The sequence below is a fragment of the Megascapheus bottae genome, chromosome 5, assembly GCF_031878675.1.
Source record: "Megascapheus bottae isolate mThoBot1 chromosome 5, mThoBot2.hap1, whole genome shotgun sequence".
NCBI lineage: Eukaryota > Metazoa > Chordata > Mammalia > Rodentia > Geomyidae > Megascapheus > Megascapheus bottae.
Window position 1 is genome coordinate 55,985,093 of NC_143513.1, and position 67,361 is coordinate 56,052,453.

Sequence of the window (67,361 nt, forward strand, 5' to 3'; positions counted from 1 at the left end):
CTATCCAATTTCAAATAACCAATTAAGCACATATCAAATACATCAGATAACAAGGTGAAATATTGTAACAATATGAGATAACCAAGGGATGGCAAAAGAGATCAGAGATAGCATAGTACATTAAAGACAACAATCACTTATTATATGGCTTTTGTTTCTTTATCATGGAGGTGCTTACATTTAGTGCCATACTATTTGGCCTTATGTTTCTACATTTTGTTCTATTGTAAATCTCTGATGGGAGAGCCCAAAGTTTCTACTGATTATGACAAATGAGGGAGACTATTGGGCCTATGTTCCTTTGAGTGTGGCTTACTTCACTTAATATGATTTTTTCTAAGTCTTTCCAACAAAATGTTCTCTTTAACTACTATCTACATTTCTCACCGAAGAAGACCATGAAAGAATTCTTTTACTATAGTAGGTTGTCTTCAATGTATCTTAAAGGCTCCTATGGTGAAGGTTTGGTCTCTGCTTAGTTGATGGACCTTAAGTCCACATAAAGGTGCCCTTGAAGAATAGATATTGGGACAGTAGCCCTTCTTGTCTTTGAGGTTGCTTTTTTCCTCTACCACATAGTCTCCATCACACCTCTCCACAGGCCCACAAGTAACTGGTCAACCAATGGTGGACAAGAGGCCTCTAAAAATATGAACCCAAATTTTTCTTCTTTTTTAAGTTGATTATCTCAGACTGACTAACACAGCTCTGAAGACACAGATTCAGTCAAGAGTCTGAACAGCCATTGTTAAGTTCCCTCTAGTTTGTTAATATTAGGTCATTCACTTTTGTCCAATTAGGCTTATATACATATTAATTTCGAATGATTATCAAACTTGGCTTACAAACTTGATTTACAATTAACTACCTAAAAGACAAAAGCAGAGCTGTGGACAAAGTGGTAGGGTACTAACCTTGAGTACCCTCAACAATAGCTATGGGAGAGTCCCCATGCTCTGAGTTCAAATCCTGGAATCAGGGCACACACACACACACACACACACACACACACACACACTAATATACACATAAATTTATATGTTGAATTGAAACCTTTCTGTGTAGCTATTTAAAGGCAACAAAAATAAATAAAAATAAATTTGAAAATATAAGTAATAAATAAAATACCATGTCCAACAACAATACGTAAGAGTATTAAATATGTCTAGGTGAAGAGGCCAAGAAAATAAATTTAAATAAGAAAAATATTGGTGGAGGACCACAGAGTGAATCTAGATGTGTTAGGAGAACAGAGTAGAGCAGAGCTCAAGTTATCAACACTGGAAGAGAATAAATCTAAGTGGGCATCTAGATGTCACACACACACACACACACACACACACACACACACACACTGCACACACTGATACATACAACAGATTATGCTATTATTTGTTCTCTGTAGAGCCTTTTACTATACATATTTATTCATACAAATTTTAGGAAAAATGAGTCAAATGAAGACATTGGAGCTAGACTTTCTTTTCTGTACAATGCACTTATAGCACAGCACACCGCACTTGTTTGCAACAGGATATATTTAGTTCTATTATTGGAAACATAATACCATAATTGGATTATCATTTGCCATATGGGGATATTCATAATGAGTTGAAACCGCTGGCAGTGTTTAATGAGGTTTGCTGTTTCCTTCCCTTTTTTTTGGCCTTTAATAACACCAAGGAATTCATTGCTCATTTCATGAGGCTGGCGGCAAACAGTTGCGGAGAATGCCGCAAGGCTGCTTGCATCCTAACGCGTTGCTTCACAATGTCTGAAGCCTTTGGAAATCATCTCTTCATTCAATCCAAATTCCTTGCTCTGTGTCACGTGTGTGCTCTGCCATAAATGATAACATTGAATTCCTGTGTGTTTGCTGACAACATCCCAACTAAGCACATGCTCCAGAGAAAACATACACTTTTGAAATATTTGCTTTAGCCTAGTCTAATTTCTAGCAGTCTACCTGGCATCTCATATTTGGATTTGGAAAGTATTATTTGGAACATTTGAAAAAAGAAAGCTCCCTTACCATCAGGGCACACGTTGGGTTCCATACATCTTATGTGCCTTGGTAAAATTCTAGACCAAGCTTATTAAACACTTCAGTTAGTCTTGAAAATTTCAGAGTCATTTGTGTGTCACATGCGTAGCTCTCAGTGATTTGATTATGCTAAGCAGAAAACAATAAAATGGTATATTTAAATTTCTGTAGTAATTTCTGATTTGATTATGTCAAGCACAAAGTAAAATGGCATGTTTAACATTTTGATGTAAATTTTTGATTTTAACATTTCAGGGAAATGATATGCTAAACCTTACAGATTGAAAAGAATATTCGATGTAAATGAGTAGGTATTGCAAATTAACTCTCTCTTGCTGCCTTTTCCCATGGTTAGTACTGTATAGGAAATCATTTTGTGCTTTGTATAAAAATAGTTACCTGCTGGCTATGTGCATTCCTACAATTCATATAACCATTATTATTATTAATAGATTATTTGGCTATAATCATCTGGCTTTTACACGGTGCTTCAGTAATTGTTTTGTGTATGACATCCTTGCTGTGACTTTTTGCTGAAGACCAGAAGGTAGTTTTCTCTTTTGACAGGCCTCAGAACCAGGGGGATTTGTTTTTCTACTTGTTTTTGATAGTATTTTAGTTTCCAACTCTGGATTTGTATGTAAAACCTGCCCTCTGCCTCTGTTAAAATTTGCCTTAGATGTTCAGGGGAAAAGATGACAAGTGCTATCAGTAGAATAATAATTTGAATTAATTTTCTCCTTCACCATAAACACTTCTTGAATTGAACTCTTCCACCCCATCCTCACTCCTCTCCCTCTTTAGAAACAGCAGTGATACTTGCTATTTCTCCTAGGCAATGCCAATGGCTTACTAACTTACTTTCAACCTCAGTTTCATTCTCCTTTATTTAGTCTTTGGTTCAAATACCACTTCTTCTGAGAAGAATTATCTGTCTTTTCAATGAAAAATGAACCCCACAACTATTTTCTACTAACTTATTTTTCTTCAATGTAAGTATCTAGAATTATTTCTAGTTTGTTTGCTGAGCCTCTGCCTTCGAGTGAATAAATTCCATTGATGCATTAACTTAATTCTTTGTTTTATTTTTATAGCATCTAAAAAGGCCACTGGTGTACAATAGTCATAACAAAGAAATAAATTCTTAGGTACCAATGACCTACTAACTTGGTATTTTAATTGATAACTTATAGTATGCATCATCCTAATGTCAATACCAAAACTATGATTAGGCATTTATTCATGTATACTATCAAATAATAAGGCCTAGTGTATGATATAGTTAAAATATAGATAACAATTTTTACTCAGGTAAACATTTTTATTACATTAGCATAGTGTGTATAAGTTTGAAACTATAATTCTATATCAATTCTTTGTTATTGATTAGCTTCCTAATTCACATGGCATTCTTCTGAAGTACATGAAATTCTCATTAATGTGTTCATCAACCTCATTTTCACTGCTAGATTTTGCACCTAGTTTTATTTGCAGAATTTAAATGTTGTCATTGTCACTGTTTAAGATATTTGTTAAAACAAACTTGGAAAACTGTAATAAATATCTCTATTCAAAATATCTACAATCAGTAAATAATCTACATTCAAAATCAATTCTTTTTCCACAAAATTAAATGTGAATCATGACTGTATTTAGGTACCAGAATTAAATACTTTAAGTGGCCCAGTCTTTAGCTAGATATTTAATAGTAAAGTCAAATCCTAAATTGTTATGTTTTTATCCAAGAAAGGAAGGATAACACTAATCTGAGTTTATGAAAGCTTTTTTATAGCTTAGTTTCCTCCTAATTTTCAACTCCTGGTCTATTTTGTTCCCAGCTATTGTGCTTTGTCCTAAAAAAAATCAATGAGGATATTTTCCACTTACAATTCAATTCACTTTTGGGGACACGGCCAATGTATTTTTGAAGACTGACCTGATGACAAATTTACTGGCCTTGTTTTGCTTTTGAAACAGAAAATAAAAAGTTTCCATTCTTCTTTAGCTTTTCGTTTCATGGATGAGAATACTAAATGACAGCTGTGTGGAACATTTCCAGCTTTTACACTGAGGAAACAAACTAATGGGCCATCTGATAAAAATGTTGCTACCATTTGAGCATCACAATCATAAGTTACCCTCCTCCAACAAATACCCAAACAATCATGAACCATGAAACTGGGAGTAAAAAGGATCTGTTTTCCTTTGTCTAACAGGTAAATGAACCCCATATTCTTCCATATTTTCTAAATCTGATTCTGTTGTAAGGGTTATGTCAGAGGGGTTACAGTTACATAAGTAAGGTAATGAGTGCATCTCTTATGGAACACTGTTAACCCATCTCTTGCTCTTCCCACTCTTATTCTCCTTTCATATTATTTTTTAAATAGTTAGTTTGAAAAATGGAAGTATCGGGCCAGGAGTTTGGCCTAGTGGTAGAGTGCTTGTCTAGTATGCACAAAGACCCGGGGTCAAGTCTTGTACAACATATACTTAGAAAAAGCCAGAAATGGTGCTGTGGCTCAAGTGGTAGAGCTCTAGCTTTGAGAAAGTCCAAGGACAGTGCTCAGGCCCTGAGCTCAAGCCCAGGACAGGCAAAAAAAAAAAAAAGGAAGTATCTACCAGAATTGAAAATGGGTTTTATGACTAACTGTAGACATAATCTGAAGTACTTAGAAATTTGTGACTCAAAGAATTTTCTTGTCCTTTTTACTCTTCTTCCTATGCAAGTTACTGTCATTATTGTCCTCAGTGGTTTTTGTTATAAATGGTTTATAGTAAGATATCAATGGTATATTTAAGAAGTTGTTCTTAAATAGCCACTTTCTACTGTTTACATTGGCTTCTATGTCCACTGCTGGAAGCACTGCATGAAGTAGTTAGAAGAGGACAAATCATTGTGTGTCTGTATCTGAAAACATCAGTTGTCATTTTCAGAGATGCCAAATTACCTTGTAGCAAGTATCCACTAGTTATCTTTCCAGTGAGGGACAAATATCACACAGAAAAACAGCAGCCTCTACTAAACCTATGTAACCTTATCAACCGGTTTTTAAGTTATGACCCAATGACTTGTGGTTTTAGGACAGCAATTAAAAGTGATCAAGATTCACAAGATAGGGCTGGAGTTTGGCCTAGTGGTAGAGTGCTTGCCTAATATGCGCAAAGACCCGGGTTTGATTCCTCAGTACCACTACATAGCAAAAAAGCTGGAAGTGGTGCTGAGGCTCAAGTGGTAGAGCTATAGCCTTAAGAAAGTCCAAGGACAGTGCTCAGGCCCTGAGCTCAAGCCCAGGGCTGGCAAAAAAAAGCACAAAGATTCACAAGATATCATGGATGGAGGGATACTCTGATTGAAACTTTGAGGGGAAAAAAAGCTCAGCCTTTCATTTTCTCTAAATCTCTCCTTTTCAATTTTTCATGGAAAAAGCAAGAGTAGTGGTATTTGCTTATTAAATATCATAGTTGACAAAAAGTCCATGACCTGTAATACTAACAAGAGCAAATGCTTATTGGCACTTAGAAGCATTCGTTGTTGCCTCGTGACATTTATTCAATCATTAATCCGAAAGTTCCTACAATGGTTGATGCCATCATAAAACACCCACAAAACTGGGTGCAACCTCCCCTCATGAAAGTGCAGTGATGAAGGCTGACATTGATACAGTAACCATACAAATACAAAGATGAATTAACAGTATAGATAAAGGAGAGAGAGGTTGTTATGGGAATGTACATCATAGGATCTAAGAAACGGACATGAATAGAAATCTGAAAGCAACTAAAGTTAAGAAGAAGCTGTGGTTTCTGTGGGTGCCCATCCTGTTACAGATGAGGAAACAGACTTAGAGAAAGGAAATAATAGGACACATATTTTAGCAGGTGATGAGCTTACCATTAAAATTCCACTTGGGTCTCTTCTTTTTCATATGGTTTTTAATGTATTTAAAGGTTGAATGACAGTAATACCTATGGTTTTAATTAACAGAAGATGGTAGAAAGAGAAGATTAGTCACTGGGTCTATAAGGTAGGAGATAAGTAACAAATGGAAAGAAAGAAATATAAACTTTTGTTCCTGCATATGTTGTAAGTAGATTGTTGCTGGTTTAAATCCTACCGTGGAATAAATGCTGTAGTGAACATCTCTGGAAGTTCTTTTATCTTCTGAAAGAGTAAATCAAAATCAAATCTTCCTCTGAAGAAATGGCAACAGTTAACGCCACTATTACATTCTTGAAAGATGAAGATTGATGATTCTTATCACATCCCAAGTTAGATTAATACAGCAGACAGATGGAACTTGGAGAATGAATGAAGGTGGATTATTACTGACTTAATCAAGTGATGAATTTAATTTAGTTGAATTTCTTCATGAAATCTCCTTAGCAAAGTAAACCATTACACTTCTTTGAATGTATAATGTAATTATTAAAAAGGTGAACACATTTTCTTTGTCAAGTAAAGAGAAAATAGAAAAAGCAGATTGTTCTTACCTAGATGAGAAAAGTATATACAACTCTCTTGTTTTACTTGATGGTCCAATTGTCTACTTTGGTTTCACAATTTTTTTCTGAAGAAAATTTGGCCAAAACAGTATCCTACAGAATACTGCAGAGCTTTACTATATCATATTCTAAAAGTGCAAAAAAAATTTTCCCACAAACCTTAGTAAAATTTTGTTCTAGAGGAAAAAGAGAAGTATCTTGATAATATTGAGGCCTCTGAAATTCATGGAAGTACCTGTGGAATAGGAAAAGTTTTTACTCTTAGCTTAAGAAAACAAAAACAAAAACAGTTTTTCTTCAGACTTTTTTTTTTGTCAGTCGTGGGGCTTGGAATTTGGGCCTAGACAATGTCCCTGAGTCCTTCAGCTCAAGGCTACACTGTACCCCTTGAGCCACAGCCCCATTTTCTGCTTTCTAGTGGTTAATTGGAGATAAGAGTCTCAGGCTCTTTAGTCCCAGGGTGGCCTTGAACCTCGATCCTAGGATCTCAGCCTCATGAGTAGCTAGGATTATAGGTGTGAGCTACTGTGCCCGGCTTTCATCAGATGTTCTACCAAAAAAGAAAACATATAATTCCTTAGACTCCTTTCTGTTTCTGTTTCTGTATTTGCCAGGTGAGGCATTTCACTTCTGCAGTTGTTCTATGACTGAAGGTTATTGCCTCACTCTAAGAAACTATCAGATTTTGTGGTGATAAAAGTTTGTATAATAGATTGAAAAAACTGACTTATTCTGGAAAGCATTAACAGCAAAACAAAGGACCTTGAACATTAGAACCTAAATCATTGAGCAAGTACTCACTTGCAAAAGCTTTTATGGGTATTGGGCTCAATACAGACCATAAGTATAAGGACCAAGTGACAAGTGAACTTCTTTGTCGTCATTGTGCTATCTTGGATAAAGTTCAAAAATAAATCAGAAGCAAGAAAATAAAGATAGCATAGGAAATTCCTTTCAAGAGATAAATAAGCTCGTGAAGACAAGGATTGTAATGTCAAGGGTATGGACTCTGCACGGGTCCACTGTCAGATGATGTAGTTATTGAAAGTATATCACACATGACTACTATCGTTATTTATTTCCCACCTGTTCTTGTAGGCCCAACCAACACTTTATAGCTCATTTGGTACCAATCCTGAATAACTCTGCCTTTTACCTGGTAACACTTTGATTTTACTGGACTCCTTTTATTATGGAGAAGTGCAATAGTTTTCCTTGTTTGAGTAAACTGTATATTCTGGGGTAAGATTGAGTTTTATCCCACATCAAACTTGTTTTCTTCCCTTTTCTTACCAACAAGCAATTAGAGTGTGGGTCACTGCTTAGTATACTATGCAATTCTTTCTGCAGGAGTAAAAGCAGTAAGAAGACGAGATTCTACCAGTGAGCAGTGCTGATATTATTGGGTCCTCTATCACCCCAAAGCATCATGTGATTTGTAAACAGTAGGATATCCCTATTGGAAAACCATGCCAGGGAGCACACAATATTTTCTTACTCTATACAATACATATTCTACCTCAGTAACTGACATATGTTACTATTTTTTACATAGCTGAAATTCATGGATTCAATACCAAGGCCATGATTACTTCCCCAATTTTGGCTGCCATGATCTTTATTGTATCTAAGACTGAGGTGTATGACTTTAGTGAAAATGTTGTACAGATACCAATTGTTTAATTGGAAGTAGATATTGTCACTTAACCATTTTATGGCTCTTAGGCAACAAGGGTCTGATGACATTGTATTTGGTTAGGAGGAATGATTCTGACTACTAATTAGAGGGAACACCCTTCTAGGTAATGTGAAAATGCTATTTCCTTTTATTGAGTACTACCAGTATAAGTCATGCCACAGTGTTCATTAAAAACAAATAATAACCAGAATAATCTTGTGTAGGCAGAACTCCAAGAATCATTTGAATAGGTATTTCAATTATCCGGGTAGGTAAGCCACAAAGTAGAAATTATATATTTCAGGAATTCATTGGCAATTACTTATTTTTAAAATTTTTTCATATATTTCTTATTATAAATAATAGAAGGATTATATGATATTTGCCAGATAGATAGTGCATTAATTCCCATACATTGATACCCTTTCACATGTCTTGGTCCCCATTTCCTCCCCCCCAACACTCATCTTGTTTTCCCCTGTTCCCTATTCAATTTCAAATAACCAAATACAAATATATCCGATATATCAGGTAACAAAGTGAGATACTGTAACAATATGAGATAACCAAGGGACAGCAAAAGAGATGAGAGATAACACAATACCTTAAGAACAACAATCATTCATTATATGGCTTATGTTTCTATATCCAAGAGATACTTTCATTTAGCGTCATACTATATGGCCTTTTGTATCAAGGTTTTGCTCTATTGCAAATCTCTGCTAGAAGAGACCAAGGTTTCTACTGATTATGACAAATGAGGGAAACCATTTAGCCTAAGTTCCTTTGAGTCTGGCTTACTTCACTTAATATGATCTTTTCTAAGTCTTTCCATTTCCTAACAAATGGGGCGGTGTCATTTTTTCTGACAGCAGCATAGAATTCCATTGTGTACAAATACCACAACTTGTTGATCCACTCATCAGCTGAGGGACATCTGGGTTGGTTCCATATTTTTGCTATTGTGAATAATGCTGCAATGAACATTGTTGTGCTGGTGGATTTAGTTTGCCCTAGTTTCTGGATGGTTGGGTAAATGTCAAGTAGTGGAATTGCTGGGTCATAGGGGAGCTCTATGTTTAGTCTTTTGAGGCACTGCCATACTGCTTTCCATACTGGTTGAACAAGTTTGCACTCCCACCAACAGTGTAGTAGTGATCCCTCCTGGCCACATCCCTTCCAGCATCTGTTATTATTCGTTTTCCTGATCCTGGCCATTCTAACTGGAGTGAGGTGGAATCTTAGAGTTGTTTTGATTTGCATTTCTTTTATGACCAGAGATGTTGAGCATTTCTTCATGTGTCCACAGGCCATTTTTGTTTCTTCTTCAAAGAAGACTCTCTTTAAGCCTTTGGCCCATCTTTTAATGGGATGGTTGTTACTTTGGAGATTAGTTTTGGAGTGATTCAATTTTTTGAGCTGTTGATATATTTTAGATATGAGGCCTTTGTCTGTTGTATGGTTGGTAAAGATCTTCTCCCATTCTGTAGGCTTCCTAATTAATTTACTAGCTATGTCCTTTGCCATACAAAAGCTCTGCAGTTTAATGCAGTCCCACTTATCCAGCCTTTCTCTGATTTGTTGTGATTCTTGGTCCTTATTAACAAAGTTTCTACCTGTGCCAAGGAGGTCTAGTGTATCTCCCATTCCTTCTTGTAAAGTTTTCAGAGTGTCAGGTTTTACCTCCAGGTCTTTGATTGATTCGGAGTTAATTCTAGTACAGGGTGACAAAGAAGGATCCAACTTTAGTTTTCTGCAGGTGCTTAACCAGTTCTGCCAGCACCACTTGTTGAAGAGGCTATCTTTCTTCCATTCTATTTTTTTTGGCTCCCTTGTCAAAGATTAGGTGGCCATAGGTCTGCGGTTTAAATCTGGGTCTTCATTTCTATTCCATTGGTCTTCAGGCCTGTTCTTGTGCCAGTACCAAGCTGTTTTGATAATTGTAGCTCTGTAATAGAGTCTAAAGTTTGGTATTGAAATTTCTCCGGTGCTCTTCTTTCTGCTAAGACGTGTTTTTGCTATATGGGGTCTTTTATTATTCCATATGAAATTTTGGATTGCCTCTTCTATTTCTTTAAAGAATGACATTGGGATATTGATGGGTATTGCGTTGAATTTGTAGATAGCCCTTGGCAAGATTGTCATTTTCACAATGTTGATTCTTCCAATCCAGGAGCATGGGAGGTTTTTCCATTTCCTCAGTTTTGCTTTAATTTCCTTTTTCAGGGTTTTAAAGTTTTCATCAAAAAGGTCCTTTACATTCTTAGTTAAGCTAATTCCTAGGTACTTTATTTTCTTTGAGGCGAGTGCAAAAGGAGTTGCTTTCCTGAATGTTGCCTCATTCCTCTCACTGTTGGCGTAGAGGAAGGCAGTTGATATTTGAGGGTTAATTTTATAGCCTGCTACCCTTCCAAAGTTTTGAATCAGCTCAAGGAGCTTGGGAGTAGAGTCTATAGGATTCTTTAAGTACAGAATCATGTCATCTGCAAAGAGAGAAAGTTTTACTTCCTCTTTCCCTATTTGGATCCCCTTTATGCTTGCTTCTTGCCTTATTGCACTGGCTAGGAATTCTAATACTATGTTAAAGTGGAGTGGAGAGAGTGGGCATTCTTGTATCGTTCCTGATTTTAGAGGGAATGGCTTTAGCTTTTCGCCGTTAAGTATAATACTAGCTGTGGGTTTGTCATACACAGCCTTTATTATATTGAGGAATGTTCCATGGATTCCTAGTTTCTCCAGAGCTTTTAACATAAAGGGGTGTTGGATCTCATCAAATGTCTTTTCTGCATCTATTGAGGCAATCGTGTAATTTTTGTCCCTGCTCCTGTTGATGTGCTGAATTATATTAATTGATTTGCATATATTGAACCAGCTTTGCCTCCCTGTGATGAAACCTGTTTGATCATAGTGTATAATTTTTTTAATGAGTTGTTGTAGACAGTTGGCCAGTATTTTGTTGACAAGTTTTGCATGGATGTTCATCAAAGAAATAGGTCTATAGTTCTCTTTCTTTGATGAATCTCTGCCTAGGTTGGGGATGAGGGTTATACTGGCTTCATAGAATGAGTTTGGTAAAGAACCTTCATTTTCAATTTCGTTGAAGAGCTTGAGGAGTATTAGAGTGAGCTCTGCTTTGAAGACCTTATAGAATTCAGCTGTGAATCCATGTGGCCCTGGGCTTTTCTTAGGTGGAAGGTCTCTTATTGCCATTTCTATTTCAGTGCTTGAAATAGGCCTGTTTAGTTGGGTTAGTTCTTCTTGGTTTAGTGTGGGTATGTTAATATTGACTAGGATCTCATTCATTTCTTCTAGATTCTCAAATTTGTTGGCATAAAGGTTTGAGAAGTATTCCCTCATAATACTCTGGATCTTGGTAATTTCTGTCGTGATATTACCATATTCGTCTGTGATTTTCTTTATTTCGATATGCTCCCTTCTTTTTTTGGTAAGATTTGCTAAGGGTTTGTCAATTTTGTTAATTCTTTCAAAGAACCAACTCCTTGTTTTGTTGATTCTTTCTATAGTTTTTTTGGATTCCAATTCATTTAATTCTGCTTTGATTTTAATAATTTGCTTCCTTCTAGTGGGATCATGGTTGGTTTGTTGTTCTTTTTCGAGGACCTTAAGGTGACACATTAAATTGTTGGTTTGTGATTTTTCCAATTTGTTATTGTAGGCACTCAGAGCTATATATTTTCCTCTGAGTCCTGCCTTTGCCGTGTCCCAAAAGAGCTGGTATTTTGTGTGCTCCTTTTTGTTAAATTTCATAAACTGTTGGATTTCTGTTCTGATCTCTTTGATGACCCATTGGTGATTCAACAATGTGTTGTTCAATCTCCATGAGTTACAGGGTTTTCGTTGGTGGAATTGTGTGTTCAGATCCAATTTGATTCCCTTGCGGTCTGAGAGAGTTCAGGGAATAATTTCAGTGTTTCTAAATCTGTCCAGGTTTGTTTTATGGCCTAAGATGTGATCTATTTTGGAAAATGTTCCATGTGCTGCTGAGAAAAATGTATATTGTGTTGTTACCGGGTGGAATAATCTGCAGATGTCTGATAGATCTAGTTGGTCTATATAGTTGTTCAGTTCTAAGGTTTCTTTGTTGAGTTTTTGCCTTGTTGATCTGTCCAAAGGTGAGAGTTGTGTGTTAAAGTCACCAACAATCACTGTGTTTTGATCTATGTATGGTTTCAGTGAAAGCAATTTTGCTTGATGAAGTTCGGAGCTCCGGGATTTGGTGTGTAGATATTTAGGATGGTTATGTCCTCCTGGAGGAAAGATCCCTTTAGTAGTATGTAGTAACCTTCTTTATCTTTTCTCACTAATTTTAGTTTGAAATCTATTTTATCTGATATGAGGATGGCAATTCCAGCCTGTTTATGGGGGCCGTTAGCTTGATAGAGTTTATTCCAACCTCTCATTCTCAAAGGGTGTTTGTTTTTTTGGGTAAGATGTGTCTCTTGAAGACAGCAGAATGATGGATCCTGTTTTTTGATCCAAATAGATAATCTATGCCATTTAATTGGAGAGTTAAGTCCATTGATATTGAGAGTCAGGATTGAGAAACATTTATTAGTTCCTGCCATTTTTACAAGCTTTCTTTAGGGCCTGTGTCTTGATAGTTTTTGTGGTACTTAGATGTTATGAGTTTTAGGTGCCATGTCTTTCTCTGTATTACATTTGTGTTTGTTTTCCATGTGTAGAACATCTTTGAGAATTTTCTGTAGTGTTGGTTTTATTGCTACATAATGTTGAAACTTTTCCTTGGAAAAGTTCCCTCAGGTATGAATGAGAGCTTAGCTGGGTACAGTTTTCTTGACTGGTAGTTATTTGACTTCAGGGCATGGTATATATCGTTCCAATTTGTTCTTGCTTGCATGGTCTCTGCTGAGAAATCTGGGAGTGTTCTGATTGGTTTGCCTTTATAGGTGATTGTTCTCTTCTTCCTGACTGCTTTTAGGATCCTATCTTTGGCCTCTATTGATCCAGTTTGGATTATAATGTGGCTGGGAGATGTCCTTTTCTGGTCAGGTCTCTTTGGGGTTCTAAAAGCTTCTTGTCTCTGGGTGGGCCTGCCCTTCTGGATATTTGGGGAGTTCTCTGAGATGATTCCCTGAAGTATATTTCCAATCCATTGACCTCTTTCTCTAGACCCTCCTCAATACCAATTAGCCTTAAGTTAGGCTTCCTAATTGTATCTTGGACCTCCTGTAGCACTCTCTCATATTTCCTAGATTTGAATTGACTCATTTTCTGTTCTTTTTCTATAACAACTATATTATCTTCAACCCCAGAAATTCTCTCTTCTGCATTGTCTAACCTGCTATCAAAGCTATCTACTTATTCTTCATCTCCCTTGCTTCTAATTGCTCATTTTTGATACCCTGCATCTCTTGTTTTAGATCATGTATGTACTTCTTTAGCTCCTTGATTTCCATTTGAGTGGTTAGCTCAGCAGCTTTATGCTCTTTGGACATTTGTTGGAGTTCAGTCACCTTTTTGTTTGTAGATTCTATGAATTCGTCCATTAGTCTTTGAAAAACCTTTATTATGGCCTCCTTTATGGCTTCCCCTTTTTCACATATCACCTTGTTTATGGTTTCCTCTTGTTTAGCTGTGGCTTCCTCCCTTATCTCTTTCTTTATGTTTTCACATTTTTCAATAATGATGTTTATCAATTGCATTTGTATAGCACTTGGAAGGCTCTCCTCTAGATTTGTCACTTACTGTTCCATTGCTTGTTTATGTTGGGTGGGTGATGCTATTCCTTGATGTGACATTTTTCTTGAGTTTCTTGTTCTGCCCATTTGAGAATGGGAGCAAGAGTAATACTAAACAAGATTATAATTTTTAAGATGTAACCAACCTAGACCTTTTTAGTTGGCTGACAATAGATTGGTAATAACACTCTCTCTTTCTTTTTGTACACTTACATACAAGTCTAATACAATCACAGATGACCAATTTATGACCAAAACAATAAGCCCCTCAATCCAATCTCTATTGTATTCAAGTCCCTGTGGACTAGAGTACAATTGAACACCTAGATACACAGCATTGCTCAACAACCATCAAATGTAGGTCCATGCATTATAAGAGTTGAAGGATGAACAGAGGACCAGAGATAGAAAAATAATATGAAAAATGACAAGGGAGGTAGGAAAAGAATAATACAGGAGTGTAAGAATATTATAGTAATGAAGAAAGGGTATCGTGTAAGGATAACTGACCTAAGGTGATAGACAGGTAGAGTATTTGTGTAGAAAGTTTAGATGAACTTAGATAAAACTTGTCAAAATAAGAAGAGTAATAAGAAGAATATATAGAGAAAAGAGAGTTGTTGATATAGGAGATTTCAATGGTACCAATTTAAGAAAGAAAAGAAAAAAAAGAAACAAAACAGCATCAAAATAAAAGAAAATGGAACACACACATGCACACAAAATGAAATCAAAAACAAAGCAAAACAAAACCAAAAAAGAAAAAAGAAAAACAAAGAAAAAAGGTGGGGGAGATTCCTCACTGTTCTAAGTTCTTATCCAAGAGATTATAGGGTTGAGAACCCGGAGTTTAAAAAGCAGGTGACTGTATCAATATGGATATCATTTTTGTTCAAACTGTACCCAGAGCTATCACTGTGTTTCTATGAATGACCACAGTGACAGCAGGATTGCGGGAAAAGAGAGGAGAAAAAAAGAAAAAAGGAAAAAAAAGGAATGAATCATAACATTAGAAAAAAAGTGTAGGTTAAATGGCAAGAGAAAAATAAGAACATTTAAAAATGCAAATGAAATGGGGTAAAAAAAGATAAAAAAGGGTATTCTTCAGTTTTTTGTTTTTTTTTGGGGGGGGCAAGTTAGGAAACTTGTGTCTCCACTAAATTCGGGATCTAAACACTTCACAAAGTCTTTTTCTCTTGTGATTTGGCTTTGCGGTTTTTCGGATGAGATTGCTTGTTTGGTAAAACAAAGCTGAAATATCCTCGGGCGGCTTTGTTCACCAGGTCTTCGGGTGGTGCAGGGGACGGATTTCAGCATCACTGGGGCCAGATTTCCAGCTAAGGGATCTCTGGGAAATCCTTTGCCAGTTAGAAAGATGGTGCTGTCAGCAACACCTCTCAGGCTCCAATTGCTTTGGCCTGGGTCGATGCCAGCAGTCAAGATGGCACTGCTCTCAGCTGGTGGGGGAGGGGCTCCCTCCCAATGCAGTTCCCAGAGCAGAAGTGGAAACTTCTCCTCAGAGCTACTCACAAATTGCTGGATTCTCTGGTTCCGTGAAGCTGGCAGGTCCGGGCATGGTCAGGTGTCGGCTCTGGGCTCGCGCAGGCTCCGTGTGGCTCTGTCTGCAGCTGGCGGATCTGCGCTTCTGTGGAGCACTTTCTCTGCTCTGATTCAGAAGAGCCCCCCCCCCCCCCCCCCCCAGCCAGGCTGCTTTTTGTGCTGGTATTCTTCCTTTTTTCCTCTTTGCCTGAGTTCTCTGTGGTCCTAAAGCTTACTTAGGATCAATTTCTGGTAGAGGACTGTCTCCTGCAGTGCCAGTACATGAATCTTGGCTGGAGCTCAGTTCGTCTCACCCTGAACCGCTGCCATCTTCCGCTAAATCTCCTGGCAATTACTTATTTCAAGAGTATTTTGGTTAAGTATTTTAATCCTAAAGAAGTATACATGCCCCAAGTTTGTTGTTATTCAAATGACAATCTTAGAAACAGCAATATTTGCGCAAAATAGCTTTGTTAATTGAGAAGGGATTTTAGAATTTTCTATAATGATACATAATATATCCTGACTGATATAAATGTGAAATAGCTCAGTGCTGACACAATACATAGAACATGACCAAAATATGTTGTACATACTGAATACTTAAAATTGTCTTTATGATCATTATCAAATTCTTGTTGATTGTTTTGATATTCACTGATAATGACTATAAAATGTCTACAACTTGCTTATTTAGTGAATTATCAAATAAAGTATCTCACCTAATTTTAGTTGTCTTTAACGCTATTTTGTCTCTTCTTTCTGCAAGACTGATCAGTCAGTATCTTTCGAAGTCTCATATCTAACTTGTGTAACATATGTGTGAACCAGACTATCTTATCTCTTGTTCTGACAAATTTTCATAATTAGTTTTGGTCAGTTAAAAAGCCATTGCTTGCTGGGGACCGGTGGCTTATGCCTGTAATCCTAACTGTTCAGGAGGCTGAGATCTGAGGATTGTGGTTCAAAAGTCAGCCCTGGCATATAAAAGACTATGGGACTCTTTTACCTCCAATTAACCACCAGAAAACAAGAAGTAGTGCTGTGGCTCAGGGGTGGAATGCTAGCCTTGAGCTGAAGAGCTTGATGGCAGAGCCCAGGCCCAGAGTTCAAGCCTCATGACCGACAAAACACAACAAACAAACAAACAAAAAGGAGCCACTGCTTGAGTATACATTATACATCAGGGACTGTGTTAGGTCACCATTAGGAAAAAAACCCTGATATTAAGGAAGTAATAGTTATTTTTCTGAATTCAGAAAAAAACACACAACATAGTTGGTTTTCCTTATGCTATTGCACTATTCATCATTGGATGTATTGATACCCTGAATGCCCAAGGCCTAGGGTAGAGACAGCAGAGGGACTTGGACTGTCATATGTGGTGTGAACTGTGGAGCACTGACAGCTCAAGAACAGCTTGGAAGTGGGTATAACTGGGGCTGGGACTCAATGGGCAAGGAAAAGTTTGCTCACTTCCAAGATAGGGGCTTTGTTGAAGGGGAGAGGGAAAGATTGCAAAATAGATGTTTTTATAAACTTCTTATTTAACTACATTTCCCACTTCATGGTAAGAAACTTGAGGATATCAGAACAACATTATAATGCCATCCTTTTATCTCCTGCAATTTGATCCCATTTGGAAGTCATGATAGCCCATTTTTAAAAGCTGTTAAGTCCTTTTGAAAAAAGTTTAAATTGCAGCTGATTACACTGACCTAGGAATTTTCTCATCTCTAATTCTTGCATGAAAATGTAACTAGCAAGATGATTCCTGCTGTCTTATAATATGCTTATTTTAAAAAAAAGGCCACTTGTCAGGCACAAAGTCTTGATATGGATATTCGAACATTATGAAAATGAATTCACAAGCCAAGTCTGTCTGTCAGATGTTTTTAATTTGAATATCCTGATGGGTGATGAGTCTCAGTGTGAAGGCATGCAAAATTGCCTTGTGAAATTTAAAATAAAAGTCAGTGAAGGAGTCTGGGAAAATGTGACATTTAGTTCATAATCATGTGCCTATTTGAAATTTAAAGTTTCTGGTCAAGAAGGGTTTTGACTTTTTAAATTTGAGCTTTACTACTTAAAAAATCAAATCTTTCTTTTGGCAGCTAAAAAATAACAGAGGTTATATATTTTACTATAGACTACCTGTGGAATGCTAGAAAGGTTGTTTTAGTTATACAAAAAGCATTTTGGGGTTTTGGGGTTAACATTGCTGGAAATTTTGCTTTCTAAATATATGCAAGTAGCCAGAGGTCATTTTAATGGGGGGATATTATGTTTAAAAAAATCAACTTACTTGGGCTGGGAGTTTGGCCTAGTGGTAGAGTGCTTGCCTAGCATGCAAAAAGACCCAGGTTCAATTCCTTGGTACCACATACATAGAAAAAAGCCAGAAGTGGTGCTGAGGCTCAGGTGGTAGAGCTCTAGCCTCGAGAAACTCCAAGGACAGTGCCCAGGCCCTGAGCTCAAGCCCAGGACTGGCACCAAAAAAAAAAAAATCAACTTACCTTGTGCTTCTCATGTAGCACAATGCTTTGCTGCTTGATAGTATTCTACTGTAACTCTACAAATGTTTTATGTAGGCTTCTTGATCTTACCAAGTGACACACCCAGTTGGTGAACTAGGGTCCATCCTTCCTCAGCACTCAGCTTGGAAAGGATCAGCGTTGTTGCCTTCCCAAGTATTCCAGCTCTACCATTATTCATTGTGGCAAAGACGTTCATAAGCCCTCCAATCAGGCATTTGAAAGGCATAAAGAATTTATTGAGACTGGTAAGAAGGATAAGGTAAGAATGGTAAGGTATTGGTGAATTAAGTCCTATCAGTGTACACCACAGATTCTAACACCAGTTGAAAATGATTACCTCCAGATTCTTTCACTTTGTACCCTTTCCACCACCGGTTTAAGCCTAATCTTCACTTCTAACCATAACCAATGCCCAATTTCTCAAGAAGTCTTTGGTTTTTTTGTGTTTTTTTTTTGCCAGTCCTGGGCCTGGGTTCAGTGCCTGAGCACTGTCCTTGGGTTTTCTCAAGGCTAGAGCTATACCACTTGAGCCACAGCATCACTTCTGGCTTTTTCTATGTATGTGGTAAGGAGGAATTGAAACTAGGTCTTCATGCATGCTAGGCAAGCACTTTACCATAGGACAAACTCCCAGCCTGTCTTTCCTTGTTTTTAGGTGGAATTAAACTCAGTGGATTTGCATTCTAAACCAACATGAATGAAGTTCAGTGAAGAGTCGAGAATGATTCATTATGTTAGTCATGATGTGATGGAAGTACTTTTATTGGAAATTTTCTATTTTATACTAGATATATTTAAATTGTCTTTTCCTTTGTTTTCAGCCACAATTTTGTACTTAGAACTACTCTCTATCATTTTGAACCTGTCAAAGATGTGTACCATGACTCTGAGCTAAGCTCACTCAAAAACAAGTCTGCCATCTTCCTATAGTATAATTTTAAACTGCTAATGCACATAGGAATGTGCTTTCCTATATGAATCCATGTAAAATCACCAAGTGAGATCTCCATGCTTTTTTGTTCAAGAAAGTCTTACTTTGCAATAATTCCCACATCCTCCTTACCTGCTCAATCTAAGATTCGTGGACCTCCGCAAGGCCCTTCACTGTAATACTGGGGTCTGGGGAGGCTAAGTATTTCAATATTAGATTTAAAGAGGCAAAACTAGAAAGTAGATTTTCCTCTCTGCAGTGGACTAAATGTCAGTGCCCTTCTCAAATTCTTAGATTGAAATCCCAACCTGTAGTGAGATGTAACCCTAGGTCATAAGGATAGAGCTGTTCTTAATGGGATTTAGTGCCGACATCATAAAAAAAGTCTCCAGGGGGCTTTCCTATTGTCTTTCTGCCAGGTGGGCACTAAGAGAAGACAGTAGTATATATCTTGGAAGAAGGCTGGTACCTTGACATCATACTCCCAGCTTCCAGTGAATTTCTGTTGTTTATTAGCCACATAGTTTGACAGTTGGTTTTAACAGTTCAGTCTGATTAATGTATTTTCCCAAGCTATCAATGAGTTTGATTTTGATAAAAATAATTAACATGTCTTGAATGTTTTTTTAGAATATAGATTCAAAATGTCCTATATGGAACTCAAGAGTACATATTAGGGACTCTTGAGTTTTGGGCTACTTTCTTTGAGATGCTAAGAAGGTATTTTCTGTTTGAGGAGTAGTTTGCTTTATACATGAGATTTTTATTAAATCTTTTTTTTCCTAGAATCTGACATGAGTGCAACAGGGTTGCTACAGAGAAAAGTTCAGGTTGAAGGACATAGACACCAAGTGGGGGAATTTTAGTTACCTCATAGAGCCCACCAAAACATCTTTTATGAGCTAGGTTGCTCATGCCCAAAATTTTAACCACTCTGGAGGCTGAGATCTGAGAAGATAATGGATCAAAGCCAGCTCAAGCTGATAAATCTGAGTTAATTGTATCTTTAACTAACCAGCAAGATGTTGACCTGTTAGAGTCCCACCCAAGAATTAAAAAAGCAGAGAACATAATCGTCTAAAATCAAGCCCCTGTACCAGCACACAAAGAGATAGATAGATAGAGAGAGAGAGAGACAGACAGAGAGAGACAGAGAGAGATGGAGACACAGAGAGAGAGAGAGAGACAGAGAGACAGAGACAGACAGAGGAGAGAAAAAAAAACAGAGAGACAGAGACAGAGGGAGATCCAGAGAGACACAGAGAGAGAGGCAGAGACAAATACAGAGACAGAGAGAGAGACAGAGAGAGAGACAGAGACAGACACAAAGACAGAGATAGAAAAACAGAGACAGAGAGATAGAGACAGAGAGAAAAGAAAAAGAAGAAACAAATACAGGTTAATCAAAACTGGAAGCACAAAACCCCAACTCTTTCTCTATATTTGATATTTACAGAAGATTTCTACTAAATATGAGTACTTTATAGCAGTGCATTGAAGAGATAGGAAAATGTGTTTCAATGATTTATTTCTTAAAAGCATTTGATATATCTAACTTTTGTACAATACAAATGTATTACCTTTAAAATGAATGTTAAATCATTCTAGATTTCTTATTTAACATGAGGAGCAAGGAAGTTTTTAGGTGGGTGGGATAAAACAATAACTAGACCCAAATAAGCAACTTGCTCTTCTTGTGGCTGCCTGCTTTTTTGTGTGAAGATCATCTGTCTTCTAGAAAATTGAATGCAGAAAAAGTTTTAAAGTATGGATCCTTCTGTCCTGTTTGATCTTGGTGACAAATAAGAAGTGCTTTAGCCACAGGTGAAGAAGGAGAAAGAAGCTGGGAAAATCAGAAAACTAGGCTAAGTCACAGTGGTTTGGCCAACAGGTTGCAAAGCAAGCCACCCACCAAATACTATGGCAACTGCAACAGAGAAATCTTAGAGGAGAACACAGTCTCATGCCCAGAATGTAGAGGCTTTTTCAGCTGGACTTCAGATGCAGAGCATCTGTTCCTGAGTCACTTGTAATTAATTCTGCTTTTAAATTAGTAGCTGTCATAGGACATTTTGCTGGTGGTTGTGCTAGGAACACTTAAGATACATTTAGAGTGCAATCAATTTGAGCATGTTGGTTTTAGTGTAGCCATGCTCTCTTCTGAGGCAAATTCACATTTATAACCATGCTTTTATTTATTTTTTTTTAAAACAATGTTAAAGCTACTTTGGTTAAAACTAGAAAGTTGATTTCTTTTGAAGTTCGGGATTTAGATCGTCAAAGTCTAATTCCTGTTTCTTTCTGCAGGTTGCATTCACATAATTTGAGTGACTCTGGTCTGATCCACAGGATATTTTGTTTAAACATTTTGTTAACTTTTGAGTAAGAACACACGTTTTCACCTTTTCTCTTTTCACACTGGACTCTGTCACAGAGCAGGGGAATGGTATGGTTAGTGTAGAGTGCATCCTGTTCCTTCGCCATCATGGTATACAGATGACACTAACACCTCCACCACTTCTGACTCCCCTTTCTCAGTGCAGATGCGCCAGTGTTGCGGGTCCAGATATAAGCTGTTGAATGGATGTAGAATGGTTTGAACATCACTTTCGGTTATGTCCCACGTTACTTATTCTTTCTTTTTCTTTTTATTTTATTGGAAAGGTGATAAGCAGGGGGTTTATAGTTACACAATTAAGGTTTTTGTTTGTTGTTATTACCCCATCCCTCATTTTCTCCCTCCTTTTTTCCTTCCCCTCAAGTTGTAAGGTTCATATCCAACACAGTGTCAAGTGAGTATCAATGTCATATTGGTTCATCCCATGTCCTGCCATTTCTGTGATTCCCTTTCCATTCCATACATCCAACAATCTTATATACAAAACACAAGGTACAGAAAACTAAGAGAAATAGAAAAGAAAGAAAACAAAACTACATACAACTATGTACATAAGAACCTCTTGTTTCCATATCTTGGAGTTCATGTTGTTATACTTCATTACATATGGTCTTATAAGCTAAGCAATTATTCTGTCAAGAACGATTTGGACATGTGCTAGTTCTCACAAATGAATGAAATCATGTCAACTATGTTTTCTTTAGAGCATTGTTTGAAGCTTGAGCAGCATCGTATCTCAGTTATGGAACATAGTGTCCTCCCTCTGGCTGAGCCGTGAAACAACCAGATTCATCTTTATGATGATGCTCGATTAAGCATGGTATTGCTAGGCTTTGGGATATATGTTCCCCCACAAGAAAGTCACTGCACTGTTGCTTTTCGAATAGTTTCCCCCCCCCCCCCGCTTTCATGTGTTTTTGCCTTTGTTCTTGTTCTCCTTCATCTCAAAATGTTTTTTTTTTTCAATCTGCAATAGATTGCATGCTATATAGGCAAATAAGGAAATGTAAATTGTGCCGAGAGGTGGTAGAGTACTTGCCTAGCATGAGGAAGCCCTGGGTTTGATTCCTCAGAAAAAGCCAGAAGTGGTACTGTCACTTAAGTGGTAGATCAATAGCCTTTGAGAAAGCCCAGGACTGTGCCCAGGCCCTGAGCTCAAGCCCCAGGACTGGCCAAAAAAAAAAGAAAAAAGAAAAAAAAGAAATGGTAGATTGTAAGCATAAGTTGAAGGCCTCTTTGTGCATGCTAAGCTAGCATTCTTACCACTAGGACAAACCCCTGGCCCCCTGTAACTAAGCTTTTTATGTTCAAGGCTAGTGCTCTACTGCTGGAGCCACTGCACCACTTTTGGCTTTTTGTTGATTAATCAGAGATAAAAAAAATCTCACAGACATTTTGGCCTAAGTTGGCTTGGAGACACAACTCAGATCTCAGCCTCCTGATTAGTTAGGATTACAGGCGTGAGCCACCAGTGCCTGCCTGTTTCTCTAATTCTAGGTAATGACCGTACTGATTTTATCAGTCAATAAAAATTTCATGTTTCTTGCTCTTCTCCTGTAGGCATGTGTGTTATAGTAGTTTAGGGAAATGAAATATCATCTATCATGAAATATTATACTTTTCTAAATCAAGATTTATGGCAGCTGTTTGAAACTTCCACCTGAGGGAATTTCCTGTCACACAAGTCAAAGAACTTCTATTTATTCCGCCTAGTTTAGCGTTTCTCCCTATTTTGCTGTATAAAATAAAATGATATGACAAAAGGAGACATTAATATCCACAAATTCGTCTTTCCACAAGTGAAATCGGTAGCTTTTATGATTCCTTTGGCAAGAGACTCCCTTCAGAAAAAGGTAACAATTATAAATAATATGAACTGGCTGGCATAATAGTGGCCCATTTGTCTGAAGCCTTTTTATGTTCTTTTATTTTTCTAAGTGAAGAAAACTAGGAAAAGTTCTTAGTGTATCTATCATACTTGTATAGAGATGTATTAAAGAAAATACCTAAATAATGTTACTGACCATTAAAATGCACCATAAAGAATAATCCTTAATTAGTCACTTTATAATGCTTGTAAATTCCCTAACCTCCTATTATTTTCAAACTTACTTGATTTAGAGCAGTGATCTTGGGAGACACTGTTAGATAATAAGCAACGAAAGATAAGCAGATCCAATTTTGTTATAAATGATTTCTTTTGAGAATGTGTTCATAGAGAAACCAATCCTCCCAAATGCATTCATATAAAAACAAATCCCACAGAAGTAGAGAGGAGAATATTAGTTATCAGAGGCTGGGAAATATGGGGCAATGTGGTCAGAGAATGCTTGACTAATGGTAGAAAGTGAGAGTTATATAAAGGGATTAAGTTTGGAGTTTGATAGCATAGAAGAGTGACTATAATTACCAATTACTTATGGAATGGTTCAGAAAATCTAGAAAAGATTTCAGATGTTTCCAATGAGGTGTCATAAGATACTAATGAATAGGCACAATTATTCTACCAATTAAAATATTAATAAAGCTAACAAAATCCAAATATCTATTATCTATCTTTTTGCTATTGTAGAATTTTACATTTGAAAAACATAGAAAGGACTGAACAACAATGCTGGTTACACATATGAAATATGTGATGAAAGACATAAATTTTATGTAACGCCATGCTATATTGTTTCTGTTAATTCTGCTATCTGGGCGAATTACATGAAAATGATTTGGAATACAAATGAGGTTTCTGAGAATGGCTGAAAAACATAAAAAATAAGCTCAAAGTGAGTTGGGAGGAATTGTATAAAATCAAAGATAGATTCAATCAGAAGAGAGAAAAATAAGACAATTGTCTCAGTCATTCTAGATTCTTTAAGGACAAATGCCTCTAATGGTGTCCTAATTTGCCTTAATCCTATAGCTTGCAATGATTCAATGCAGTACATAATTCTAAAGAATAATAAAGAAGTTTTAAATAACTTTAGCTGTCCATATTGCTCTGACTGAATCATATAAGCTGACAAATCTGAAAAGTCAAGCTCCCCTGTTCTTTCCACCATCTTGATGCTTGATAGTACTTGGTAACCTAGAAACAACAGATTTTAGCATTTCATTCTTTTAAAGAAGATTTTTATTATCTTTAAGTAGTTATCCAAAGGAGGTGCCATTTAAGAAAATAGTTTATGAATAAAATGCGTCTTGATCAATGGTCACCCCCTTCAACATTTTCACAGTTCTTCCACCCATGCCATCTTTACTTTTCATAATTTTGTAGTATAGACAATGAATTATTGACTGCATTGTTTCCTCCTTCCCTCTTTCATTCATCCACCTCTCTCTCCTGGGCTCCATGTACCCTCTTGTATGTACCTCTTTCTCTTTGAATAGATGGCCTGTCCCTGTCTGAGGATTCTCCTCAGGTCAGCTCAGTTCACTCCATCACTCCTACATTTTGGTCAGTTTGTTGTCATTCCTTATTTTTCTATTAGTCTGTGCCCTTTTTTTTTTGCCAGTCCTGGGCTCGAGCTCAGGGCCTGACCACTGTCCTTGGACTTTCTCAAGGCTAGCACTCTACCACTTGAGCCTCAGCACCACTTCCGGCTTTTTGCTATGTATGTGATACTGAGGAATTGAACCCAGGTCTTCGTGTATGCTAGGCAAGCATTCTACCACTAGGCTAAACTCCAGGCCTGTCTGTGCCCTTTTTTTTTTAAAGAAAGTTTTTACCACACATATATAAATGCTAAGACTATATTTTATATTATATCATGTTTATTTTGGAATTTATTTCTTACCTTCAAATAATAGCATTGCATTTTTTTCTGAAAATTTATCTATGGTTTTAATTATTCAAGATATTCAGGTACCTTCCACTTTTCTAGAGATTAACTGGAGATAAGAGTCTCCTGGTCTTTATTGCTTGGGCTGGCTTTGAAACTTCATTCTCAGATCTCAGTCTCCTGAGTAGCGAGGATTACAGGAGTGAGCAACCATGCTGATCTTTGGTTCAAATTAACACATGGCATTTAAGAGCCACCATTGTCCTCCACTTGGGTTCATGTGGCACTAGCTACTGGGAAACCTAAGGGGGTTTCTGTTTGTTTGTTTGATTCATAGTGTATTCTAATGTGTTTGAGTAATCCCTCTGCATATATAATTATATGCTCTTCTACTTTTATTTTTCAATTTGATAAAATTTCATGGCCATGGTTCAATATATAATCAAACAATTCTTGGTGAAGAACACATCTTATAATACTTCCATTATGATCCCTTTTTTTGGTAATAGATGTTCAGTTCTGTCATATTTGAAACATTTACTTGATGATAATAAAACCTAATGAGTATTGTAGGAATCGCTCCCTACTGATTAACCATCTTTCTCTTCTGAAGGTAGGCATTGCTTTGCTACATTTTCCTTCAGATATTTGGTTTGCAAAACAGCTGATAGGTTTTCACTCACACATACCATTAAGCGGTGCCTCTGTCTCTAGAGGAAACCACGTTGAAGGCCCTGAAGATCTGAATCTCTTCACTGAACAGGTGTCAACCAATCTGGGGCACATTTACAAATGGCATCCTGCTGTCAGCCCATGACGCCTGGTTGTTTTTTCTAATCTTCATGGGAAAAGGTTCCATCCATTGGGATAATTGTAGCTTTTTAACACATTTCACTGTAATTAGCGAATCTGCATGTCAGTGTTTTCTTGCATATTCCCTGGCTGAATTGGAGACCATTTTAGTTCTCCCCATGACCCGTCAAAGATAAAGAATTTGTTTACTGTAAATTGTACAACACTCACTCCTATATGCCATCTGCCATACTTAACTGCATGGCACTACAATTTTCTAATAATAGCTCCTTGAACTTAAAAACAGTCAGAAGTGTTCATCAGCTATGCTAAGGGAATATTTACCTCTATCAACCTTTTGCTTCTTGGTGGTGTTATCATTTTAATGGATTAAGATGACATTGCATTCTATCAAATAGTGTACAGCTAAGCAGCATTCCAAGAGTCCCCTAAGTAACTGTCATCTAATAACAATGTGAGAGGTTCAGTTATAAAGAAAGGCAGAAAGCTCTGTATTTCAGAAGATAATTTAGGCCTCTAAAATGGCTTTTATGGTCAGGTCACAGGCCATAGCAGCACAAGTTCTGCTCTGCCTTTGCCATTTGATTTATGCCTTATGTTATTGATTACTCAAAAAAGTTCTAGTTGGGCCAGGAGTTTAGCCTAGTGGTAGAGTGCTTGCCTAGCATGCACGGAGACCTGGGTTCAATCCCTTGGTACCACATATGAAGAAAAAGCCAAAAGTGGTGCTGTTGCTCAAGCGGTAGAGCTCTATCCTGGAGAAAGCCCAAGGACAGTGCCGAGGCCCTGAGTTCAGTCCCAAGACTGGCAAAAAAAGTTCTATTGATATGCCCTGTTGTAAAGCATAATAAACACATTTTCTTTAACCTGTTATTCTCCAGGAAGACCTTGCATGTCCATGGTGCTATAAAACAAAATCTTCTTTGAAGAAATGAATTGCTAAGGGTGGGGGTTAGGGGGAGGGAAATGGGGACCAAGACATGTGAAAGGGTATCAATGTATGGGAATTAATGCACCATCTATCTGGCAAATATGTAACCCTTCTATTAATTACAATAAAAATATATGAAAAAAATAAAACAATCACAAAAAGCAAAAAAAAAAGAAATGAATTGCTGAAATTTAACTAGCAATGTCAGCATTGCTATGTTGACTTCATCTGATTAGAAGTACTCAGACAGAAATGAATACTTGTATTACTTTTGTGGCAATATCTGCCCTCTGATAAGCTATCTATTTGTATAGAGTAAAGCAATTAGATTTTTTTCTTTATAAACATGAAATAAAATAATGAAAATCCCCAGCAAATTGCTATCCCTTTTACAAGGTTCTGTAGGCCATTGTTGCTTGGTTACAATGTGCTTTAGGCCATTATTCTTGAGTTCTTTTTTCTTTTCTTTTCTTTTCCTTCCTTCCTTCCTTCTTTTCTTTCTTTCTTTCTTTCTTTCTTTCTTTCTTTCTTTCTTTCTTTCTTTCTTTCTTTCTTTCAATCGGGATCATCTTGGAGGACACAAACAGTGGAAGAGAGCCAGCTGGCTGGATGTGGAGGGCAGGTTAAGTCCTTTTCTTTTTAGCATTTAATATTTATGTTCTCATATATATCCCTAAACATTTGAGGCTATTGATGTTATGACTTTATTTTATTATCTGAGTCATTGCACTGTCAAAGCTCTCATTTAGCTCCCTGGGTTGAAAGAGTATCATGGATCGTCTGTCCTGCAGAGGACATGCTGTAAACTTTCCCTTTGAAATTTATCTTTTAAGACTTTGACTTTTTGGTGCTGTTGTTACCAAATGTACTCTTGTACTTCACAAGCTTGTGGATAAAATGGAACAGAATTTATATTTACAACTTAAATTTCAGTGGCTTGAAAATTCCACCTCGTTGATCAGCAGGCTTCCCTTCTCAGAGTTTTCAAAGACATTTCCTGGGATGTTTGCCCAGGACTGTGACTCTGTTACATAAGAGGTGGAGGTCTTGTGAATGAAGCCCACTGAAGACGAAGTCCAGTAACCTTCTCTGCAGATGTGCTCAATCATGTCCCTCAGGTCCACCGGAACCGAGTCTCCTACAGTCACTGAGTACAGCCCCACAAACTTCCAAAGATTCACAGAGACACAATGCTGCTCACTTAAATAATGAACTCCTCAGTCCTTACACTGCCCTTGAGAATCCCATTCTAACTTGTCCATTTTTTGATTCTCATTCAACAATGAACTTTTCTCACAGTGTGAAAGAGAATGCTATCTTTCTCAATTTCATATTCAGGGTGGAGAGACTCAAGAAAATTTAAAAAAAATTAATCATGATGGTTCAATTGTGGATAGAGGCACTGTAAAAATATGTCAGACTAGGTGGCTTATAAACTATTTATTTGTATCATTTTGGGAGATTAAAAGTCTCAAGTATGGGTGAATTCTCTTGATAATCTTCTTTCAAGTTGCAGACTGCCAACTTCTGTATCTAGCCTCCTGTGGTAGAAGGAGGGCTAAGTGAACTTTCTAGAGTTCCTTTTCCTAGGACACTAATTTCATTCATGAGGACTGACACCTAATTACTTCTTGGAGGCATCATTTCCTAATATCATTTCTCATGTTGGGGACCCAGGCTTCAATATATGTTTTGGGGAAAACAGCTTCATTCAGACCATGGAAAATGCCTGTCTAAAGTCATTTCTGCAGACAAGTGGAAGACTTGGGGTGCTTTCAAAAGCTAGCGGAAAGGGGCTTCAGAAGCCCAGAGCAACACCCCTTCTTTGTCATGATAAATTTTCAATCAGAAGTGTTGATAAATATGCCCTTTTAGAGTTTGAACCTCAATGCTCATAATGATGTGATAAGCAGACAACAGAAAGGTAATCATGGTACATGGTATAGATTATATATACATCTATATATGTATATATTTATGAGCCTCCTGTTGTTTTATCTTAATTTGTGACATTCAACTTGATATTGAATGGAGGATTTTCCCTACTTTTTCTTGAGCCACTGGCATTGGAGGATGATATATCATCTTGTTTCTATTGCTGATTATAAATGAGCATAGTATTTTTAATTTTTTAAAATTTTTTATTGTTGGAGGAGCATAACATTTTTTCATTTTATTTTTTATTATTGAGGTAATGTATAGAGAGGTTACAGTTACATTTGCCAGATAGTAGGCACATTACTTCTCACACATTGATACTCCCTCTTATGAGCATTTTTTTAAACTCAAGGAATGTTCTTGATTCAATATGGACAAGGACCTTTATGTAAAAAGGGAAGAAAAAGTTACATGGCAATATCACTAAGCTTCAGAGTACAGTAAGATAATCATGGGGAGTTATACTCACTTTTCTTTTATTATAGAATATTACTGGACATGTTCTCTTTTTATTAACTGTGATAATCACTTCCTGTCCCTAATTTATAAATGAAGTTTATCATAGATATTTAAACACAAGGAAAATACCAGTATGTACAAGATCTGTCCCCAGCTGTGGTTTCAGGCATCCACAAGGGTCTTGAAATGTATCTTTTGTAGATAAAGGGGGTATTCCATATTATGGTAAGTTCAATAAGGACTAAAACGGCATAATTCCACAGAAAGGCAAACTCAAAGTTCAAGAAAATGAACATCAGGAAACAGTTAAGGGGAATAGAATAGATGGATGAAGAGAGGAGATGGAGGAAGAATGCAGTCAATAATTTAATGTATATCCTACCAAATTAAGAATATGAGGAAAGTGTTAGGAAGGCAAGGACAGATAAGATTCACAGGAGTGACATTGATCAAGAAGCATTGTATTCACAGACTGCTTTGTTAAATGGAAATTCCTTTGTACAAGAACAACAATAACAACTACTACTGAACTAAAATTTCAAAGGACAAAAGTGATTACAAATATACAAAAATCAGTAAGTAAAAATTACGGTGCACTGTCCAACTATTTTAGTTTAATACCCTCTCTAGTTTCACTGCTATCTAAGAACCATGTCCTCTGTAACAAAGAGCAATGTCTATTTATTTTAATTACTTGGACATTTTCAAGCCTTAGGTCTTAAAGTTAATTAAGTCTGAAGTCTTAAAGTTAATTAAGGGTCTTAGAATACAATTTAAGTTGACACTCAAGAACAATAAATCTACTTAGTATTAAACACGTATCCCTAAGATTTTACTCAGATAATGCAAATAAGGTAACACTCTAGATTTAGGTAATTTATAGCAAGACTTGAAATTTGCAAGAACAATGTTTAAAAGTGTGCATTATTTTATGTCAATGGTGTTTTATATTCCTATTTACATTTCTGCAATCTTAAAAACCTTCAGTATAATTAATGATGCTTTATCTGATCTAGGAGACAAATATAAGTTGTTTCTAATTAATTACATCCTCTGTCAGAATATAAATTACATGTACTTAAATGTTATTTGCATTTTCTCTCATGCTGTGATATTTAGTTTAAACATTTACCATAATAAAAAATGTTCAATGTTAAAATTTTACATAATATATTTTAAAGGATTTATGAATAATTAAAATGTTTCTGTATTACATTCTAAAAGACATTTGAGTTAGAAAGTTGAAAGGGTGACATTGATCAAGATGCACTGTATTCATAAACTGCTTTGTTGAATGGAAGTTCCTTTGTACTACTTAAAAATAATAAAAATATTAAAAATAAATAAGAACTACAACCAACAAAAGATAAGTGAATAATAACTTCAAAACAGAAAGCTTGTTTTAGGATAGCCTGAAAGCTGTTTTTTTATTTTAATCATAATAACTGGCCTATTGCCCATTAACTGAAGTACAATTGTTCTCTCTCTGCAAACTTTTCTTCTTTTCCATGAAGGGAACATGAGTATTTTTGGAGACAATCATGAAAAATATTCCAGTACAAAATTAATATAAATTCAGACTAATTTGGGTATCTTTGAGATCTCCATATGGGCATGTTTCCTTACTGGCTACACTTCTCAAACCCGTAAATGTTTGCAAATTTCTTATACTTCTCAAAGATGCTACATTGGCAATATTTTGTGGTAGCCTGAATCTCATCCAAAGTGGCTCTTTGCTGGTTAATTTGAACCTTTGAGTTCATTTAATCAAAAATTCCCAGCTAGGGCTGGGAATGTAGCTCAAATTATGTATACATATGTGTATTTTGTTTTGTGAAAAAATAGCATAGAGTGTTTATTATGAATCACAATTAAATTTATTTGAATAATATTTCAAAGTTATAGGAAAACTATAAAAATAATCTGAAGAATCTCTACATGCCCTTCACACGGATGGCAAAAATGTTAGTATTTATTCCCATCATTTTATTATCTTGTATATAAGTGAGAAAATTCATTTATATACATAGCAAAATCAGTAAATTAGGAAATTAATACAAAGACTATATATATGTATATATATATATATATATATATTTTTTTTTTTTTTTGCCAGTCCTGGGCCTTGAGCTCAGGGCCTGAGCACTGTCCTTGGGCTTTCTTAAGGCTAGAGCTCTACCACTTGAGCTACAGCATCACTTCTGGCTTTTTTCTATGTACATGGTACTGAGGAATTGAACCTGGGTGTTTGTGCATGTTAGGCAAGCACTCTACCACTAGGCCAAACTCCCAGCCATATATATATATATATATATATATATATATATATATATATATATATATATATATATTCCAAAGACTTTGATTGAACATTGTCCATGAGTCTCCCTTAGAGCATTAAAAAAAAAATCAGTCACAAAGATAAACCTCTTGTTTCCATATTCTAGAGCTCTTTTCTTTTCTTTCTTCCCCTTACAGTCTATCTCATGTTACAGTATCTGACTTTGTCATCTCGTATATTGTACATATATTTATTTGCTAATTTGAGATAGGGAAGGGAAGGGGGGAAACAAGATAATTGGGAGGAGGTGGAAGGAGGGAAAGTGGGAGAAAAATATGAGAAAGGGTATCAGTATTCAAGAGGTATGTACCTACTACCTGAAGATTATAACTCTAACCCTCTATATGTTACCCTGACAAAAAATACAATTACAAGTATGTTCATTTTTATTTTTCTGGTTTAATCCAGGGGCACATAATGTACTTACCTGTCATACAGTTATTTTTACGTAAAACATTTTCACAGCCATTCTTTGTTTTAATACCCTTGCCAATTTTTGAAGAGTGCAGTCCTCTGCTTACGTGGTAGTCTCTTCTATTTATGTTCGTCTGAGGTTTATTGTGAATAAATTTGGCTATAAATCTTGGCTAGAATATTACAGAATTGTTCTCAGTACATTCCACCAGGAGGCATGCAATATTTATGTTTTCCCTTGCTGGCAAAATTATTTTAGGTTAACTTTATATTTCTCCTGAGAATTTTTAGCTTTTCTTTCTGAAAGTATCCTTTCATGGGTATTTACTTTAACACAGGGTAATCAAGATTAATTTTAAACCTTCACTTAATTAATGGTTTCTTATCTAATCAGTGAGACACATAGATTAGAGAAGGTCATCAAGATCACGCTTCCAAGTTTTGTTGTTCAGGGATGATTTTAATAAAGAATCAATCAGTGGTTTCCAAGTGGGATTTTCTAATTTCCAAAATTCCTTCTATTCATCTCATTTGGGATTCTACTACAAAGTAAAGCAGTCTTCTTATCTTGTTGCCGCTATTAGTTTATTTAAGTTCATATGGGTTCTGGGATTTTTTTTTTTACATTGTCTTGTGGGTCATAATCTGCTACTAAATTGAACACCCAAGTTGTCACTCATTCGAACATTGGCAATCCTTATTCTTTTAGTCATGCTGCCTTTCTTGTTTGAGTAGCATTTCTTTAAAGGAACAATGATAAGTATTGAGGATTTATGCCTTCTCTTTGTGGATACTTGACCTCTGTCTTTCAAATAGATGATGCCTCTTTAGAAGTTTTTCCACTGCATTTCAGTGTTCTCACGAGGTAATTAATTTCAGTCATATTAAAGGAGACCTTTTTGGTAGGTCATAGAGTCTTTAAAGATCCTTCCAGAAAGCTCTGTGGTTTGCTTTGATGGATAGGTTGTGATGGATTCTGTTTTAATCTTCTTGAAATTTTGTCCCTTATACTATCATGTAAGAAAGTCACTTTATCCTAAAAGAAGATAAAATGACACCTCAATCAAAAACAAACAAACAAGTAAGGTTCCCAGCGTCATTAACTCCAACCCGCTGACATATAATGTCATCAGTGTTGGGGCCACTTCTATTGAACATTCTACACAGTGTGATCAGGCTGAACAGATTCATTAACCTACAGAATGGTGAAGAAGAAATCTCCTTTAAAAGTTCTTTAAATTTGAGAATAATTTGTTACTCAATGATAGTTAACTAATATGCCATTGTAGAATCAAATGATATCAAGTTGAATAGCTTCATGTTCTTAAGAGACTTTCTCAGGAATACATAAGCGAGGGAAATACCCTCTGAGCCCCCTTGGCTGGTAGATCTATTTGTTTGGAATAAGATTTTCCCACACAAACCTTGAAATAGCACCTTTGATTTTATTTTGAGATGAGATAAATAATTTTAAAATGTAGTCCACAGATATCAGAGATCCATGGAAACAATTTTCAAAACAATGTGAAGATATTACTTGCAGTTTTCACTATCTTAATATAGAACAAAATCTCTGTTGAATAAATTGTTGGCACCAGCTCTTTGTGTGTGTGTGTGTGTGTGTGTGTGTGTGTGTGTGTGTGTGTGTGTGTGTGTGATAGCTCTTATGGTAAAATGAAAACTGCAATTTTCACTCAATATCATTCTTTATAAGGTACTAAAACAATGTTAAATACTGATCAATGAATACTCATCTCTTGTGTCAAAATGAGATGTACCTAGGCCAGCCCAGGCAAAATATCCACTGGAATCTATCTCAGACCCATAAACAGCATGATGATGTACACCAGTTTTCTTAGCTACACGGGGGAGCTGAGATCAGGGGGATCGTATTTCTAGCCTCGCTCAGGGAAATAGTTCCGAAAACTTCATTACAGCAGAAAAATACTGAGCATACTATTGTATTCATATAATCTTAACTGTAGTAGGAAATAGAAATAGGAGGATTGTACACTAGGATGACTCAGTCATGAAGTGAGATCCTACCTCAAACGTATTAGATTAAAAAGAATGGGAGACATGGTTCAGGAAGTGGTTACCTGTCTTGTGTAAAGCCTTGAGATGGAACCTCTGAAAAATTGTGTGATAGTGCTCTGTTATTTGAAGATATGAGTTATTTACATCGGTGTAGCTGGTAGACACTTCTTTGAAAATGACCCACTTTGAATTTTCTGGTTAAAGTTAGAGATTTTGAAATCTTGTATCTGCTCCTAGGAGCTTCATAGCACCATCATACTCTTGATGATTGATGAAGATGTTGGTCGAGGTGACTTTTGTTGCTGCTATTGTTATTTTAAGAATAAAACTTGACACCACTTACATGGGCTTTATAACTCAGTGAATCAATATTTTGCAAATGGTAAATGCATGATGGTAGAAAACTGTTGGGGGCCGAGGAACGTCATATCTAATAACTTTCTGCTGAGGCTTGTAGTAGGGATAAAACATGTGGATCTCTTTGCCCTGTCCATCTTGTATACTGATAGGCTCCTCACCCAATATGAGGAGGAGGGATTTAGGGAATAGAGAGAGACAGATTTTCCTGCCTTGATGAAGCTGCATGGCATCTCTGTTCATGCTCCGGGGTAAGAAGGCTGGGTGCGGGAGGACATTGGGCCCCTTCCTCTCGTGGCTTGGCCTGGTCGGGGAGTGTTTTTCCCCATCCTCCTACTAGTAGAGGGGGACCGGGGACGAAGGACCCCGACAGAAAACCACATGTCAAAAAATTCCATTTGAGAATTGAGCAGCACAACAGGTTTTGTGACACTACTACACATGGTACCAACTTCTACATATCAATGAGCCTTTACAACAACTTCCTCAGAGATCTTTCTTCAAAACTAAATCCCACTTTATAGTGGCTCATTCTATTGTGAATTTATCAGTGTATTTTGTGTTGCTGAAGAGCTTCATGTGAAAAGAAAAATGTTGCTACTTTTCTAAATGAATGTATTTTGGTTCTGGAATATTAAAATTCTTTCTTTCCATCTTTGTTTGTTTGATTGTTTTTTGCCAGTCCTGGGGCTTGAGCTCAGGGCCTGAGCACTGTCATTTGACTTTCTCATGGCTAGCGCTCTCCCACTTGAGCCTCAGCACCACTTCTGGCTTTCTATGTATGTGGTGCTGAGGAATCAAACCCGGATCTTCATGAATGCTAGGGAAGCACTACCACTAGACAAAACTCCCGGCCCTTAAATTCTTTTGGAAACATATCTATATTAGTGTAATTTTTTTTCACTTAGGTTCTTTTTGTAATGAAAGGTGTATATAAGATTACTTAATTCCTGCATCTTCTCAATTGTTTCTTCCTTGTATTTGCCCTTTTCCTTTCCTACTTGGAGGGATTTGGCTTTCCGTTCCAGGATCTTTTTGCCATCTTTGTCCAGTTTCAGCCTGGTTATAACCAATTTGCTGTAGTGAAGCTCACGTGGACAGTGGTTCCATTGACCTTTTCCCCCTGTACCTGTTCAGTGTAGATGACACACTTCTTCCTGTAAACCTGCACCACTTTGCCGATCTGCTGACCTTTATAGTGCCCTTGTACAACCTGCACCTCATCATCTTTTCGGAGAGCATAAACCTAACGTTGTACTTTTGTCCCAGCTCTTTGGAAATAAGGGAAGACATAATCTTCCTGCGAATGTGGGAAGGTACATTGAAATGTCTTTTCTGGTTCTTGCTTCGGTCAGAAGTGACAAAGGGATTGAACTTCATTTTGTCCTCTCCTGATTCAGCAATGGCTGAAAAGGGGAAGAGAACTACAGGCCACTTCCAGTTCTCTAGTGTAAATTTTTATTACTTTAAAAAGAACTCATGTGAACTGCAGACCAACCTGACTTACCTGGATATACTCTTTCCTAGGAGATAGCTCAAAAAGAAATTAAAGCAGAATTGAGAAATGGAAAAACCTTCCATGTACCTGGATTTGAAAAATTAACATCATGAAAATATAATCTTGCCAAGGGCTATCTACAAATTCAACGCAATATCCATCAATATTTCGATGTCATTTTTAAGGAAATAGAAGAAGCAATTAAAAATTTCATATGCAAAATAAAAGACCCCGTATAGCAAAAACAATTCTTAGCAGAAAGAACAGGAGGAATTTCAATACTAAACTTTAGACTCTATTACAGAGTTATACTAACCAAACAGCTTGGGACTGGCACAAGAACAGGCCTGAGGACCAATGGAATAGGACTGAAGACCCAGAAATCAAACCACAGACCTATGGCCACCTAATCTTTGATACGGGAGACAAAAAATAAAATGGAAGAAAGACAGCCTCTTCAACAAGTGGTGCTGGCAGAACTGGTTAAGCACCTGCAGAAAACTAAAGTTGGATCCTTCTATGTAACCCTGCACCAGGATTAACTCCAAATGGATCAAATACCTCGAGGTAAAAGCAGATACACGAATTGGAGATGCACTAGGTCTCCTTGGCACACGTTGAAAATTTACCCAGAAACAGAACAAATTAAAGAAAGTTTGGACAAATGGGACTGTGTTAAACTGCAGACCTTCTGTATGGCAAAGGACATAGCTAGCAAGCTAAATAGAAAGCCCGCAGAGTGGGAGAAGATTTTTGCTAACCATACAATAGACAAAGGCCTCATATCTAAAATGTGTCAACAGCACAAAAAACTGAATTACTCCAAAACTAATCTTCAAAGAAACAACCATACCATTAAAAGATGGGCCAAAGACTTAAAAAGAGACTTCTCTGAAGAGGAAATAAAAATGGCCAAGAAACAAATGAAGAAATGCTCAACATCTCTGGGCATAAAAGAAATGCAAATCAAAACAGCTCTGAGATTCCACCTCACTCCAGTTAGAATGGCCATCAGCAAGAAATCTAATAACATCAGATACTGGTGGGGATGTGGCCAGGAGGGATCACTACTACTCTGTTGGTGTAAACTCATTTAACCACTCTGGAAAGCAGTGTGGCAGTGCCTCAAAAGACTAAACAAAGACCTCCCCTATGACCCAGCAATTCCACTACTTGGCATTTACCCAATCGTCCAGAAACAAGGACAGACTAAATCCATTAGCACAACGATGTTCACTGCAGCACTATTTACCATAGCAAAGATATGAAACCAAACCAGATGCCACTCGGTAGATGGATGGGTCAAGAAGATGTGTTATTTATACACAATGGAATTCTATGCTTCCATCAGAAAAAATGATATCACCCTATTTGTATGGAAATGGAAAGACTTGGAAAAAAATCATATTAAGTGAAGTAGGCCAGACTCAAAGATACATAAGCTCAATGGTTTCCCTCATTTGTAATAATTAGTACAAACCTTGGGCACTCCTAGAAGAGGATTACAACAGCTCAAAACCTAGATACAAAAGGCCATATAGCATGAGGCAAAATGAAAGGACCTTCAGGTGATGGAAACAAGAGCCATATAATGTGTGATTGTTGTTCTTAATGTACAATGTTCTTTCTCATCTCTTTGCTGTCCCTTGATTATTGTCATATTGTTACAGTATCTTACCTTGTTTTCTAGTATATTGTATATATGATTTTTTTATTTGAAATAGGAAAGGGAAGGGGAAAACAAGATGAGGGGAGGGGGTGGGGGGAGGGAAACAGGGACAAAAACCTGAGAAGGGGTATCAATGTTTGTAAAGTAATGCAGCTTCTATTTGGTGAATATGACTGTAACCCTTTTATTAATTACAATAAAATACAAAAAACAAAACAAAACAAAACAACAAAAAACCAATGTCCTTCTCAGTCACTTGTCACATGGGTGATGGACAGCCCCCTTTCAGGAAGGACTGACAAAATAGCCAGGCTATTTTGGAGCTATTCCTGGACTGTAATTAGAAAAAGAATATAGTAACCATATATTTCATTTCTTAGAGAAAACTTCCAGTAGAAGCTGAAGCCTTGTAAAATGTAGGTAGCAACACCATGGATCTCAGTGCTTTACTTTGCCTTCCTTTGATGCCCTCTAATCTGGTGACTCTTGGGGAGAAAAGTTTGTCTCGACTGGTCTTCAAAAACTACTTTGAAACAATGAGTATGACCTTGTGTCAATATCTTTCCATTTTGCCGCAGTTGCAAAGGCGTCTTGGTAGGTCATTCTGGGATTTTTCTCAGTAGTGAGTAGTGTTTATAGAACCATCCATTTTGTTTAATGAGTGACTCAATAATTATGCATAGACTTGAAGGAAAAAGTAGATGCGCGGGCAAAGATCATCTGACACTCAGTGGGGTTGCAAGTTTCAAAAGAACTTTCAGATCAATTAAAATCCATTGGAATAAGTTACTTTTTAAAACCAGGAATGTTCTTTTCTAGGCATAAATCATAAATTACATTACACTACTGTTCTGTTCAAACAAAGTCAAATGTGTATATATAATATTTGTATATTATATATACATGTATATTTGCAATGATCTCTCTTTTCATCTCTTTATTGAGTTACTACTGAACTATGTATTTCTTTCTCATGTATGTTGTGGGGCTGGAACTCTATGCCTGGCCTTTGTCCCTGAGCTCCTCAGCTCAAAACTACCACCCTACCCCTGGAGCTACAGCACCACTCCCCATTTTTCTAGTAGTTAAGTGGAGTAAAGCATCTCAGTACTTCTGTTCCTGGGCTGGCTTTGAACTGTGATCCTCAGATCTCAGCCTCCTGAGTAGCTAGGATTACAGGTGTGAGCCACCACACCCAGGTTCACCATATATTTTATGGCCACTTCCTGACAATTCTCTAAGATGCTTTACTCCTCTTTTTTTTTCTTTTTTCTTTTTTTTTGTGGGTCATGGGGCTTGAACTCAGCCTGGGCTCTTCAGCTCAAGGCTACTATCCTAACCCTGGGCCTGGGTATTGTCCCTGAGCTCTTCAGCTCAAGGCTACCATCCTATCCTTGAGCCACTCCCTATCTTCCATTTTCTAGAGGTTATTTGGAGATAAAGTCTCAGATCCTTTTGTGCCCAGGCTGGATTTGAACCTTGATCCTCAGATCTCAGCCTCCTGAGTAGCTAGGATTACAGGTGTGAACCATTGCACCTGGCTACTCTTCTTTACCTCTTCATAATTCTCATTACACTTGCAAGCTTCTGTTAACATTTCTAAATACTCCAGTCATCTGATTTATTGGCTATTAAGCATTTTGTGGTGGGAACTGTATTATTTAATTCATATTTAGTTTCTCAGCATTTTGTATTGCTAGCTACATAGTAAGTACTCAGGAAATATTTAAATAAATATTACATTATTTAAGTGCATCGGATGTATGACCATCCTTAGTGAGAATCTTGGTCAGCCTTTTCCTTTCCTAGTTGGTAAAATTGATCAAAGAAACTTGGCTCTGGTAATGAATTGGTTCATTTTGCAGTCAGAGAAATTTGGCCTGTATCAAAGTTTACTAAAATTAGATACAAAATTAGAGATGAGATTATATTCTTTTTTTTTTTGGCCAGTCATGGGCCTTGATCTCAGAGACTGGGCACTGTCCTTGGGCTTTCTCAAGGCTAGAGCTCTACCACTTGAGCCACAGCACCATTTCTGGCTTTTTTCCATGTACGTGGTACTGAGGAATCGAACTCTGGTCTTCGTGTATGCTAGGCAAGCACTCTACCACTAGGCTAAACTTCCAGCCAAGATTATATTCTTGACTTTTAAATTTGCTGCTTTAATCATTAGAAAAACATATGACAACACCACAAGTTATCAGCTATAGAATTTTAGTAGCAGTAGGCTATGTTTGTATTCTGACATTTTAGTTTTTAGGCTTACAAACAGGATAGTACACAGTTTTCTATGAGGTCACATATTCAGGATATGAAATATTCATAAAGCCCAACATACTCATTCCTTTCTTCTGTCCATTTTACTCTTCTGTATACCTATGCACTCTTTGGTGAATAGCTGTAACATATCATAATGTTTAGAAAAATCCCTTTGTAAATGTTTTTCTTTGCTTCTTTAACCAGGAGCCAAAAATATCATGTGTTTCTGGTTTTGGAGTATAACAAAAAGAGCTCCTGAAAAATGTGGATGGATCACTGACACAGGATGGTAGTATAGTTTTGAAACACAGTTTTATAGTACCAGATGGTCTGGTATTTTCTCAAGCAAATATGTCACCTATAATTTGATGAATACCTTCCAAGGTAAAGTGATTTTTTTTCAGTCAATAACAGATGGTATCAGTCAAAACCATATCAAGATGCTTAAAGAAAAGGTTGATAGCTCAAGTGATTTAATCAACAAGATTTTCTCCAATGTAGTGAGCATGTTTTAGGGTCTAAAAATGTGTCAGCTGCAAATAATTCAGTCTCATTTCCAAACTTCACTCCATAGAGAATTTTATGCAGCATGTTTTATATGACGCCTATAAAAGTGACTTAAATTTCAGTTATTTTCTGGCTGTGCTTTCAAGAGTTTACTATATAATGTTTAAAGAAAATGTACATATCTACGTGTTTTTTTTTTTGCCAGTGCTGGGACTTGAACTTAGGACCTGGGCACTGTCCCTGGGCTTTCTCAAGCCTAGCGTTCTACCACTTGATCCATAGCGCAACTTCTGGGCTTTTCTGTGTATGTGGTACCAAGGAATTGAATCCAGGGCTTTGTACATGCTAAGCATGTACTCTACCACTAGGCCACACTCCTGGCCAGAGAAATATGAATTTTTTTCTTTCCTTTTTTTTTTGGTGGTGTGGGACTTGAACTCTGGGATTGGGCATTGTCCCTGAGCTCTTCAGCCCAAGCCTACTGCCCTCCCTCTAGAGCTACAGCGCTACTCACATCTTTAAAATAATAAACACATTATGTTGAAAATGTAAAAAAATACTTTAGCGGGAGTGAGCCAAATTTTATTAGTGGTAATGTAAGTTTATATTAATTGTGAAGTTTTGTTATTTCATTTTTTTTTTTTTTGCCAGTCCTGGGCTTGAGCTTAGGGCTTGAGCACTGTCCTTGGACTTTCTCAAGACTAGCACTCTACCACTTGAGCCTCAGCACCACTTCTGGCTTTTTGATATGTATGTGGTACTGAGGAATCGAACCCGGGTCTTCGTGCATGCTAGGCAAGCATTCTACCACTAGGCCAAACTCCCGGGCTCATTGTTATTTCCTTTTTGTGGAAGCTACAAGCAAATGGATACAATAGAAGGGAAGGTTTCTGAATCATTGGCTGGGGATTAGTCAGGAATATTTAGAACATGCGTCTTTGCTCTGACTTTTTGAAAATAATAATGTAATAGAACTGTGATTCAGAAACTCTGCTGTACTACTAAATTGATAGTAGTTTGAATATATCAACAAACACGAATGGGAAAGAGGTATAAAAATAGGAACATTATCTTTCAGCATGCACATACCCAGAGGTAAACTGCAATGGGATATTCTAACTTATTATTTAACCTGGGGTATATTTTTCATTGAATAGGGTGGTGCTAGTAGTTACAAAATGATTGTAGTTACAGACTGGAAGTATGTTCAGAAAATAGGCATTATGTACATATTTTTATATACAACTAGTGCCATTATAAATGGATCTATTGCTCTTTGGCTGCAATTTTTTTTGCCAGTCCTGGGCCTTAAACTTGGGGCCTGGACACTGTTCTTAGGCTTTCTCAAAGCTAGTGCTCTATTACTTGAGCCACAGCACAATTTCTGGCTTTTTCTGTGTATGTGGTACTGAGGATTCAAATCTAGGGCTTCGTGCATGCTACACTTTACCTCTAGACCTGGCCCTGGAATATTTTTTACCATAAGAAAATTGCTTTATTACTAATTTTTAGTTCCATACAAGATGTGAATACACTTGACAACTTCACAGCTCCCAAAGCATAGAACTAACACCCATCGCCCAGTGGAGGAGCTGAGTAACACCTACTCATGTTTCTCGTGTAAACTATTTTTTTAATGTCACTTAAAACAAACAAACAATTAACAATGGATTATGTACTGTATGTGGGCAAAATAAGGCAAGTCAGTGAATCTCTTGACATTAAATATATAACCAACAGCATACTATCAACATTTACATAATTCACATCAAAATGATTACATCCTAAAACTTATTCTTTTAAGATAGATTTATCAATAAGATATTACATATCTTTTAATACTCTGGTACAATATTTCATACATTGCAGGAAAAGTGTAGGTCTAGTTATCAGCTTCATAGAGGATCCTTTCCCACTAGCTTTTATTAAAGAATCACACTTAGGCCATAAATAAACATGCAAATTATTAATTACATTATCTAAGGTTTAGGATGAAAGCTTGTAAAAATTACTTTGATATACAGCAATGGTATACAACACAGTAAAATCAACTGCTTTATATTTTGGCCTTGTGTGAACTTACCCACAGGGGAAAAAGAAGAAACTTTAGTGATGAACCGTACAATAAACTCTACTCTGTAGCTTATTTGAGAGGAAGGAGGAAAAATGTCTCAACAGAATTTTAAAGGATGATACAGATCCTAATGAATATTTTGTAGAATGGCTAAATCTTGGATAGATAGTCAACACCAATGGTTTTGTGCTAGTAGCTATCACTCTCTTTAGGGCATCATTAACATTTCCCAACTTCTATCACCATCATCTCACTTTTAAGATCATATGAATTTTTTTCATATTATGAAATTCAAATAACTAAGAATATACTTTTTTTTAATGTACTGTTTTTATTTTTATTTCATTTATTTTCTTTTGGCTATCCACTGGTGTCACTGTGTTTTTGTGCACCCTTGTTTATCTGATTTGGGGAAGGGAAGGGAAATAACAAAATGGTGAGACAAAGGACAAATCAATGTAACAGCAATACTAACAAGACAAACGAACTTTACAACTTTGTGGGGGGGCATGCAGGGGAAGAAGTGGAAGAAAACTGAGGGAAGGAGTAACAATGTTCTACAATGAATAGGCTCATTATCTTACGTACATGACTGTAACTCTTTTGTACCTCACCTTTACAACACAACTAAATAAAAAAATAATGAAGCATGAGGAAGAAGGGAATAGGGACAATGATACCAAAATGTTATTTAGTACATATGTGAAACAGAATAAAGAATATACTTTTTAACAGTAATATATGCAGACTCTGATGACAAGGATGTTGTAACTGCTCACAAAAGTGCAGCAATCTCAGACTCATGGTAACAAAGTAAAAAATTAGATGAATTGCAAAATTATAATTTGAAAGTTGGTGGAGAACATGTTTAGAAAGCAAAGAAAACATGAAATAAAATTCCAAAGAGGAAAGAGCCTGGGTAGTTGAGAGTGTGATTTTGGATATTTTCTTCTCAGAGGATATTTGCCTACTCAGGCTAGGAAGAGATTGGTCTTAGACTAAACAGAGGAATTCAACTAATGGAAAAATTGGAGCTTTTGATAATTGTACAAGCTACTATAATTGATTGACTCTGAACAGGATACAAAAGCAGAATTCATTTGTCCAGAAGACATAAGGTTGGAGTCTGAGTCAAGACTTCAAAACACAAGAGGAAAATGCTTTGTTTCCTCATACTAGAAAAAGCCTTGACATGTGTTGGGAGCCAGAGTGGAATCAAACTGTACCTTGACTTGCATCAGACGATGGCTTTATTGTCTTATTGTTTTCTGGCCCTATTCTATGTAAATGACCTGAGAATTACCATATGAATGTAACACCTGGAGGTTCCCTGGGTCTGGAGGAGGGAAGAAGCGGGAGTGAAAAATAAATGCAGCAGTCTTTACCTGGACTGTGGACATCCCGGACCCGGTGTGTCTGACTCTCTTCTATTTCTTCCTAGTCCTTGCCCCCGATTTCAGGAACCCCAATCTGCGAACCCTGGTTTGCTGCCGGTTGGCCCCGGCAGACATGGTTTATTTCCACATTGAAATATTTGAAACTTCTCCTATTTATCTGTTTCTATATCAATCTATATCTTATAGGATTTCACAATCTAGAGCAAAAAGAAATAATTGAGATTTTTAAAATACAACATCAGTTTTTGCATATAATTTGTTACATATTTTATTTAGAAACAAATTTAAAAATAAAATCCAAATTTAAAATCTCTAGTGAGATCCTCTTTAAATATAGGTACACGGATCAAGTGAAATGATGAAAAATATATCTTACAAACATTTACAATTGTGGCTATAATAGCTTCAAGCAAAGAAGATTTTATTGTCAAAAATTGCTAGATAGAAATGATATTTTATAATGGAAGAGGTCAACTCCATAAGAAACCAAAGCAATCCTAATTTTGTACATGCTTAATGACATTGCTTTGAAATCTATAAATGCGAGATCAAAATGAGACCTATATCATCCACAATTATTGTTGACTATTACAAGTCACTTTCTTTCACTAATTGATGGAGCAAGAAGACACAAATGAGGAGAGCTACAGAAGCTGTGGCCAATGCAGAATAGTGCTAAGCTTCGGTGGTTGTTATGTTGTGGAGGAATAAAAAGAATCTTTTTGGATGCTGGACATAATTGAGGTCATGATATTGGTAGTGGCTACATTAAATATTTGTGTATATATTATATCTCAATTAAAAAGCATATAAAATATAAGTGCCTTCCCACGTATAAGGCTTTTGTTTTGCCAGTTCTGGGGCTTGAACTCAGGGCCTGGGCACTGTCCTTGGACACTTTTTGCTCAAGGTTAGTGATCTGCCGCTTGAGCCACAACACCACTTATAACTTTTTCTGAGTATGTGGTACTAGGGACTCGAATCCAGGGTTTTGTGGATGCTAAACGAGCACTTTATCACTGGTCTATATTTCCAGCCCCAGTAAAAAGTTTTAAAAAGTATATTTCTTTTATATTTTTAACCAAACCACTGAGACAAAATAATGAATTTTCCTTTGCTAAGTATTGAAAGTTTGGTAGAAATGAAAGCTTACAGAGTCCTAACATCTTAAAGACATAGTGACACCTTTTCTAGTGAAGTCTCAGTATCCTAAAAGAGAATTATGAGATAAAATAAAAATAAAAAAGAGAGTCTTCTCTGAAGAAGAAACAAAAATGGCCTATAGACAAATGAAGAAATGCTCAACATCTCTGGTCATAAAAGAAATGCAAATCAAAACAACTCTAAGATTCCACCTCACTCTAGTTAGAATGGCCAGGATCAAGAAAACTAATAACAACAGATGCTGGAGGGGATATGGCCAGGAGGGATCATTACTACACTGTTGGTGGGAGTGCAAACTCTTTCAACCACTATGGAAAGCAGTATGGTGGTTCCTCAAAAGACGAAACATTGAGCTCCCTATGACCCAGCAATTCCACTACTTGGCCTTTACCCAATTGTCCAGAAACAAGGACATAGTAAATCCACCAGCACAACAATGTTCATTGCAGCACTATTTACCATAGCAAAGATATGGAACTAACCCAGATGTCCCTCAGTTGATTAGTGGATCAACAAGATGTGGTATTTGTACACAATGTAATTCTATGCTGCTGTCAGAAAGGATGACATTGCCCCATTTGTTAGGAAATGGAAAGACTTAGAGAAGATCATATTAAGTGAAGTAAGCCAGACTCAAAGGAATTTAGGCTCAATGGTTTCCCTCATTTGTCATAATCAGTAGAAACCTTGGACTCTCCTAGCAGAGATTTGCAATAGAGCAAAACCTTGATACAAAAGGCCATATAGTATGACGCTAAATGAAAGGATCTCTAGGATATAGAAACATAAGCCATATAATGAATGATTGTTGTCCTTAATGTACTATGTTATCTCTCATCTCTTTTGCTGTCCCTTGGTTATCTCATATTGTTACAGTATCTCACTTTGTTACCTGATATATCGGATATATTTGTATTTGGTTATTTGAAATTGGATAGGGAAGGGGGGGGAAACAAAATGAGGGGTGGGGGTGGGAGGGAGGGAAATGGGGTCCAAGACATGTGAAAGGGTGTCAATGTATGTGAATTAATGCACCTTCTATCTGGCAAATATCATGTAACCCTTCTATTAATTACAATAAAAATATATGAAAAAAATAAAAAAATAAAAATTACAAAAACAGGATTTACTATGAATATTGTTGCATTGAAGACCTATAAGTAATGGATACACTTTGAGGAACTTTTTGGAAACAGTATCCTAAAATTAATTATTCATTTCCTGGAATTGTATTATACCATGCTATCAGGATAGGAATTTGCAGGTGTATTATATACTTTTTCATGCTTACATTTCATTTAGCCTTCTAAGGTTTAAGGACTCACATTCACCATATGAAATAGACTCTCATTGGCTGTTAGGTAATATCTGTCTTTTGCATGCTTTTCCTAGTTCCCAATGACAACAACTATTATTTAGATAAGAATTGGATAACTGCTCTGAATAAATCTCTGTAGTGTGTCTATGAATTTTTATAAGGTGATTATGAACATTAAAAGTATTAGAAATAATATACATATATATCCGTATATCTTCTGTTTATCTAGCTTCTGTTTAGTATGTATAGCAACCAGTAGTATTACATATTCAAGAAGTGATTCAGGTACTTCAATGCTGCATTAATTGAGGAGTTTGTAGAATTGAAGATTAGTTATAGGATAAAGAGAGTGTATGATTTATATATAAAATGCTCCTGGTAGTTCTTGTCTTGAAGGTTTGTTCTCTTGCTAATTGTATTATTGAGAGGTTATCTGGTCACAAAGGAACTAACCACACCAAAACATAATACACTGAGAGATAAAAGTGGAATGGGCCACTATAACTTGGGGCTTAGTTTGGAGGAAAGAGATCTCTGAGGAAGTTCTTTTAAAGATCGATCTTGTTCCCAGCTACTGGAAAGTTAGCAACTCTTTTCCACCACACATTCTCAATCATAATGCTGGTACTGGAGATTTGAACTGAAGGCTTGTAGATGAACCATTGAGCCACACCTCTAGTTTTCCCTCTCTTTTAAAAATAGGGTATTTATTTCTAAGCCCATTCTACAATTTCTGTAGTAGTTGATATAAGGAAGTTATTACAAGGCTCAGCCTTCTCCTTTGAGAGGAAGTCTTGTGGACCTTTCTGCCCAGGTCTGAAATTATGATCCTCTTATTCTCAAACCTCACCTGTTACTGAAATGGCAGGTGCATACAAACCTAGATATTCATTGAGAAAGGGTCTTGGGACTTTTTCTCTGCCTAGGCTGGTTTAGAACAGTGATATGAAGAGATATGAAGCCTTGATATCCATTTTCTTTCTATTACTTAATAAAAATTCTTAAATTTAAAATTAGTCTGTCTATAATTCCTCTTATATGATGTTTTCCAATAGTCAATAATTATCCCATTGCCTTGAAAATTAAGATAGTTACAATTAGAATTTTAAGAAAAAGAATATCGAAGGTTGTTCAGTTTCTGATTCCCAAAATTGACTTTTCAAATGCACAGCAGATATTTTCAAATAGTATTTGATAAAGACTGATACTGATTGTAAGGAAAATAGTCTGTTGAGACTCTGAGATTCTAAAAAACCAGGCATAGATTTTAGGACTATAATTACAGATAAAGAGAATTTTAAAAGATCTGGCTATCCCACCTTCTAGTACATTTGAATAACAATCCATGTGAAAATGGTGTTCAATTGGTAGTTATAGAAAATAACAAAGTGTGCCTTGACCAAGGGTGGTTAACTAAGAAAGAAGTTCAGATAACGGTGATCTAGATTGATAAAGAGGACCATGGTAGTGGTTTCCCAGGCCCTGTCTTTCTGTTCTCTTATCCAGGTATTGTTGGCTCTTTTTGACATGTGATTTGGTGATTACATGAAGGCTGCCCTAGCCTCAGGTCATATAGAAGCAAAGAGGAGAAAAACAATGAACACACAGAAAAAAGTATATCCAGAAGTATGCTAGGAGTTTATAAATCAAAGGTTGTCTGCTAAATTTAGCTGCAAATGTGCCTAGAAAATTATCTGTAAGTGAAGCTTTCCTGAGGATCATATCAGATGAGAGGTGAAGTAATAGAAAGTTACACAGAAAATTAAGGGACTTTGTTGAAAGTTAAGATATCACTTTTCCCTGAGTTTACCATATCTCCAGTAGCTGAGTAAAGTTAAAGTATCAGGTCATGTTTGTATTCTATGTAAAGAATTCCCATGGGAATTCTCATGGGATCCTGGGAGGATTTTTTTTTTGTCCATTCCTGGGGTTGATCTCAGGGCCTGGGCATGTCCTTGGGCTTTCTCAAGGCTAGCAGTCTACCACTTGAGCCACGGCACCATTTCCAACCTTTTCTGTGTATGTGGTACTGAGGAATCAAACCTAGGTCTTTGTGCATATTAGGCAAGTACCCTACCACTAGGCAAAACTGCCTGCCCTCCTGGGAGGATTTTTTTTCTGACTTTATTCTGAATCCATCTATCTATCTATCTGTCTGTCTATCTATCTATCTATCTATCTATCTATCTATCTATCTATCTATCTATCTATGTACTTTTTGCCAGTCCTGGGCTTGAGCTCAGGGCCTGAGCACTGTCCTTAGATTTTTTCTCAAGGCTAGAACTCTACCACTTGAGCCTCAGCACCACTTCCAGCTTTTTTTTTTTTTAAATGTATGTGGTACCAAGGAATCAAACCCGGGTTTTCATGCATGCTAGGCAAGCACTCTACCACTAGTCCAAACTCCTGGCCCATGAATCTATATTTTTAAATAGTGCCAGAGTTTGAAATTGGGGCCTAACCTTAATAGTTATAGTAATATCCTGACTTCATAGTTAGGCACTCTATGACGGCAGGATATTACTATCAATAGTTACATTGAAGAAGACCAGCTATGCCTCTATGCCTTTGCTGTGCTGGTTGTTTTTGGATGGGGTACTGCTTCTTTCTCTCATATAATTGGGTTGTGATGTGTGCATTTTAAGATTCTTGTAATAATGAGGACAAGTCAATTCCCAGCTGAGAAGGGGCCTCAACCTTTTGTCTGCCAAGTCTGGCCCTGAAGCATAATCCTCCTAAGCCTAGCCACATAGCTAAAATTACAGGTATGAGTCACAAGAGTCTGGTTTTCTCTCAAACAGTTTTGGAGATGAGGTTAAATTGCCCCTTTAGAACTGGCCTTTCAATGCAAACAGAGCATGGGTTCCACTTAAACTGGGGGGGGGGTAGGGGTGGGGGAGACTTTTAGTTTTAACTTCTGAATGGGATTGCCTTTGAGTAAAATATTCTCTCATTCATCTTGTGCTAATAGTGCATTCACTACTGTTAGAATGTCCTCTCTGTGATTAAAAATGTTTCTTAAATTCCCAAAACCTTAAATAACTTGTAAGAAAATTATAGCAGTAAGAGAACTTGGAGGAATGGCATAAAAACAAAACAAATAAGAGGTTTACAATAGGGCAAAACCTAGATACATAAGGCCATATAGGATGAGGCTAAATCAAAGGATCTCCAGGATATGGAAACAAGAGCCATATAATATGTGATTGTTGTTCTCAATGTACTAGGTTATTTCTCATCTCTTTTGTTGTCCCTTGGTTATCTCATATTGTTACAGTATCTTACCTTGTTATCTGGTATAATGTATATACCAGATGTTTATTTGTATATTTGAAATAGGATAGGGCAGGGGGAAAAAGAAGATGAGGTGAGGGATGGGGGGAGAGAAATGGGGACAAAAAATGATAAAGGGTAGCAATGTTTGTGGAATAACGCACCTTCTATCTGGCGGATATAATGTGACTCTTCTATTAATTACAATAAAAAGAATATAATAAAAAAGAATGTTCAAATAAAGCTCTGTTTAAGAGAAATATGACTGTAAATTTAAGGAACTTCCACCTATGACTTTCACTACAAAAACACTTTTGGACAACTTTTGGGGATGACAGTCATTGCTTTTAACCTTTGTGTCTGTACAGACATTTTGCATTGAACTTTATTTGATTTATGTCATTATCAATGATATTTTACTGTTATTGTGAGGGTTTATGGTAATAGATGTTTGCGTGCTCACCATTTGTGGACTATTGGGAAAATAAGACATTTTCTTCCACAAGCTATTATAGAGAGAAAACGCTAAACATCGAAATGTCACCTTAAAAAATAAAGGAAGAGAAAAACTGTAGAGTTGAATAAACTTAAACCTTTTTTAAAAAAATTTTAATTCCATAGTTTCAGAAATAAGAGACTGGATATCATTTCTCTCCCCAAAATGCATTACTGGATCCTTCCAGAGGTGTGTGCCTTTGTTATGCTATTCATTTGATTTATGATTCATGATGCTTGTTTGTGCAAAAGCTGGCTAGTGTCTATACCAACACACTGACTTTAAAGATATGCCTCGGCTATAATTCTCTGTGCTCTGACTAGAGCAGCAGGGAACACTGGTGGAATTTCAACATAGTCCGTCAAAGAAAAATCTGCTTCAAGAAAAAGCCTACATGAAATATTGTTGGTGAAATACAAGGAAGAAAATGACTAGGGAAATACTTTTTGTTGGAACTAACAATAAAGTATGACACCCCTTTCAGAAAAAAATAGCATTATAACTTTGGTTAAAAAAAAAAGGATCTGATTTTTTTTTGTATTTTTTAAAATGGGAGGTAGAACACTAGGCTCTGATTAGTTATTGTAAGTTTCAGGGTTTGAGCAGCCCACTCAAGCTTGGCACACATAGGCTTTTGAGGATGGAGTGTGTGCCTGCTTATATTATTCTACATACAGTTCCAGAAGTGCTAGATACTAACAATCCCAAACAACTTTCCTTTCCTCTTGTTCACACAATAGCAATAAATTCTGTAAACTTTCCCCCTATATAATGGACTTTTTACGTTTTTTGGTAACATAATTAGATTGGTAAATAATAGTGGAGCAGGTTGGAGAGAGAAAAACCTACAATTAGATTTCATCTTCTATCACATTAGAGTGAAAGCTTTAAGCAAGTATTCTTTAGAAATTCTCTTAGTAAGAAGTGACACATTTTGTGCATAATTATTTTGTTTATCATATATCCAAGAGCTATATGTGTGTACTAAGTCATGAATAAGAAATGAGAAAGTCTGTATTTAACATTAGCAAAATTCTTGAAGTAGGGTATTTGCCTTTTTTGATTAGTCATGGTTGTTATTGGTGATGGAGAAAAATGAGAATCTCATACCTTAACTCTGGTAAAATCTCATAGCAAATACTCCCTCTGCGTCCTGCCTGTCTTTTCTTTCCTGGTGGAGGCCTCCTTAGTGGGATTAGTAGTCATTTCCTTCACACAGTTTTTCCTTCTTCAGAAATAATAACCACCTTTCAAAACATAGCAACTGACCAGTTTTCACAACACCTAAAGTAGTTCTCATGAGTCCTTAAGATCTGGAGGCATTAAGTGACTTTACTATAAGTCTTCAACATCCTATAACCAAAAGTAGAAGGCCCTAGAGTTTATAGTCTTTTTGTTGTTAATGTCAACACAATTTTCTATACCAGCAAGATTGAATGACCTCCAAAAATTAAGCTGTCCCAAGCTGCCAGGCCAATTGGCTTGTTTTCTAACACTGGCTGAGCACAGCTGCTCATTCACTAACCTGAGTGTGGTAGGGAAGAATTGATAGAGAAATGCCTGTTTCCTCTCTGTGTGACTTGCTCTCTCTCCCACAGGACTTGGCTTTTTCAGAGTAAACTTTCTGTCTTCTGTGGTGGTTTTATATCTGACATGAGTCCTAGTAACCAATTCCTTCTAGAAAATGTGAGTGAATACTTTACCTGTCTCTAGAGTGCTCAGATCATTAAACCATGAGTAAATAATAACTAATTGCATGGAGATTGCTGTGGGGAATAACAAAATCACATTTTTTTTTACAAGATGCCAAAAAGCAACAATAGCAACATACAGTACCCAATGAAATGCAAGTACGCAGTGGGGGTACTTTCTCTACCTTGAAGCTGTGGTGCTGATAAAAACAAATTCAATGTATATTCCTCAGTATTAAGTAGAGTGAGGAAAGTGGGTGAGTTAGGAGGGATGGATGAGAATGTCAGATGCATTACATTCACAGACTGCTAGGTTAAACGGCAACTCTGTTGTACAATTTCTTCCTTTCTTTTCTCCCCTCCCCACCCCCCAACTATGAGGCTTGAACACTATGCCTGAGTTCTGCCCCTGAGCTCTTCAGCTCAAGACTAGCACTCTACCACTTGAGCCACAGCTCCACTTCTGGTTTTCTGGTGGTTAATTGGAGATAAAAGTCCATGGATTTTTCTGCCTGGACTGGCCTTGAACCACAATCCTCAGATCTCAGCTTCCTAAGTAGCTAGGACTATAGGCATGAGCCACCAGTGCCTGGCCCCTTTGTACAATTTCTTTCTTTCTTTCTTTCTTTCTTTCTTTCTTTCTTTCTTTCTTTCTTTCTTTCTTTCTTTTTTCTTTCTTTCTTTCCAGTTCTGGGATTGAATTTAGGGCCTGGGCAATGCTTCTGAGTTTTCTTAAGGCTAGTGCTCCAGCATTTGAGCCATAGCACCACTTCTGGCTTTTTCTTTGTATGTGGTACCAGGAAATCCACTTAGTGGATTATAGGCCAGCAGTAATGGCAAAGCTAGCCTAGGTAGGAAAATTGGTGAGGGTCTCATCTCCAATTAACTACCAAAAAGTCTGAAGCAGAGCTGTAGCTCAAGTGATAGATTTCTATTCTTGAAGCTAAAGGATAGTGCCCAGACCCTGAGTTCAAGCCGCAGTACTGACCAAAATAAATAAATAATAAATAAGTAAATAAATAATTTTTCTGAGAGAGTTTCCAAGTAAGTGGCTTGATCATATGAAGGCAGGATGGAGAAGGGGTTTCATTGTCCATTCATCACACCTCTCTCTTGAGCTTAGAACCCTGGCACCAGGAAGTAAATCATGTGCAAGAATCCCAGAAGACATGGGGCAAGGAAAGTGCTTTGTCGTTACTGCAGGCTACAAAATGAATGAATGAAGAATCTCCCAAGAGTCTCTTTGAGTCCTTGAGAGTTTATTACTCTGGAATGTTTTGCACAGGTCACCTTTATCAGAGAAAATTGTTTCTTAGGGAGGTGAACTGACAAGGAAGATGTCATTCAAGAACCATAGGAAAGGAGACTGCACTCTGTGGAGATAAAAGGTGGGATGAGTTTTAAATGCCAAGAAAAAAATAGTGGAAAAATACTGCAGGACATCAGGGAAGAAAGTCAATGGAATTAGGCCATCTGCTTCTGCTACGTGGCTTTTGTTAGAGTTACCTTTCTAGCCTGCCACTGAGATTGAAATAAGAGGAGGTCTCCCTTGATTCCAAGCTTGGCCAGTCCTCAGCATTTTCATGGAAGATGAGTATTAACATTTTCCCTGGAAGGCACTGCTCTCAAGTGGCTTCAGGGCAGTAGACATCACTGGAAAGATAAGCTACCTCATAAGAAGAAACAGCCAGTGAGACCACTGAGATGGTTTTGGGCCTCTGCCATGTTCCTGGAGAGGTTTGCAATGGCCTGAGGGCATGGAATATACAGGTGAAACACTGGAAGCCCAGAGATGTATATGTAACTACTATTAATGTCATTCCACAGCCAGCCAGTGTAAGTTCTAGGGAAGTTTAGAGCACTGAAGTGAAACATTTAATTTGACTTTGATCCTGTTACATCTCTTAGACCAGTTAGGTGTGTCCTATGACATCATGCAACTCTGTTCATCGCAGAAGTGGTGTTGTATTAGAGTAGAAATAATGCTGGATGGACAACTAAAAACCCAAGCTGGCTTTTTGTAGTTCTACCAAGTAACTAAAAAGTCTTAAATGAGTCACCTGCCTCTCTCAGACTTCTTTATTGGGAAATCCAAAATAATCAATTCACAATGAGTGGTTGTGAGCTCATTACCAATAACAGCCAGATGCCTTCTTTTTGATAACTGATGTCTTACCCGTGAGTTAACCATAGCCTTCTTGTGACCCCAGACATGGTTCTTTAGGATCATATGATTACAGGATCTTTGTAATTATATCCTGATTATTTCCCTTATGGAATCTCACTCCAGCTCTCAACAACTCAAGCAGCATGAAGATGTTTGAAACTGAACTGTCCCTGCCTCTATAGAAACTGTCTTGTATTGCTCATCTCCCAGCCCTCCAAATTTGGACTTACTTTTTTTTTTTAACAGCATTGTGCTTTCAAGTCTTTTTGTGATGAGCTGGAAGCCAATGGGAGTTGGTCTCACAGGTGCCTACCTAACTAGTGCCTCCATTGTCCTTAACCTGACACTGCCAAGTGCCTCAGTGTTTGCAGAGTAACTTTCCCTGAGCAGATTAACTTGTGTTTTCTCTCTCTCTTAAGATCTTTAAGTCATTTTACACAGGACTTTCAAATCAACATGTCACTTTATGAGTACAATGTGACGTGATCAATGTCATCCCATCCATGGCTCTCCCCTAGCTCTTGCCATCCCATCTGTCCCCTTACGTAACCTGCCTCCATGCTCATATATGTGCATTGACGATTATGATTGTGTTTTCCTACCCTTCCCTTCTCCTTGACTTCCCCCACGGACCACACACGTCATTGGTATTCATTTTGGTAAAGTGGAAGTTGTACAGAGGTCTGGCACCATTGCCATCCTCCCCTGATTATGACATTCTTTAGACAATATATTTATGTATCTATGTCTATGACCTTGTGTGTATTTGCTTTTTTTTTTTTTTGTCAATCATGGGACTTGAACTGAGCATTGTCCTTGAGCTCTTCATCTCAAGGCTACCACCCTACCCCTTGAGCCACAGTACTATTTCTGGTTTTCTGGTGGTTAATTGGAGATAAGAGTCTCATGGACTTTAGTGCCTGGACTGTCTTTGAACCGCGATCCTCAGATCTCAGCCTCCTAAGTAGCTAGGATTACAGGCGAGAGCCACCACACCCAGGCCTTGTATTTTCATCTGTGTTTATAATATAGACCTAACTTCCACCTAATAGAGAAAAACTTTTAGCTTTTGTTTCTCTGAGCCTGGCTTGCTTCAATAAATATTTTTCCAAGTCCTTGTAAATTGTTCTTCCTAATGCATAATTGTTGTCCTTAATGTACTATGTTGTTTCTCATCTCCTTTGCTGTCCCTTGGTTATCTCATATTGGTATAGTATCTCACTTTGTTATCTGATATATTGAATTTATTTGTATTTGAATATTTGAAATTTGATAGGGAAGGGGGGAAAACCAAGACGGGTGGGGGGTGGGGGGGGAGGGAAATGGGTACCAAGACATATGAAAGGGTATCAATGTATGTGAATTAATGCACCTTCTATCTGGCAAATATCATGTAACCCTTTTACTAATTACAATAAAAAATAAATAAAATTTAAAAAAAAGTGTGTGTGTGTGTCTATGTGCATGTGTGGTGTGAGGTGTGTGTGAGGGGGTTGCATTTGGAGTTTATTCATCCTTTGTAGGGCATCTGGGCTCTTTCCATACTTGATTGTGGTGAATAGTCACCAAACAACATGGCTCTGAAAATGTCTTTATTATATCCTTCCTTGTAATTTTTTGATAAATGACCAAAGGTGGTGTGTACTTATGTGTCTGCTCAAATCTGTCAAATTATACTATACTGTGTAGCTATACATTGCTGAGCATCAAGAACTACATGAATGTGATAATTCAGTTTATGGGATGTCCAAAGAAATTGCCTAAGAAAATTGTGTACTCTTTGATGGAAAATGTAATTGCTGATAAGGAAAACAATTAATTGATGGAAAGTTAAATATGTGTGATACCAAGAAAGAAAAACAACTTGCTAGCTTAAAATTTTGCTCAATTTTACATTGTCTTCCGGACAAAAAGAAAAGTACTTTCTAGAGGGCAATCTAAAGATTTAGTTGTAGGTATTTTGGTCATTGGCCCCAGTTCCATAGTAATTTAGTGTGAACAAGATCCAAGTGTGTGTTATTCTTTGACTTTATAGCCTTGTAACCATAGGCAATGATGGCATTCATGATTGTTGATTAACTAGGGCCAACTCTTGTCAGTAATTTGTTACAAAATTTCCACAGAGATACCGATGGGGCTTCTGAACAATGAGGTTGTAGCATGTTATTTTGTTATGGAATTCCAACACAGTATTCAAAGCCCAGTACTGGATGTCTCTTCTCTATTTGGTGTAAATTAAACCTCAAGCACACTATGCCTTGTATTACAATTAGCATCAGGGTTCTGGTCAAATTGTAATTTGTGCAATTGCAGATTACTTTACCCATGACTAAGAAATATACTCAGACATATTGTACCTTTTTATATAAGCTTGCCTGGGGTTTCTAAATCACAGTTGTATTCTAACACTGTGTACAGCCAGCAGGCTTTTGGAAATTTCAGCCTGAAAGGCTTTCAAAAAAACATGAAAAGTCTTTACTGTAAGTTTTTCTTCAAGAGACTACTTTTTGGTTTAGTTACATACTTTTCTTTGAAGAAACAGACTTCTCTTTGGAATTCAAATCTCCTTCCAGGCCTTAATAGATACCGGAGCCAAACGAACTTGCCTTAGGAAGCAGGAAGTGCTTACCTTCTAGAAATTCGGCTCCAGGCCTTAGCTGACCTAGCAGCATCTTCGCAAACAGCAAACCCTCTGCCCTGGCGAGAGCCATTCAGCTGCTGGTCTTAGAGGACCAGCCCAATAATCCCTTGGAAGAAACATTTTACAAGATACGGATGTTGTGGCATTCTATGATGACTACATTATTTATGAGAAAATTGGCATAAAACTACTCCCCCAATTCTAGGGGCCACAGTCTCCCAAGGTTTCCATTTCCCCCTTAACTTGGAAATCACATGACCCTGCCTATTGGCAGGAAAAACAATTGGAGCTACTAAAATTAATACAGGAATAGCCTCACAATTCCCCATTTTTGTTCAAACACAAGTTTCTTCATGATCTTCGTGCAGAAAATAATATGCAGCCCATGGGGGCCACCCAACCTAATAATTTGTATATTTATGCTATTGGGATAAAGGGTTGCTTTTTTTCTGTAAACAGTGGTTTTCCTTTACCGCCCTTCCTATAACAACGTTTTTTGGAAAAGATGCCCAGGTTAAAAGCAAAGGCCTCCGGAGGTAAGTAGAAGTCAGTTGACCCCCCTGTATGTCTGTATTTTTTTTCTTTTTGGTAGAAAGTGCACTGTGGGCCTAAAACAAGACAGGAAAAGCTGGACGCAGCAAGCTCTCTATGGACTGGGTGGTCAAGGGAATGCCTTGACGCCCTTCTGGGGATCTTGTCGATAACCCACATGTCGATAACCACATGTCTGAGAGGACATGTGGGTTCGAGTCCCACTGGTAAGACATGTCTAAATCTATCTTTTTTTTTTTCTTTTTCTTTTTTTTTTTTTTTGCCAGTCCTGGGCTTGAGCTCAGGGCCTGAGCATTGTCCTTGGACTTTCTCAAGGCTAGAGCTCTACCACTTGAGCCTCAACACCACTTCTGGCTTTTTTCTATGTATGTGGCGCTGAGGAATTGAACCTGGGTCTTCCTGCATGCTAGGCAAGCACTTTAACCACTAGGCCAAACTCCCAGCCCCGACATGTCTAAATCTAAATAAGCTGTTTGGTGAGAATAGTCAGCTGAGTTCATGTTTCTGTGTTAAGTGTATCCGACTGAGCCCAATTTTCTTGTTATGAGTTCTGAATTACTGTCAATGTTTGGTTTTGCTTTCCCTTTTTCCTTTGGCCTCTGCCGGACGGCTACCAAAAAATGGAAATCTCCATAGGGGAGGTGCCCCCTGAGTTCAGGGCCCCATAGTCTTTCCATTACTCTGATAGTTTAAGGCCAGGCATGCCATCAGAAGTTTGGAGGTTACTTAAAAGTCTCTGCCTCTCTGTCTTGTTCATGTTACCTGTTTTTCCTTAGGTATTTTTCTCTTTTCCGGTTTTGTCTTTGAAATTTACTGCTGTACCTGAATTCCTAGGACCCTGAAAGAACCACCAGAGGCCGAGGTCAAAGCAAAGAGGCAAGGGTCATTTATTACGAGTTCGAACTTGGACCTCCACATGCCCGTAGCCAGCAATGCTAAGAGGCCCCAAACAAAGGTTTTACACAGCTTTTTATAGGGGAATTCCATAGTTACAATCACCTGATTGGTTGTTTGGTAACTTCGAACCACTGGTCGCTTCAGGATTGGTCAGAGCTCAGGTGTCTAACCACTGAGCATTGGGCGGTTGCCACCTGGAGTTCAAGTTCGGGCGTTGCCACCTGGAGTTCAAGTTCGGGCTAGTTCCGGGAGCATGTGTTTTTGATTCCTAGTACAAGGGCCCTAAGCAAGGTGGGGAGGGGAGGGAGTCATTCCCAGAACATGGGACAATCTTGGCACAACAGTACCAGTCCTAAATATGGATCCTTGTGGTTACTGTGTGTGTGCACACATCTTTGTTATCTATTTGAATCTCTTGAAAACTTCGGGAAATGTATGGCTGATATTAATTTTGTGCACTTTAAGCTGTTTGAGTGTGAATGAGTGTGAGTGGGCATGTTCAAGATTAAACAATGGTGAGTTTATAATCGAAACAAACAAAAAAGGGGCAGTTGGTTAAATTTAAGTCTAAACTCCAAGAAAAGTCAAATACCTCAAGGGATTATTGTACAGTTTTAAAGAGGAATACTTTAAAGTCTAATATAGTGATGCATAGAGCTGTTTACATTGTAAACAGTGTATCCTTTTTCGCAAAAAGGCATTAGAGAACTTGGAATTTATTTCCTTGGGTTTAAATTTGGAGAAAAGTATCAGAAATTTAAATGTGAATTTATCAGTTTCAAAAACTTTGCCTGTCTGTGTATGACAAACCCACAGCTAGTATTATACTTAATGGCGAAAAGTTAAAGCCATTCCCTCTAAAATCAGGAATGAGACAAGGATGCCCACTCTCTCCACTCCTCTTTAACATAGTATTATAATTCCTAGCCAGTGCAATAAGGCAAGAAGCAAGCATAAAGGGGATCCAAATAGGGAAAGGGGAAGTAAAACTATCCCTCTTTGCAGATGACATGATTCTGTATTTAAAGAATCCAATAGACTCTACTCCCAAGCTCCTTGAGCTGATTCAAAACTTTGGAAGGGTAGCAGGCTATAAAATTAACCCTCAAAAATCAACTGCCTTCCTCTATGCCAACAGTGAGAGGAATGAGGCAACAATCAGGAAAGCAACTCCTTTCACCATAGCCTCAAAGAAAAAAAGTACCTAGGAATTACCTTAACTAAGAATGTAAAGGACCTTTTTGATGAAAACTTTAAAACCCTGAAAAAGGAAATTAAAGCAGAACTGAGGAAATGGAAAAAATTCCCATGCTCCTGGATTGGAAGAATTAACATCATGAAAATGATAATCTTACCAAGGGCTATCTACAAATTCAATGCAATACCCATCAATATCCCAATGTCATTCTTTAAAGAAATAGAAGAAGCAATTCAAAATTTCATATGGAATAATAAAAGACCCCGTATAGCAAAAACACTTCTTAGCAGAAAGAACAGCGCTGAAGGAATTTCAATTCCAAACTTTAGAGTCTATTAAAGAGCTATAATTATCAAAACAGCTTGGTACTGGCACAAGAACAGGCCTGAAGACCAATGGAATAGAACTGAGGACCGAGATACTAAAGTACAGACCTATGGACACCTAATCTTTGACAAGGGAGCCAAAAAACAGAATGGAAGAAAGATAGCCTCTTCAACAAGTGGTGCTGGCAGAACTGGTTAAGCACCTGCAGAAAACTAAAGTTGGATCCTTTTTTGTCACCCTGTACTAGAATTAACTCCAAATCGATCAAAGACCTGGAGGTAAAAGCTGAAACACTGAAAACTTTACAAGAAGGAATAGGAGATACACTAGGCCTCCTTGGCACAGGTAGAAACTTTCTTAATAAGGACCAAGAGTCACAACATATCAGAGAAAGGCTGGATAAGTGGGACTGCATTAAACTGCAGAGCTTTTGTATGGCAAAGGACATAGCTAGTAAATTAATTAGGAAGCCTACAGAGTGGGAGAAGATCTTCACCAACCATACAACAGACAAAGGCCTCATATCTAAAATATATCAACAGCTCAAAAAATTGAATCACTCCAAAACTAATTTCCAAAGTAACAACCATCCCATTAAAAGATGGGCCAAAGACTTAAAGAGAGTCTTCTCTGAAGAAGAAATAAAAATGGCCTATAGACTTATGAAGAAATGCTCAACATCTCTGGTCATAAAAGAAATGCAAATCAAAACAACTCTAAGATTCCACCTCACTCCAGTTAGAATGGCCAGGATCAGGAAAATGAATAACAACAGATTCTGAAGGGGATGTGGCCAGGAGGGATCACTACTACACTGTTGGTGAGAGTGCAAACTCGTTCAACCACTATGGAAAGCAGTATGGCAGTTCCTCAAAAGGCTAAACATAGACCTCCCTTATGACCCAGAAATTCCACTACTTGACATTTACCCAACCATCCAGAATCTAGGGCATACTAAATCCACTAGCACAACAATGTTCATTGCAGCTCTATTCACCATAGCAAAGATATGGAACCAACCTAGATGTCCCTCAGTTGATGAGTTTATTAACAAGATATGGTATTTGTACACAATGTAATTCTATGCTGCTGTCAGGAAAAACGACACTGCCCCATTTGTTAGGAAATGGAAAGACTTAGAAAAGGTCATATTAAGTGAAGTAAGCCAGATTCAAAGGAACTTAGGCTCAATGGTTTCCCTCATTTGTCATAATCAGTAGAAACCTTGGGCTCTACTAGCAGAGATTTGCAATAGAACAAAACCTTGATACATAAGGTCATATAGTATGAAGCTAATTGAAAGGACCTCCAGGATATTGAAACAAAGCCATATAATGAATGATTGTTGCCCTTAATGTACTATGTTATCTCTCATCTCTTTTGCTGTCTCTTGGGTATATCATATTGTTACATTATCTCACTTTGTTATCTGATATATTGGATATATTTGTATTTGTTATTTGAAATTGGATGGGGAAGGGGGGAAAACCAAGATGGAAGTCTGGGGGGGAGGGAAATGGGGACCAAGGCATGTGAAAGTATATCAATGTATGTGAATTAATGCACATTGTATCTGGCAAATATCATGTAACCCTTTTATTAATTACAATAAAAAATATTAAAAAAAGAACTTTGCCTGTCTGTTATTTTAGAAAGGACAGGGCTTCATCCTGTTTTTTCCTTGCAGACTGACAGTGGAAATCAGATGGTAAAGTGGGTGATATGATTAGTATTTCTTAAACTTGCCCCCTAAAAATGTATTAAATTGAGGAAAAAGGATTTTAAGGGAAATGTTTAACTAAAGTGTTAAGTATTAAAAGTTTTAAAGAAAATTAGAGCTGGGTTTCTGAACAAAATTTGGAAGTGAGGTTATCCTAAATGATTCAAAAAAGAGAAAAAAGGAAAATTAGGGCTAAAAAATGATTGTTTAATTGCAATTTCAGTTTGCCCTTGTAAGTTTGCTTGTAACAGTTTCCAGCAGTCCACCCTTGTAAGTTTATTTGTAATAGTTTCCAGTGGGCCCACAGAAAAGAACAGCAGATCTTATTCAGATGTAATTTTGGCCCTTACGAAGTTCCAGGGAAGATCATGCTTAGAGACTACTTCTGTGTTGACCACCTTGTTGCTTTAATTGGAGTAAAGTGGCCTTTTAAAGGACTCCTTGATCTGAAAACTGCAGTTCTGAGCCAGCCCAGGCAGAGCAAAGTCCTCATGAGACTGTGATCTCTGATCTGCCAGCAGAGTGCTGGTGAGGCAGAGTTGCTTTGGAACTCAAAGTGGCAGAGCGCTAGCCTAGAGAGCTGAGGGACAGGGCCCAGACCCTGAGTTCAAGTCCAGAAACCAAGCAAGTGAAATGTCGATGGGATGAAGCATCCGGAGTCAGTAAGCCACTGCTTGGATGGCAGAGATGGTGGCAGATCCTAGAGTCACTTGTGCTTGGCCATTCAAAATTATCAGAGCCAGGAGGTCATAGAATAGTTTGTAAGCATGCCTTACTAATGTCCGTGTCTACTGGGCAGGAACTTGTCAGTATAATAGTTGGTAGTTAAATATTGTTTGTCAAAATAAATGGGTAGTTTACAATAAAGCCCTAATTGAGCAGATTTTGGGTTGACAAATTCAGGAAAGAAGTTTGTGAACTTGAGGCTGTGTGCCTATCAATCTGTAAAACAGGCTAAGCTTTTAGGGTACCTGGTCAAGTATAGAGACAACGCCCCTGAGTCAGCTTGAAGAAGTTACAGAAGACGGATCTTTGCTGAGATTCCACTCCTGGAACTTTAACTAGCCCACTCTTGTCCCTAGGCCCCCTTAAAAAACAAACATAAAAGGGGGGATACAGGTACCCAAGGCATGAAGCCTCAAGATAAGCTCCTTTTATTTACAGTAAACCTTTTAAATTTTGACTCCAAAGATGTCTATTGAAGGACCAAATACCGAGCCTTATGCCCTGTTCTTACTCAGGTGTGCCATTATAACTGCTAACTCTCAAGTTTCAGGAGCAGGCAATCTACAAGTTCCTGCCACCACGAAATGGTCTCTCAGCGACACAGCTGCCAGCTGCAGCCAGCTGCAGCCAGCTGGCCTGAGTTCTGCCTCAACCTTTGTGATCTCACCAGTTCGGCTTAGGACACTGACCTATCCAAAAGAGCCGTCCTGGATAACTGCTCTGCCAGATATGGATGCCACAGATGCTGCCTCCACACTCTCCTCAAAGCTACCTCATCCTATGTCTACCCTGGCATGGGAATCAGAAGAAACAGCAATTGTGGAGGCCTGGAGTAATAAATTTGACTCCCAGGCATGGAACCGTGGTATGATTATGAACAATACAATCAACTGTAACTCTATTGTCTGCCCTCAAAGCATGCTGGGAGGACATGGGGCTGTGCCTTTTTGTTAATAAGTATGGCAAGGGCATTCTCTTTACCATACATAAGAGGTTGGCCCGTTTACCCCAAACCCATCTGAAAGCCCCAGTCCTCTTTGGTCCACCTCGCTCTTTTCCAGAGCAGCAGGACCTGTGTTTGCTTTAGCTAAGTTGGTTGAGTTTATCCAGGCTTACCTGGATGCCGTCTAGCTAATGTCTTTGTGCACCATTTGGGTCCCATCCTACAATCCATTATGAGTGTCCATAAATAAAAAAAAAAAAGAACAGGAAACTGTGGGGCCTTCTAGCTAGTGGCATAGAAGCCCAGGTTGCTATCTATGCTCCTGCAACTCTGTGCTGAAAGGCATGTAAAATCCTGGGCACACCCAGTGATACAAGCAGCCTGGAGCCTGAGGGCCCTGGCTGCTTCCACCTGGAGCAGGGGCTCCCAGATACTCCCAGCAAGTGGGGTGTGTCTCAGGACACCATTGGCTGACAGTCACATTCAGGGAGGCCCCTATTTGCTGCTGGTATGATGAGGCAGCCACCGCTCATCTGTGTATAAGTTAGATCTGCACCTGGTCTCTGGAGTCTGTGTTCCTGGGATTATTTGTGGGCTCCATCACCATTTTACCTCCCCTCCCAGATGTCTGAGAAGGACCCCAACATCTTTGGCTCTGCTTAGTGGTTTTTTTTTAATTACTGAATTTTCCTATTGTGTTTTCAGACCTTAGGTTTACACTTTCATTTTTTTTGTAGGGTGGAAGCTTTAGGTGATATTCAAAGTGAATTTTTGAGGCAGAAAGTTAATATCTGAGCAGTTAGGAATCAATCAATGGATCTTACATTTCCTGAAAAGGGAACTATAGAAAGATTGTGCTATTAAGTAATAAAACATAAAAGTTTTAATGAAGCTTATAGACATTTTATTTGCTAATGAATTTTTTTTTACCAATTTGAAGAAAATTGAAGAATTGAGAAGCAACCACTACTTTAAGTAGCAGCAGAAGTCTTGTTGGATTACACAAATGGGTTACTTGTGTCTATAAATGAAAGTATTATTGTATATATAATGGAGATGTATACAGACCTATTTAGTTGTATACTATTTATTTGTATACTTTCTATTACTACTTTTGTAAAGAAATGTAGCTTGTAAGCCTGTGATATTTATTATCTGTTCTTTCCTAGAAAACATTTCTTGACCTCTGATTTACACCATTAACTTTATCTTGTGGAATCAGAGCTAAATGTGCACATCTTCTAAACTACAAATCAAACCACACATTTGAGAAATAGTTAATCCAGCGCTTTTTACATCCCTTGGGCTGTGACTGACATTTGTAACAACTAGAAACTTCACTTTCTCTTTCTTCCCTTTCTCAAGTTGCTGGGCCCCAGCTTTTATCTGTGACTGTTGCAATAGCAATCTGGTTTCGATAGATTATATTGTTGGGCTGATGGCATGCATTTCTACAGAAATCATGGGAGTTAGTTTCTTTCTTGTGGCAGCTTTCCTTTTTAGGCTAGCCAATAGTAATTTCACATGTGTTGTATTGTAGAGCATAATAACAAGCTTCTCTTATTCATCATTTTCCAAAACTGGTCACAAGGTAAATTGTTATAGATTAATCAGAATCTACTCTTAGACTTTTGGAATGAAGTTATTTGTTTTCTATCCCTTGGAAAAAATAGTAAACATCCATAAATATTATCTGGATGAAATTTATATATTCTCCATTTGTCCCTTCACAGCAAACCATTCTTTGCTTATTTTATTCTAACTTTACTCCAAAAGTAGACTCTGAGAAAAGGGACACAGTGAATTAGTTCATTTGGGAAAATGGTCTCAGATATTGAAAGAGAGTAAATAGCAGGTTGACAACTGAGAACTTTGAGACCCACAGAATTACACTAAAGTATGTTTCTTAGATTTTTCTCTCTGACTTTTATATCCAGATTTGAAACTAAAGAAGTAAATGTTAAAAAAAAACACTCAAAACCCAGAAACCAATGGGTATTCATCTCCTGTTTCAAGCTGTGTCTTAGAAGGCAGAAGTGGAAGCCAAGGCTTCCTTACATTCTGGGCAGTAACACTCCCTGTCTACCCACGGTGTAATTGGATATTGTTTGGGCATTTTGAACTTACAATTCTACCTGGCAAAATTAATACAGCTCCATCTCACCTCAAGGCATGGTGTCAGAGGATGCCTATTGGACAGTAAGACTTTCATACTTACCATAGGTATAAAACAAAGGATAACTCCCTATACACACATTTTATTACTTAGAAAAACGAGTTTGTCAGAAAGCACAGATTTCATACAACATGAAATAATTAGAAGAGTCTTGTAACTTAAGTGGTACACAGAGGGGTTTCAATTCAATGTGTCAGTACAAAGCATCTTGATGCCATCCCTTCCATCATTCTTTTGTTTTTTGCCAGTCCTGGGCTTGAGCTCAGGGCCTGAGCCCTGTCCTTGGACTTTCTTAAGGCTAGAGCTCTACCACTTGAGCCTCAGCACCACTTCCAGCTTTTTTCTATGTATGTGGTACCGAGGAATTGAACCTGGGTCTTCGTGCATGCTAGGCAAGCACTCTACCACTAGGCCAAACTCCCGGACCCCATCATTCTTTCTTACCACATAATTATTTTAAACTCTTCAAATAAAATTCTTAAAGACTGAAGGAAGATTTAATATCTCTGTAAGAACCTTGGAAGAGGAGGTAGCAATTTCTTACTTTTCTGATAACTTGTTGAAATTTCTCTGATTTAAGAGTTTAGCTGGGCATGGTGGCCAGCCGGGGCACAAAAGGACCTGAGACTCTTATCTCCAATTAACCTCTAGAAAATGGTAATGGGGCTTGGCTCAAGGGTAGGGTGGTAGCCTTGATCTGAAGAGCTCAGGGACAGCATCCAGGTCGAGTTCAAGCCCCATGACCCATTAAAAAAAAAAAAAGAGTTTACAAGAAGTGGGTTTGCATTAATATTTGTTTAATATCAAATGATTAGAAATACTTTGCTTCTCCAAAATACTTTAAGAATTAGTCACATGTCTCAACAAAAGTAACATCAATTTCCATGAAGTTGAAAATATTGATAACACTATGAGCCAGTTGAGACATGACTAAACTCAAACATGTTTCCTGAGCTTCCTTAAGGCAATTACTGAACATTTGCTAAGTTTGTATGAAATGAATAATAAAATTCTGAGTCTTCAAAAGGGTAGTTAGATGTGCCTTTAAAAAATTAATCTTGGGAGGGGCCAGGAGTTTGGCCTAGTGGTTAAAGTGCTTGCCTTGCATGCACAAAGACCCGGGTTCGATTCCTTGGTACCACATACATAGACAAAAAGCCGGAAATAGTGCTGAGGCTCAAGTGGTAGAGCTCTAGCCTTGAGAAAGTCCAAGGACAGTGCTCAGGCCCTGAGCTCAAGCCCAGGACTGGCAAAAAAAAAAAAAAGAACCTCCCCCCCCAAATTAATCTTGGGGCTGGGAGTTTGGCCTAGTGGTAGAGTGCTTGCCTACCATCCACAAAGACCCGGGTTTGATTCTTTGGTACCACATACATAGAAAAAAGCTGGAAATGGTGCTGAGGCTCAAGTGGTAGAGTACTAGCCTTGAGAAAGTCCAAGGATAGTGCTTAGGCCCTGAGCTCAAGTCCAGGACAGGCAAAAAAATAAAAGTAAAAAAATTAATCTTTGGTTCTTGCCATTTGAAAAAGTTGACAATTTAATGGCACTGGAAAAAGTCTCTTCCCTCTTCATTGTTTATTCTTCTACAGGTGTTGAAACTCTATACTTTAACTCATAACTAAAAAGTTGTAACAAAGTGAGAGTGGCTCCTGATGGAAACATTTTCTGAAAACACAGTCATGTTGTGGGACTGAAGTTCCCATGGTTTCATTCAAGTTCCCCCATGGTGACCCCACACATTTTCTGGTAGCAATTTTCTAAATAAGAAAGGCTGAAGAACACATGTAGTTACTATACCTGATTTTGTTACCTGGTATATTGTATATATGTTTATTTGAAATAGGGAAGGGAAGGGGAAAATAAGATGGCTGGGAGGGGATAGGAAGAGGGAAAGGGAGCCAAAACCAGAGAAGGGGTATCAATGTTTGAGAAGTAATGCACCCACTATCTGATGAATGTAACTGTAACCCCTCTACACATTGCCCCAACAATAAGATACAATAAAAAAAGAAAAGTGGAGGAGCAAACAAAACTGTACACAAAGGACATATTGTTAGAACTGCTGATGTTTGAGAACGTCTGACTGATTGCATGTGTGCTGTGGTCTGAATGTTTGCGCCCCCAAAACTCATGTGTTTAACCTAGTCACCTGTGTAACGGTAAAAGGAAGGAAGCGGAGTGTATGGTGGCAACTAGATCATGGTAGCAGAATGTTCACAAACTGGATTAGTGGCCTTAAAAAAACACCAAAGAAC

At 37.5% G+C, this 67,361-nt stretch overlaps 1 pseudogene; it reads right to left on the reverse strand.

The window, feature by feature from the left end:
* Window positions 1-27,799: 27,799 nt before the first annotated feature.
* Window positions 27,800-35,796, reverse strand: LOC150063434 (large ribosomal subunit protein uL24 pseudogene; annotated as a pseudogene).
* Between the last annotated feature and the right edge of the window lie 31,565 nt (window positions 35,797-67,361).